Source organism: Nannospalax galili, unplaced genomic scaffold (genome assembly GCF_000622305.1).
Source record: "Nannospalax galili isolate Female #2095 unplaced genomic scaffold, S.galili_v1.0 scaffold2127, whole genome shotgun sequence".
Lineage (NCBI taxonomy): Eukaryota > Metazoa > Chordata > Mammalia > Rodentia > Spalacidae > Nannospalax > Nannospalax galili.
In genome coordinates, this window is record NW_008356163.1 from 527,590 (window position 1) to 599,678 (window position 72,089).

Here is a 72,089-nt window from a genome sequence, read left to right on the forward strand (position 1 = left end):
TATCAGCATAAAAGGGAAGGCAACAAAGAGCATAGCCACTACATAGACAGACAGCTCATGCACTGAAGTGTCCCCACAGGCCAGCTTCAGGATGGGAGGTAAATCACAGAAAAAATGACTTATTCTATTAGAATTGCAAAAATGCAGAGAAAATATCTGACAGGTTTGTCCTATCTGGACTGGGATGCCACTGAACCAGGAACCTGCTGCCAGCTGAGAACATTTTGTTGGGTTCATGACCAGAGGATAATGCAGAGGGTTGCAGATGGCCACATAGCGGTCATAGGACATCACAGCCAGGAGGAAACACTCAGTGGCTCCCAGCATTAAGAAGAAGCACATTTGTGTGGCACAAGACAGAACGGAAATTCTTCTGTCTTGAGTCCAAAGGTTGAACAAAATCCTAGGGAGAGTGACTGACACATAACAGATTTCCAGCAAAGAAAAATTTGCAAGAAAAAAATACATGGGTTTATGTAATGCAGGGTCAAGCCTGGTTATTAATATTATGAGGCAATTTCCAATCAAGATAATCAAGTACATTATGGAGAATATTACAAATAAAAACCCTTGAAGGCTTGGAAGGTCAGAGAATCCCAGGAGGACGAACTGCATCACTGTGGAAACATTGTCTTCTGCCTTGATCTTTTCATGTTGCATCTGGGAGATGATTTTACCACAAGTATAAGTTAATAACCAGGGCATCGGTTTTGCTTTGTCATGTATAAACTAATGATAACACACCTCCAAAATTCCATTTTCCTTCAAGAACTATTATATTCCTGTATCCTCCGAAATGTTAGTGAAGTTATTATTTTTTTCTAATACTAAGTATCTTTTGTGTTTTCTGATGATGAGCCAAGCCACTTTAATTTTCTCCTCAAACTTCAAAACAGCAATTCAAGATTATGTTCAAATAAATAATGATTGTGTTCTTGCAGTTGAAATTTCTCTATGTACCCATTATTTTTGTTTTCTATGAATGTTAATTCAAGAATAGTTTTAAAACAATTAAATATTCTTAAGGCCATATAAAGTCATTTGGGCAGAAGATATTTAATATTTGAAACTGATTTCTGTTTTTATATCAATAATTTATACCATTTTATTTTGAAATGAGTGATTAAGAGGCCACCAAGTAGCATGGCATGATATTTATTATTATTAAATTGTATTCATTGTAAAGTCTTCCTAAATAGAAGACATGAATCCTTTTCACATTTTAATGATGATATGGTATTTACATAGGACAGGATGAAGTAAAGAACTTTAAGGTGGCCTTCCTATCCACAGAAACCAAGAGTCAGAAGTAGTCTCATCAGCATTTATGATGAAGAAAGCAAATCTCAGTAAATCATGCATCTCTCTATCCTGAGTAGATATGGATTACATAAAACAGCACCAACTTAGAATGCTCATGGCCTTGGTCATTGCTCTTATCTTGATGAGCTCAACTGTTCCACTGTCTATTGCTTTACAAGTATTTGTGTGGGTTCATTCATGAGTAAATTTTTATATTCTTATTTATTTTCATTGGTCTGTATTGACTCTAGATTACAGTATATCTTATTTTATCTTTCCAAGTTTTACAGCAAAATAAATAATGAATAAATGTAAAGGACTGATAATAATGGAAGGCATTAGTTGGAAGGTTTAGTGGGAGGTGCTAGGAACAGGGAGCAGGTGTGAATGGCATCATGTACATCACATGAAGTTCTGAATTCAAGAAAAAAATATAAATATATAGAAACCTTGAAAGTAACCATTAAGGAACACATCATACTCTCCTCCCTTTTACCCTAAAACTAATATTTTGCTCTACTCTCTATATGCCTTATCTTTACATCTCCCTATCTTTACTGACCCATTTAATATCTTTGGATCATATACATTGTAATTTTTCCCTCTTGTAGAAACATTTCACTATATGATTCTTTTCAATATGTGTTCACTAATTTCCACATTAAATATTATTTATTTAAAGACATAAAGGCAAACTCGTTGCAAAGAGGAGTCTGACTTCCAGTCAGGTTTCAAGAGGTGTATTTGTGGCTATTGCTCTTGATATTACATTCAAAATACGGATGCAGACTCAGAAGGAACAACAGTCTGTGACAGGCTTGGTAGACCTAAGCATTTTGTGATGATCCACTGTTAAAAAGAATTTCTTTTCTGTCTGCAATACTCTATTTTCAATAACAAAATGCTACTCAATTTTTTCTTAAGTTATGGAATTTTATTAGCGATAATTTAATATGATAATGTAAAAATCTTGCAACTGAAACAATAAAATGTATAGGAATTGTTCTATTAGGTGAAATATGACATTAGCAAACTACTATATTAAGGAGATTAAACTGTGCCACAAAGTTATTTTTTCCTCACAAAAATATACACAATATTAAAAGTGTTTATTGACCTATTGAATACAGTCCTGAACTCATTATGTGTACAATGTTAAAAATACTTTTAATAGGCCAGGCATGGTGGCGCATGACTTTAATCCCAGCACTTAGGAGGCAGAGGCAGGAGGATGTTTGTGAGTTGGTGGCCAGCCTGGTTTACATAGTGAGTTCCAGGACAGCTGGGGCTACAAGGAGCCCATCCCTCCCCCCCAAAAAAAACCTTTCATTTAAATTATTTTATTGAAGACCTGTTAAACATTATGTATAATACATTTGGTACATTTGGATGACTAAATGTTGCTCTCAAATGCTGTCATTCCCTAAAAGATTGAATAAATGAAAATAAATAAATAAATAAGTAGATGCATTGATTCTTTTCATTTATGTAATATTTGTTATTGTTATTTTGGACATTTTGCCCATTCTAACCACTTTTACCTATTATTTACCATGTTCTATATAAGTCAATAAATTTCTAAATCGAATCTAAAAAGATTCCAAAACTACTGAAAAAGAAAAGCTGCCTTAAACAAAGTTTTGCTTGCCCTGTACCTATAGGAATTTTTTTTTTTTTTTTTCAATTTTCTGTTTTGGGGTGGGAAATCTCAAATTTTTGTTAGTAAAAAATCAGCAACTTAATTCACATTTTTGAACTTCATTTTTAATAGTACATCTAAATAAGCTGATATTGAAAAAATACTAACCTATCCCACTGTACTTACCATCTCTTTGATTTTTTTCTGCAGTGCTGAGATCTAGTCTGGGATTCTGACTGTTAGGCAGAATTCTGTCACTGAACTGAGCTTTGGCTGCTGGATTGTAAGGCCAATCATTTCAAAACTGCATCTTAGAAATCTTTAACATTTTTGCAATTGTTTCTTACTTGGAAACCTTTTGAATATTCTACTTATAGTTAAAAAGAAAACAGCAAACATTTGGAGAGTATAGGTACGTCTGTTTTTATTCAGATGATTTATGCTCATTTAACCTTTATCTATCTTGTATTCACTTTGAAACAATTATTTTCTTTGGTATAGTTAGCATGATCTTCATTAAAGCATTTAACATTACAATGTACGCAGTGCTCATACTTATATGAAAAAGAACTGAAGCCAGTAATAAAACTTGAAATGGGTGCGTGGATTCAGAAGGGTTGTTCTCATGGCAGAAATCATCAAAAACAATATAAAAATATGCTAATATGTATCTAATATTTTCATAGACACTAATCATTGGTTTTAATTTTTAACCAACTGGCAGAAATTATTTTGAAGAGAACAGGAGGTACAAATTGGGTAAGCAGTTTAGCATAAAATGACCCAAAAAGAAAAGTGATTAGTTTATTTCTTGGCCAAGACCTGGACTGGCAGTATACTTGCCTGAGGCCAGAGATTACAGAGCTAAAGATAAGCCAAAGATATCTATGGATCCACCATAGCCAGACTCTGAGGACGCTAGGAAGGGGGTTGGGGGAACAGGATCTGGTTATTGTTTCCTTGTCTCTCTTCACTAAAAGAGTACAGGGTTCCTGGAAACCACACTGAGGACTTGAAAGGAAATTAAAGGGACTCAGTCCTTTGGACTGGGAACTGAACTGGCCAACTCTTCTATTCCTCCCCTCTTCATTTCACTAAAGCCTTATTAACTCCAGAGTAAGGAGGCTCAATAGTATCTTGCTCACAGGGACCCTTCCTGCTGTGTGGGATTTCTGCCTTCTCTCTACTAAGTTCCCTATAATAAAATACTTCTTTCCTTGAATTCACAGAACAAGAATTTGAAATCCCCTGACTCAAAGAAGTTTTAGTGGCCATTGAGTTTCAGGGGCCCTAGCCTTTCAAGTTAAGCACAAATGATCTGACTCTCAAAGACACCCAGAAATTACACTATCAATTTGAAACTAGTTGGTTTCAGACCTGTTTTAATGAAGGTCATTCATCATTTGATTGGCTTTGTAATGTAGTTGGTTTCTTATGAGCTATGAGGTCCAGATCTAATACAAGTAAAATAGTTTAATACATGTCAAACATGTGTGTGTGTGTGTGTGTGTGTGTGTGTGTGTGTGTGTATGGCTTGATAAAAAAGAAATAAAAATTGGATAAAACATGGTAATGACTTGCTACAGCTAACATACAGGTGATGCTGATATTGGTGACATTACTTTTCAGTATATTAGCTTTTCTATTAAAATGTTTTACATTTTATTCTCATTTAATCTAATAAATAACATTTCAGAATAATATAAATACAATTTGAAACACTTTCTAAAATAAAAAATACAAATTATAAATTTTCTGTACAATTTATCCTAATGTTCATACCAAAGCTATATATACAAATTTGATAATTGTCAAAATGATTCATAATTATCTGTTTAGAGTTAACTATAATTCTTAACTTTATTTATTGGAAAAAGATAGTAGCAAACAAGTCTTACTTTCAAGCTCAATAGTTTACTTCATCAGAAACAGAAGCCAAACACCTTCTAACACACATTCTATTGTCAAAATTCACAGTGCTATTTATTAGGAAATGCTCTCTACCCTAGGGATAAATTCCTTCCCCAGGTCACTTTCTAATGGAAGGAAAACATTTTCTTTTCTTCCCACACTAGAAGCTTAGCATAACACAGTTAGTTAAATGGAAAAAAAAAAAAATGAGTAATCTTGTCCTTTTGTGTATTTTGAAATGATGCCCCTACTCCTCTATAGTTTGTAATCAAGGCAGAATCATGGGAGACAGGAAGCCTGTAAACATAACAATATGGACAGACCCCAGGTAGCTCCTCCCACCCTTAGGCTAAGCCTCAATCAGCCTGATTCAAGATCCCTGTCCCCCATTACTGCTCCTGCTCCATTCCTTCCACCATTGTTCTCATTCACTGCTCCCCAACCCCAACTTCCTTTTTGCAAATTGGCCCACCAAGCCTCTGCTTTATGCATATTGATTTAGGCCCATTCCCTTCAAAGTCTTGATGAGTCAAAGAAAACCATTATCAGTGTTGGTTAACAGAGCTCCACTCCCAGTTCCCCCACCCTCACAAACAGGAGATAAGTAATGGGACAGTAGTGGAGACTGATGACTGCTACAACAGCCTATCATCCCTCAAACACATCCACATAGATGGGGAGAGAGGACATGTGTCCAGTCAACAAAAAAAAGGGAGAGAAGGGATCATTTGAGGGCCTTGGTTTCTAAAGTAATATTATAAGTACTCTCCCAAGAGCTAGGGGAATCACAAATTAAAGGTCAAGTTTAGGGTAGCAACCAAGTCAAATTTCAAGGTCATCTCCTTGCAGGATCTGGCCATTTTTTTTTGCTTACTTTGGATCGATGCCATGATGTGTTTTCCAGGTTACTGCTGCAGATGGTGAGGGCTGGTTCCACACGAGGTCAAGAAGATCACCATCATGTGTCCTGGTAGTCCAAAAGGGACAGTCCTAAACTTGTTACTCTGTGAATGGGTTACTGTCAATGGATGCACACTGGCCATATTCCTTGAAGGATAAAAGCCTTAGTCAGTTTGCCTGACTGAATCACCCATGTCTACCCTACAAAGTCAACCACCTTGAAAAACAAGGTCTGGGTAGGATCCAGTTTTCAATTACATTATACCACTGAATCTTCATAATGTGCTTGGTCTCCTACCATAAGCATCAAATACACTTTGAGGGTGACCTGGCCACTCTACTTAAAATTCAGGTCTTGTTTTTGTGGCTATTAAGAAATACAAACATTGAAAACGCACAGTTTGGCAGCTACATTTTCAGTAAAATGAAGGACTAAGATAATTTCTTGTGATATGCCTACAATGGATCCTGATAATCATATCATTAGTCATTATATATGCACATAAAATGCATGTGTGAGATAGCTGCTGTTACAGCAAATACATGCTTTTATAAGAAGTTCTCTCCTCTTCATTAATTTTACTGTATTTTTATCTCCTTTGGAAAATATCTTTGTTATAAGCAACTTGTCAATATTTTTCTTTGAAAAAGTACTTGCCAATATTCCAAGAATTCTTTCTCTTTCCTAGTTTTTATTTTATGTTTACATTTTAACAGTATCTGTTATATTAAATAATATGATTTATCAAATCTGTTTGTGTGCATTTGTGCATTATGCTTAAAATATATAAACACTTAAAAAACTACAAACACAAAAATGAGGGCTCATCAATCCTTGGGCATGTATGTAGATCAGGAATAAAAAACTTATTATCATGTGTGAGGGCCTTGGTAGGATTCTCAACATTAAAATAAACCAAAAATTCTTGACACTTGGAGCTCTATCTCTGAGACTCCCTCATACTGTGTGTTCTTCACATTCAGATTTCCTTGGGTCACAGAAATACTGTCTCATCCTGAATCTGCATGTGGCAGAGTGAGTCAATTCCAACTTCTCATCTATCAACTCAGCCTGGATTTCTGGGACCCTTCCCTGGCTCAGACTTGTGCTGGGCTGGATCACTCAGACCACCATGTACCTATACCCTGCCACTTGAATACTGTTCATCCTGGCTTAACTAAGGAAGCTTGTTTGTACAGAAGGATACTATTACAAAATTCCTAACTGATCAAACAGAAAGTGTCTGTGAGATTGCAGTCACCGCCAGCAGCGGCCGTTCTCATGGGTGCCACTCCTTCGTTCTCATGGGCATTGAGGATGCTCCTCCGCTCGCCCTGGACTGAGGCCGCTCTTCTGCCTGCCCTCTGCTGAGGCTGCTCTTCTGCTTGCCTGGTGCTGAGGCAGCTCTTTTGCTTGCCCTGTGCTGCCTCCTGTCATAGCTGCTTCTGCCCGGTCCTGGACCCCAGGGCTGGTGAGGAGACTGTGTCAGTGGAGCTGCATTCAGACACAGGAGAACAGATTCTGTGACACAAGTCTGCTTTATTGCAGGAAGGCACAAGCTTATATAGGGATAGTGGTCCAATCACAGTACAGCAAGTAGGATACCTTATTAGCATCATCCTAAGTAGGATAACAGACTTAACGTTCTATCACAGAATAGAGGGTAGGATGCCTCATTAGCATACTGGGCTTCAGACAGAACCTGGATTACTGGAAACCACGTGACCCTGACAGTTGCACTATCACCCTAGGCTCAAGCCTGTCTCTCACATGAGATGACCAGACCTAAGTGACACATCTGTAATGAAACCTGTATACCTAAGGTTCACAGAACATAGTGGAACAAGGGGTAGAGAGATGCATCTCTCACCCCCCCCAGTGAAGCTTCCTCATGCAACAGAGAATGAGTAATACAGAAAACCAAAACTGGCCAATGTGTAGAGAATAAAAGACTACAGAGTGTGTGTCTAGGAACAGGACAATTTTAATCCTCTGCCACCTAGGGCTCAGGGATCAATGCAGAAGAGGAGCCAAAAAATTTGTAAGAGCCGGGGTGGGGGTAATATGTGTGAATGACTACAGAAAATACTTTTATTAAAATGGTTGGAGAAAAATTCCCAAACCTATGGAAAGAGATACTTATCAAGGTACAAGAGGCATAAACAACACCACATAGCAGGACCAGAAAAAATAAAAATTACCCATGTTGTGTAATAGTCAACACTAAATGTACAGAACAAAGAAAAGATGCTATAAACTGTATGAGAGAAAGATAAAGTCACATGTAAAAGCAGGTCAATCAGAATAACAGCTGACTTTTCAATGGACATTTTGAAATACATAAGAGCATGGACCAATGTCATACAAATCATGAAAGAACACAGATGTGAGCCCAGATTACTGCACCCGGGAAACCTATCAGTTGTAATTGAAGGAGAAAGAAAATCTTTCCATGATAAAAACAGACTTAGAAATTTACATCCACAAAACCGACTCTATAGGGAATATTGGATGGAATACTTTGATCAGAAGAGAAAATTAAACACTCACAAAGTCACAAAGAATAAAGAATAGACAAAAAAAAAATAGATCAAAGAAAACAGCACTACAACACCAACCTAATAAGAATTAATAAACATTGGTCAGTAATGACCACCAAAATGACCTCCATATTAATGGTCTCAATTCTCCAGGAAAAGATAGCCTGATTAGAATAGTACACAGTATCCATTGATCTACTGTCTCCAAGAAACATAACTCACCAACAATGACTGACACCACCTTAGGGTAAAATGATGGGAAAGATATTCTAAGAAGATGGAACCAATAAACAAGCAGGTATGACTATTCCAGCATCTGACAGAATAGACTTCAAACTAAACCTGTCTGAAGGGACAGGGATGCTTACTTCACTCTCAGTAAAGGAAATATCCACCCACTAGAAATTGCAATCCTAAACATATATGCACCTTATATAGGGGCATCCAAATATGTAAAAGTCTTTATATGTCAATCATCTCACATTGACTTGAACAAGGTGAGAGTGGATGGCTTCAGTAGCCCTCTGTCACTAATAGATAGGTCAACAAGACCAAAAACTAAACAGAGAAATCATGGAATTAAATGACACCAATAATCAAATGGACTTTACAGACATCTACAGACCATTTCATTCAAACACCAAAGAATATACCTTCGTCTCAGGAGTCCATAGCTCTTCCTCCAAAATTGACCACACATTAGGATACAAAGCAAGTCTCCACAAATTACAAACACTGAAAAATCATCTTGTATCTTATCCATCCACAAAGGAATAAAGCTAAATATCAGCAACAATAAAATTTGGGATAAAACACAAATTCATGGAAGCTAAATATCATTCTATGGAACCTAAATAGTATCCTATGGCTTGAAATTTATATCAAGTGAGAAATCATGAAGGAAATTTTAATAATACCAGAATTGAATAAAAATGAAAAAACTTTAGGACACAACCTTCAGTGCTAAGAGGAAACTTTATAGTATTAAGGCCTACATTAGAAAATTATAAAAATCAAATGTAAATTTTAAAGATGTACCTTAATGCCCTGGAAAAAACAAGAACAAGCAATAACTAAAAAGAGTACATGCAAAGACATAAATAAAATCAAATTGAAATTAATGAAATGTAAATGAAGGAAATTATATAAAGAATAAATGAAATGAAGAACGCTTTCTTTAAAAATATTAACAAGATTGACAAACTTTTATACAAATTAACCTGAAGACTGAGAGATCACAAATAAAGAAATTCAGAGATGAAAAGGGAGACCTTTTGACAGACACAGAGCAAATTCAGAGAATTTTAAGGACGTACTTTAAAAATATTTTTTTCAGGGGCTGGAGAGATGGCTCAGCAGTTAACAGCACTGACTGTTCCTGCAGAGGACCCAGGTTCAATTCCCACCACCCACATGGCAACTACAAACCGTCCTTAACTCCACTTCCAGGGGACTCTGAAGCCCTCTTCTGACCTCTGTGCCATTGTACCACAGGGTGTGCTCAGATACATGCAGACAATACACTCATATACATAAAATAAAAATAATAAATAAAACATATATTTTAAAAATATATGTTTCAAAAGGCATAGCAAATTTGAATGAAAGGGAAAACTTTCTAGATATGTACAACCTACCAAAATTAAACTGAAGTTATGCAAATAATATAAACTGATCCTTAACAATCAACGAAATAGATAAATTAAAAATTGCTCAACTATAAAGAACCCAGGTCCAGAAGGATGCACTGCCAAATTCTACTAAAACTTCACAGAACTAATGTCAACACCTCAAATTATTCTGTAAAATAGAAAATGAATGAACAGTCCTAAATTCCTTTTGTGAAGTCAGTATTACTCTAATACCAAAACCAAGCAAAGACCACACCCCCACAAAAAAGGAAATTGTAGATGTCTCTCTAATGAACATAGATGCAAACATTCTTAAAGAAATAATCTCAAACTGAATGCAAGAACACATCAAAGAGATTATCCACCATGATAAGGTAGTTTAATTCCAGTGATGTAGGGATGCTTCAAAATATGTCAACCAATAAAGGTAATCCACCCCATAAACAAACCCAGTGATAGAAACCCTTGATTATTTCAACAAATGCAGAAAAGTCCTTTGATAAAATCCAAAACTCATGGACGATAAAATACCTAAAGAACTGAGGCATAAAGTGGATATAAGTCAGCATAATAAAGGCAATATTCACAAGTCCAGAGCCAACATCAACTAAATGTAGAAAAACTGAAAGCAATTCCCTTTAAATCAAGAACAATACAAGAATGTCGACTCCATTTCTGTTCAATATAGTACTTGAAATCTTAACTAGAGCAGTAAGACAAACAAAAGAGATAAAAGGGATAAAAACTGAAAAGGAAGAACTCAAAGTATCTTTATCTGAAGAAGGTATGAGTCTATATATAAAAATTCCTAAAGATTCCATTAGAAAAGTTAGAGATGAAAAACACATGAAGCAAAGTAGCAAAATATGAAATCAACACCATCAAATCGGTAATGTTCCTATATACCAACAACGAACATTCTGAGAAAGAAACCTAGGAAGCAATCTCAGTCTTGATAGCCTCCATTGAAGAAAGGAAGTAAAGAACTGCCACAACAAAAAACTTTGAGGCACTGAAGGGAAAGTTTGTAGGAGATGCCTGAAGACTGAAAGAGCTCTGAGGCACATGGGTCAGTGAGGTTCATATTGTAAAAACGGTATCCCACCAAAAGAAATCTACAAATTCAGTGCAATATCTATGAAAATCCCAACAGAGTCCATCTCAGAAATTGAAAACAATCATTTCAAGTTTCATATGGAAAAATATACACACATAAACCTAGGAAAGCAATATAATCTTGGTCAATAAAGGACCTGCTGATGGCCTTACCATCCCTTATATCAAATTATATTACAGAGTTATAGTATAAAAACAGTATGTGCTGGCTTACAAAACAAAAGAAAATGACCAGTGAAATATAATTGAGGACCCTGATTTACATCCACACACTTATAGCCACCTGATATTTTAAAAAGGAGCCAAAAATGCACAGGAGAAAAGACAGTATGTTCAACAAATGGTGTTGGTGAAACTGGATAAGGATGTGTAGAAGAATGAAATTAGATTCCTTTGTGTCACCATGCATAAAACTCAATGCTAGGCCTGACGTGGTGGTGTAGGCCTTTAATCCCAGCACTTCGGGAGGCAGAGGCAGGCTGATCTCTCTGAGTTCAAGGCCAGCCTGGTCTACATAGTGAGTTCCAGGACTGCTGGGGCTACAGGGAGACCCTGCCTCAAAAAGACCAACAAGAACAAAAACAAACAAACAAACAAAAACAAAAACCCTCAAGTCCAAATGGATCAAGGACCTCAACATAATACCTGATTCAGTTAGAGGAGAAAGTAGGGAAAATATTGGCACTTATAGGCACAGTAAAGGACTGTCTGAACAGGACTACTATAGCACAGGCTGTAGGTACAACAACTGATAAATAGTACCACATGAAACAAAAATTTCCTCACATCAAAGAATACCATTATTCTAGGGAAGAAAGAACCTACAGACTGGGAAAAATCTAGATACTAACCTGTGACAAGGGATTAGTATCTAGAAAATACAGAGAATTAAAAAAAAACTAAGTATTAATAAAACAAGCCAATTAAAAGGGGGGCAAGGAGCCAAACAGGGAGCTCTCTAAAGATGAAAAACAAATGGATAAATAATTTAAAAAATGTTTAACATCTTTAATTATTAGGGAAATGCATATTAAGACATCTTTGAGATTTCATCCACTTCTCAGAATGGCAAACATCCCCATACCCCAAAGAATGCTGGCAGAGATGTAGAGAAAGCACAACTCTTTTTTTTAAAAAAAATTTTATATTTTTTGAGTTTTTGTAAATAAATATATATATATATTACATCTTAATAAAATTATGGCATCCCCCTCCACAGCGTCCCATAGCTCCCACACCATATTTCAGATATTTTGTCATATATGTTAAGTCCTATCCTCTCAAACATTGGTATCCAGATGTCCTTTGGTACAAATTCAACAACTGGCATCTATTCAGTTTATCTAAGTCATTCCCTTACAAAAATGTACTCTTCCTAACCCCACAGTTACCATTTGCCAATAGTTTCTTGCCTAGGGTTGGGGCCTGCTGCCCCTTATCCACTGTTGGAAACAGGGAAAACTGGTACAGTCACTATGAAAGTCAGTGTGGCGATTTCTCAATAAACTCAAAATTGATTTAGCATGTGACCCAGCCATACCACTCTCCACCATCCTACAGAAATACCTGTCTATCCACGTTCATTATTGTTCTTTCCAAAATAGCTAGAAATTTGAAATAACTTGGATATCCATCAACTGATGAATGGATAAGGAAGGTATAGTTAGATGGTAGATGGCTGAGAGATGATAGATGATAGATAGATGATAGATAGATAGATGATAGATAGATAGATAGATGATAGACACATAGAGATTAGATTAATATTATTAAGCTCTTATAAATTAAAATAAGAAAATCACAGGTAAATGGGTAGAACTGGAAACAATCATCCTGAGTGAGGTAAACTAGACTCAAAAAAGGTCACAAGTTCTTTATCACAGCTGGGGCTAGCTTTGAAATCTTAGATATGCATGTTTCAATTTGAAAATTGAGAGAGGTTTAGAAACTAATAAATAGCCATGGATGTGTGTGGGAGGTGTACTGGGAAGAGTGGTGGAATCCAGTGACGTGAAGGGGGAAGTTGAACAGTGGAGTAGGAAGGATTAAATGGTTGGGGATGGGAGGACAGGGCCGAGAAAGGAGTATGGGTAAGGATAAGTAACTCTAAAAGCCTATAGAGAAAGCCACATTGCAACCTATTAGTATAGAAGCTTCTTAATGTGTATTCATATAAATCATAAAAAGAGATTAAAAGTAGTTAGCATATAACAGGGGACATTGCCCTTTCTACACATCATAGGCTAATGAAAAACAAAACAAAATAATCCCCTCAGTGTCAGGAATGGATTCCCTCTCTAGAAGCTGTTCACCAGGGGTACCATGGACACTCAAACAATAGTGGCCATTGTCTTTGCTCTTGGTTATGCACTAGAACTTCACAGCAATACCATATTGTTGAAGACACTACATACATGAATGGTAGAGCAAGAGAAGAGAAAGCTTCTGGAAACAGCATCCCTACTGGCTAGCTTTCATAGTGCTGGAAGGTGCTATTTTTTTCTATTAAAAGGAAAATGTCATCATCAAACTTAGCAGCTGTGGATCCTATGAAATACAATAACAACTGGTCTGGTAAGATATGCCCACTAGCACAATAGTGACACAAATATTATGGGAGTAACCAATCACTTTTTAATTAAATATAACACCTGTCAAATATCTTTAGGCTAGACATATTACAGGTCATAGGTGAGAACCTAGCACTAATTTTCTACTAGATAGTTATCATATTAAAGTGACTCTTAATGACATGTTTTTTAAAAGATATTTTATTTATTATTTTTATTTTATGTATATGAGTGTATTTTCTGCATGTACGTGAGTGCACCTGTTTGGTGCAATGTCCACAGAGGTCAGAAGAGGCTGTCAGATACCTGGAACTGAAATTGCAGGTGATCGTTAGCTACCATATGGGTACTGGAAATCATACCCTGTTATTTACGAAAGTGGCCAGTGCTCATAATAACTGAACTGTCTCTCCAGCCCCATGACATATTTTTTTGTGCCTGTAGATTAATACATCTCTCAACAGAGAAGTTTCCTTATTCAGCAGATGGTGATTAACACAGAAACTCACAACTGCTCAAGAAGCATAAATCAAGAAGCTGGAGCTTATCTGTGAATAGGAAATCTATATCAAAATTCTTCCTCCCAAAGCTCAGGGATCAATTCAGAAGAGGTAGAGGAAAAATTGTAAAAGTCGGAGGACACAGATGACCACAACGAAAAAGAGTTTTCCAGACAGCTGGTCATTTACTCATACGAACACACAGTAAGGTGCCAGCATTCACAAGCCTCGTGCAACATTAAAGCAGAAAAAAAATCCCACCATAGTCAAGAGGAAGTGTAAGAAACCCCATCCCCACCTAAGGAAATTGTGTCAAAAGATGTCTGATGGAAGGGACAGAGACAGTATCATTCAAGCATGGGACTATTAATAGGTTAAACAGACTCTAGTGGATGGACTGACATTTGGGGACACAAATTAGACTCTATAGGCCTTATTATCTGTATAATATAATACATTAAATTGCTGGGGTCAGTCAGGGTAGTTGTGGATAAAGGAGAGGATCTATATACCATCAAATTATATTGTTTGAAAATCAAAAAAAAAACAACAGTCAAAAAATAAATTTAAAAAATAAAAGAAAATTTTGGGATCTTAAGATTTAAATTTTTTGACAGTCTGTTAGAATAAATTAAGTATATGCGTTAAGTGTATGTGGGTTTTTTTTTGTTTTTTTGGGGGGGTTGTTTTTGTTATGTGTTTGTTGATTTTGAGAAAAGGCCTGCCTCTCTATAGCTCCAGGTGGTCTGGAATTTGCTATATAGACCAGTCTATCATCTAGCTCACAGAGATAGTCTTGCTTCTTGCTCTGAAGTGCTGAGATAAAAGGTGTATGCTACCACATTTGACTTCAATGTGTGTTTTTGTGTATGTCTTTTATTTAATATTCATTGTGTATGTTCTTTAAAATATTCTGTTGCTAAGTTACCACTATTGTATAAGAAAGACTTAAATGATTTATGGTAATATAAAAGACTGTCATTTTTATAATGTATGCTTCAGAAAACATATACAAACTGGATGACTGGTTATTTGATAGTACAAAGAACTGTCTCTCAACATTTACAAATAAAACTTATTTGGAAATAATTACCATGTGCAAACAGATAACACACAGGATTAAAGGTATCTCTGTCAATTTTATTATAGACACATACAAAATAAGATCTGCAAATATGTAACTTTATACTTAACTAAATGATTTACATAAAGATTTTCTCATTGATGTTAAGACATACTTAGGTTACTACATTATTTACCATGAGGCCAAACAAGGAAGTCTCAGTATTGAAATAAGAAAACACTTTGTTCTGCCACAAGGAGTCATACTGTGTTTAAAATATGTAATGATCGTTGATCCCAAAATAACACCAGACCTACAAGACAAGAGGAGCAGGTTGAGTTGGCTTTAGCCTGACTTGTGTCTGATGGCATTTTCAGGAATGTTGAGATGATTTTACTATAGGAGAAACTTCGTAGCAGAAACAGAATCATGGTGAACAACACAGCACCTGAGACCATCATTCATTACAGAGCTGTCCCCACAGGCCAGCTGAAGTATTGGGGGATGTCATAGAAGTGGTTGATTTTGTTGGAAGCACAAAATGACAGAGAGAAGATGTGCTAAAACTAACCGACCTAAAGAAGGATTCCATTGAACCAGAACACAGCCATTAGCAAAATGCACAGATTGTGGTTTGTGACCATAGGAAAGCACAGAGGGCAGATGTAGCCACATAGTGAACATAGATTATCATAGCCAGGAGAACGCACTCTGTGGCACCAAGCATAAGGCAGCTAAAAAGGCTCACTGCAAACGTTGGTGCACCACAACCAAGGCACTATTTTCTAAGTACCAGTTTTCTCAGGGCGGCAATGACCTCTTTGTTTCTAAGGCTGTATATCATAGGATTGAACATGGGTGTCACGATGGTGTATAACAGAAAGAGCAGTCTGTCAATTCCTGGAGAATGAGTGGACTTCGGCCTCAAGTAAGTAATAGTAGCAGATCCAAAAAATAAAAACACCACCAGCAGGTGGGACGAGCAGGTGGAGAAGGCTTTAGCCCGTCCTGTGGCTGTCGGCAATCTCAGAATGGTGGCAATTATTCTGCTATAAGATGCGAGTATCAACAAAAAAGGGATTGCAGCAAACAGGACAGCCACTAGGAAGACACACAGCTCGTTAACAGAAGTGTCCCCACAGGCCAGCTTCAGAATAGGGGGTAAGTCACAGAAGAAGTGATCTATGTGGTTATAATTACAAAAATGCAGAGAAAATATCTGACAGGTTTGTCCTATCTGAACCGGGATGCCGCCGAGCCAGGAACCTGTTGCCAGCTGAAAGCGCTTTGTTGGGTTCATGACCAGAGGATAGTGCAGAGGGGTGCAGATGGCCACATAGCGGTCATAGGACATCACAGCCAGGAGGAAACATTCAGTGGCTCCCAGAATTAGGAAAAAGCACATTTGAGTAGCACAAGTCAGAATAGAAATTCTTCGATCCTGAGTACAAATGTTGACCAGAATCCTAGGGACAGTGACAGATACATAACAGATCTCCAGAAAAGAAAAATTTGCAAGGAAAAAATACATGGGCTTCTGTAACGCAGGGTCAAGCCTGGTTATTAATATTATGAGGAAATTTCCAGTTAATATAATAAAGTACATTGTGGAGAACATCACAAATAGAAACCCTTGGAGTTCCGGAAGGTCAGAGAATCCCAAGAGGACGAACTGGGTCACTGTGGAAACGTTGTCTTTGTCCTTGATCTCTTCATGCTTCATCTAGGGAGTGTTTTAGCCAAAAGCACCAATCACTTTATTGCCCTTACGTTTCCTTTTCTCACACATATGCTACATATAACATTCACCTAAGTCCCTCGGTTCTCTAGAAAAAAATAACATATGTCCCTCAAGTTCCCTGAAAATTGCTGAACTGCATTTCTTGCTACTATGTGAACACAGTAGGAGTTGTCACTGTTTTTTCCTGTTGTTTCTACTGTTTGTATATTTTTTGGTTTCTGATTCCGTGGCATGACACTTCAGATCTTCTTGTCACTACTCAAAATCGCAGTTTGAGCCAATGTTAATTAAACAAGCATTCTAATTGTGCAGCTGTGCTTTTTTTCTCTCTGCTCAATATTTTGTTTTTGCTTTTGTGATTATAAACTTAATATTAACATTTACATATGAGTAAATATTAAAATACCTCAAGATAATATATAATACACTATGAAATAAAAAAAAATCAGGAATGTTATCCAGAGTTTAAAAATCTGTGTACCACTAAAATAGGAACACATCATAAAGAAAGTTGAGGTCTTTTTATCCAAGAAGGTCATCACAAGTTGTAGCCCCTGTATCTATAGTGGTGAAAGTGAGTCTATGGCAGAGCAGGCATCTCCTCATTCTGAACATGTATGGTGTAAATGCAGTGTCGATCATAGTTCATGTTGTGCTTTTCCTAAGCCATTCTAATTCTCCCGACCTTACCTTGCTGAGCTCATTTGATTTCTCTGTGATGCGTTGCATCCATTCGTGTGGATTCATACGTGAGCATGCTAGCATGTTCTTATTCATTTTAAGGCTCTATCTCAAGCTCTATGATTTATGTTTATAACTGATTTTTGTCATATATAAATTTTCAAATTTTTAGTATAAAAATTTCACAGCATGTAGAAATCATGAGGATATTTCATAAACAGCAGATATGTACAGCCGAAACTTGTATGCTAAAATGAACATTTCAGCTTTCACTCTCTTCCTTATCTTCCCACACACCCATCCCTCTGCACACCAACAGACATATTTAGTCTCCTTTATTGTAGATATATTTTTCTCTATAATTTGGTTTACTGGGTAGGTATGCAGAAATTATTATAATCATCGACTGTAGCAGAAATAGCCTATTTGTATTAATGTTAGGTATTTCCACATTAAGTGTTATTCATTTAAAGACTTCAGAAAACTACAAAGAGGCTTTCTGTGATGCTTTGATAGTGTTTTGTGTAGCTGTTGTTCAAGATTTCTCTCTCAAAACGTAGATGCAAACTGGAAAGGTGTAGAAGTTTCTGCCTAAACTGGCCTTCTTAGCGACCTTTTGTTAATAGTAAGAATGTTAGATGATTATTTCTTTTTCAATCCCCAGTATTTTACATTAAATTTCAAAGTATTAATGGAACATATTTATCTAAAGTTTAGAATTTTCTTAATAAAAATTTAGTCTGAGATTCTGAAATTGCTTTACCTGAAACTCAGAAATTAATAGTACAATTAATAAAAGGTGAGAGAGCTAAAGTATAATTAAAAGCCTAAATCAATAGCACAGGTTTATATTTTCTTCATTACACTACAAAGTAAATTTAACCACCTTTATTCATATATTTACCTCAGTGTAGAACTTATTATGAAGACAATAGCAAAGCACTTTGGTCAAATCACCTCACTGAAGACCAACACTTGCTATTGCACTGCATTTGTTTCCTAGACATTGGGCCAAAAAGTGCACCCTGTAGAATACAAGAAATTAACCAGCAGAAAGAACTGCCACCTTCCTTTTCATTTAATTAGATCTGATTCTACTTCTTCAGTTTAATTATCTTTGCGTAGCAATCTAAACTGTTTAAATAATATTGTAGTTTTCTAAATTGAAATATAATTGTTTTAAAAGCATCTTTAGTAGAAGTTTCACTTCCTTTACTTCTATTGAAATACATCATTTCTGCTCTCTGATTAAGTTTTGTCAAAAAATTTAAATCTCAATATTTCATTTCTAAAAATAGCATCAAAATATCCTGTATAAATGCACATAATTTAATTTTTAAAGAGAATTAAATGATAAAAATTTTAAATAACTATTGATTTTACAAAGATGGAAATTTATATTTAAAATAAAAAAGGTAAATTTTGTTTTACTCACATTAATAGAATTATCCATTTGAAACTACAGGTAAGGAAAGAGATACTGGAAACTGGCAATCCACACCAGTCTTGTCTTTAGTTCCTTTCACTTTGCAGGTTGAGCCCAAAGCCACATCATATGTGCTGGTCAAGCAGTCTGTCATGGTGCTGCACCTTTGCTCCTGTGCCTTTGAAAATCATCCCCTAAATAATTTAAAATCCCTCCTATTGTTTCTAATAGAAACCTTGTAAAACATTTATTTATACTAAGAAATAAAATAAGTAACCATTATAGGCTTTTTTGCTTTGATTCAGAAAGCTTACACTTGTTTAAATCATGTCCCCTTGAAAATTTTTATTTGTTATTGTCATTGTGATGTTAAATAAACAATTATCACAATATACTTAAGGATTATATAAGCAAACTGAGTTTCTTTATGAAATCAAATTGAAGGGAAGGAATAAAGTAGATATTTTTTATAGATGTTCAGAAGGGTCTTTTGTATTGAAAAATATTCTAAAGTTTAGTTGAAATTATGCTAATATTTCTCTTATATTTTCAGGTTCTCTTATGCTGGAACTTAATTATTAACAACAATAAGAAGCTCTTTGTATAATAGTAGGCTACAGGCCAATTTAAGTAATGTACATTCATCATTTGATCATCTGCTCCAGGCAGTTGGCTTTTTACATAACATGTACTCTAGATCTAACATAGGTAAAATAGGTAAATACACGTGTAACACAAAATCATGAGCTAACAAATAATCATTAAAAATTAAATTAAAAATCAATTATTTTTTGCATTAATATATGCTAACACATGAGTATAAATATATTAATGACTTGATCAAATTATTTGATATGTTAGCCTGTCACATTTAAAAGACCTTTACATTTTCCTCATTTGATCTAATAATATCATCGTAAAACTTATAAAAATTAAAAGCAAGTGGAAATATAAATTTTGGTAACTATAAACAGTTACCAAAAAATAAATTATATAAATCAAAAATCTTACCTTTATAAATTGGTATCAAAGAGACAGTGAAAAATAAGTATGCTTTACTAAGTCTAGTACTTCTCTACTTTTTCAAAACAGAAGCTGATTACCTTCTAATATATTCTTTTGTCAGAAAACACAGAGGTATTTAAGGATGATATTTTCTTTGCCCTGGGGATAAATTCCTTCTTCAAATCACTTTGTAATTGAAGGAATACATTTTCCCTGCCACTCAAGAAATACACCTACAAAATAAATAAATGAGAAGCACATATACTTAAACTAATTTTGCATAGTCTCGGTTTCTTTCTTTTTTTTTTATTTTCTTCCTTTGTTGTGATGGTTAAGAAATATAAACATTTGTCCAAGAACCTTTTGCCAGACTGGTCACAAAGCATAGGTGATAGCCTACTACTCTTATTTTGCTAAGTGGATGTATTATTAAAACTACTGTTAATGAATTATCATTATAGCAATAAATTAGTACTTATTTCGTATTTCATTAGAACAACTTTTTTTTGAGTAGATGCCAATTAACACAGAGATCCACTAGGTGAAGGTATAGAGAATACGAGAATGCTCAGTCCTAAATGAAACAGCTGTATCACAACCGCATCCTCAAGACTAGGATCATTGATGAACAAGGAGTAGGCAGACTGTGAGAGTCAGAGGCAGGGGATGACTACAACAAAGCAGATTGTTCTAAACATAACTGGAGAGGTGCACATATGAACTCCCTGCACTTGTGGCAGCATGCAAAGGACTTACACAGGCACGCTCAAACCAGACAAAATCCCAGCATGGAGGTGCAAGATGGACAGAAAATCCCACCCCTACCCTTGCCTTTGGAGCTATTGCGTGATAGCTGCCTGGAGAAGAAGTTTCAGTTTTCTTTAAGAGAATTGCCCCCTGCAGGCATGGCCACACACGGAAGAGTGTATATGCAACACAAAATGAACTCACTGGGTTTGGGTGCATGGGGAAGGGGCTGGTAGATATTGGAGGCATTTGGAGAGGGAGGTAAATATGTTCAAAATACAATGTATGAAATTTAAAAATAAATAATAAAAATCACACATTGAGAAAAGAAATGACATTGAAAATGTCAGATTTGATTACACTGACAACATAGTTTGTAAAATTGAATTTCTGCAGATTTCATAAAATATATTTTGATGATATTTTGAATCCTTCTCCTATCCTCACCTCCTTACTATCTTGCACACAATTTCAAGTATTTATGTACATGTATATGCCTATGAATTCAATTCAAATATTTGTCCTCAAATGCCCCACAGGGTGGGTTCTTTCACTGGAGCCTGGTCAACCGACCAAGAGTCTCACTCTTAAACGTGGCTGACTCTCCCCTCTCAATAGGCATCTGTTGCCAACATTTTCTCGTGTACGATTGAGGTTTCTTGCCTGCTTCTATGCTAAGATTATGTCTGTATTGTGCTTATATAGGACTTGTGCATGCCGTCACCCTTGCTGAAAGTTCATATGGCTAACTAACAATTTGTCAGGAAAACTCTGTTTTCTTTTGGCTACCCAGAAATTCTGGTTTTTACAGTATTTCTGCCTCCCCTCCTGCAATTATCCTCAAGTCTTTAGAAATTTATTGAAGGTTTCTTATTCAAGAATAAGTGCTCTGCAGCCTTGCATTCTCTGCACCCTGACCAGTTAGCCTTCTCTGTGTTAATCATCCTCTACTTCATAAGAAAGTTTCTCCACTAAGAGTTAAGAGATCCATTCATTTATAAGTCAGGAGGAGTCAATCTAATACTATATCTATTTAGCATAATAATAATTTTAGACTCTCCTTTATATACTGTGACCTGTCTAACCTCAGGTTCCTAGGCCTGATATCAATGTCAAATATGAGCTCTATCCTATGAAGAAGACCTTAAATCCAATTAGAAGGTGGTTGGTCACTTCCATAGTATTGGTGCCACTATGACATCACTGGGAATATTTTGTGAGGCCAGTTGGTATTGTAGCTCACAAGATTCACATCTGGGTATGGTTGATAATTAGTTTTCTATTTTTGTAGCATGTAGAGCACCTTCCAACAGTATGAAAGCTAGCCAGTAGGAATGAGGCTTTGTCGTCATCACCAGACTGATTTTTGCTTGGTTGTTCTACAATACATGTATATAGTATCTTCATCAATAGACACTTACTGTGAAGGTCTAGTGGATAGCAAAGAGCAGGGACAATGGCCTTTATTGTTTGAGCACCTATGGAAATCCTGGTCAACAACTTCAAAAGGCAGAGTCCATTCCTAGCATTGGGATATTACTTTGCTAATTTATTGTGTCTAGTACGGGTCATGTCCCCTGTTATAAGATAATTACTTTAATGTCTTCTTATAATGCATATGAATGTATTTTAAGAATCATCGACAGTAGTAGATTTCCACTTGGCTTTTTCTAAGGTCCTTTAATGTTACCCTTCCCCATATTCCCTGTTCAACTCTTCCCCCATTTATATCACTGCATTCTCTCTACCTGCCCAAGAATCCTGCCCCTGACCATGGACATTTTTTTTTTATTTCCTGACTTGTCTGGATTTTACTATTGAAACAAGCATTTCAAAGCAAATGTTCAGCTGAGGGAGAGAACATGGGATGTTTGTATTTCTAGCTCTGGCTTACCTAACTCGGGATCATTTTTTCTATTTTCATCATTTTTTATTTAAGAGATAAATAATATTCTATTGTGTATATGTACCATACCTTCATTGTCCATTCATTGGTTAATGGACATGTTGGTTATTTTCAATGACCGAGTACTGTGAAAAGGGCAGCAATAAACATGAATGAACAGGTGTTTCTTTATTAGAGTATAGCATCTTTTTGGTATATTCCCAAGAGTGATATGGCTTGGTCATAAGGTAGATCAATATCTAGATTTTTGACAAATCCCCACATTGATTTCCACAGTACCACACCAGGCTGCGTCCCCAGCATCAGTGGAGAAAAGTATCCTCTCAGCATCTTCACCAGCATTTGTCATTTATTTTTTGGATCCTAGCTGTTCTGAATGGAGAAAGATGAAACTCAGAGAGGTTTTAATTTGCTTAACCTGATAATTACAGATGCTGCAAAAATTTTAAAGTACTTCTGAACCATTTGTTTTTCCTCTTTGGAGAACAGTGTGTTCAGACCATGGCCCCATTTTCAACTTTGTTATTTGTGATTTTTTTTTTCATGTTTAGTTTTTTGAATTATAGACACTAACACTCTGTTGAGGTATAGCTGGTAAAGATTTTTTTTCCCATTCTACTTACTGTCTCTTCATTAGAACAATGGTGTACTTTGATGTACAGAAGCATTTTAGTTTCATGAGGTTACATTTGTCAATTGAAGGACTTCATGCTTGTGTTATAAGACTCCTGTTCAGAAAGTTCTTTCCAGTGCCTATAAGTTCCAATGTATCGAGTCATGTGCACCAGATTTCATGCATTCTGTCATATATGTTAAGGTCTGTTAAATCAAGTTAGTGTACTCAGACATCTCTCCATGCAAGTTCATCCACTAGGCTTTTAAGAGTAGGTGCAAATTCACAACATTCCAATTACCATAAGTCTTACTGACAAGCCATCATTTCTCAGAAATATTTTTTTTCTTAAATAAACTGTTCTTTAAATATGTATGAAGTATTGGAGATTAATATTCTTAATTATATATATTCAATATATATGCATATGTAAATAGCACAAGAATGTATTACTAACCTCTTCATGCATAATGCATACAACTTATCATTTCCTTTTATTTACACCAAAAATAACACATTTCATTTTAATGAACAATAAATTCTCAATGAAATGAAGAAAGAGATATTATGATTGATACAATGATGATCACATATTTATTCTCCCTTTTCATTTTATTACACGAAAAGTACATGTGAGATGTCTGTTATAGCAATAAATAAATAAATAAATAATAAATACATAGTTTTGTTAAATAAATAATCTCATTGTGGAAATCTTTTATTTAGCTTATCTCCCCACCTGCCTGACCCTTTCTAAGAAAAGTTTCACCCCAGGACATAAAAGTCCCCATTGACTGCAGAACTAATCTGCATTTGCAAAGTGCCCACACCTGGAAATAGAGGAAATATTCAATGAAAATGTACCTGTTGGTATTTGCAAAATACTTTTGTCTGTTTTCTCATTAAGGTTTGGTGGTAGTTATTTTGTTGAATCATATCACTTGTCACGAGAACATATAGACATATAGATCTTTCTAAAGTATGTGAACACCACTTACAAAACTACATTCTCCAACATAAAGTCCTTCAGCAACTGGAAATGAGCTCAGTGTCGGAGATTTTGTTTACTATTTGTGAGATCCTTGCTTATATTCTCAAACTAATACACACACACACACACACAAACACAAACACACATACACATTATGTAAACACACACACAAACTCGTGGTCTCTATATAATTACTGTTATCTTTACATAATGTAACTTTTTTGTATGTATTTCATCATCTATATTAAAAATGGGCATAACTAATAAAAGCATCCTTAATTAATTACTTGTGTATTTGTGGGAACAAATTGTTTTGCCATCGGAGGACAGCTTCCAAGAGTCAGTTCTCTTCTTTCCTTATGTGGGTCCTGGGTTTGAACTCAGGTTGTCAGTCTTGTTGTCAGTGTCCTTAATCACTAAACCAATATGCCAGGTGAGTTATTCCTAATTTTCCTACATTCTCTTAAAAATCATTATAAGCATATTTATAAACAAGTATACACTATTTTCAGCTGTTATATATCAGAAAATGTGTTATAACTGAGGAAATTGAATCAGCCCTACCAAAAGCTCTTTAGAAAATTAATATTGCAGAAAATGCATAGGTGTAAAAATTAGATATTTTTCTATTTCATAACATACACATTACACATATACCTTAAGAAATAAATGTACCTCAATGTTACAAATAAATCTTATTTTTGGAGTGGTTATACGATTAGAAAATAAGATACAGGTTTAAACGTAGATACCGCTGAAAGTTTATTGCAGACATATACAAGGATATTTGCAAGTGTAAGTCACATTATATTTAACTCAATAACTTACATAATAATTTTTTTAGTGCCATTTTGACATCCTTGTTCCTTAGACTATATATCATAGGGTTAAACATGGGAGTCACAATAGTATAGAAAAGGGAAAGCACTTTGTCCATTCCACCTGAATGACTAGCACTAGGTCTAAAGTAGGTAATTATAGCTGATCCAAAAAATAGCATCACAACTGCAAGATGAGATGAACAGGTGGAGAAGGCTTTGGTCCTACTTGTGGCTGATGGTAATTTGATGACTGTGGCGATGATTTTACTATAGGAGAAAATTATTAACAGAAATGGAACCAAGGCAAACACCACAGCCCCTAAGAAGACCATCATCTCATTCACAGTGATGTCCCCACAGGCCAGATGAAGTACTGGGGGTATGTCACAGAAGAAGTGGTTGATTAAAGTGGAACCACAAAACGGCAGAAAAAAAATCTGTGATGTCTGACCAACTTGCACTGGGATTCCACCAACCCAGGAGCCAATTACCATCTGAGTGCAAACCCTGGTGTTCATGAGTAGAGGGTAGCTCAGTGGGTTACAGATGGCCACATAACGGTCATAGGCCATCACAGTCAGGAGGAAGCACTCTGTAGCCCCCAGTATGAGAGTGAAGCACATCTGTGTAGCACAGGCGGTGAAAGAAATGCTTCTTCTCTGGGTGGCAAGGTTGAAGAGCATTCTGGGAAGAGTAGTTGATACATAACACATTTCTAAAAAGGAAAAATTTCCAAGGAAAAAATACATGGGAGTCTGGAGAGTGGAGTCCACTCTTGTTATTAGTACGATGGTGCCATTGCCCACTATGATAATGACATAGATGGCAATCAACAATCCAAATAGGAACCACTGGAGATGGGGAACATCAGAAAATCCCAGGAGAACAAATTCCTTCAACTTGGTTATGTTTCCTTCTGGTGCTTGTAGTTGATGGTTCATCTATAGCATAGGCAAATTTAACAAAATTATTTGCTTTCCCTTTAGTGTAATGGGACTTTATGTAATGTTATCAAGGATTCAAGACTTAGTTTCATTATCACTGGAATTTTGTCAGTTGTAAAAGCATTGGTCCTACAGCTTCCACTTTTATGTATTTTAGATCCTAATTATTGTCACTCTACATTTTCCCTTACATTTCTTTAAATTATGTGTTAGCTTGCTTTTGCCACCAGCCTAGAAAAAATCAAACTCTTCTCCACATAGCCCAGAACTTGACAACATTGGAAATGACTGTTGATATGAATCCACAGATTTATGCTACCTCAGATTCAGTAGTTATATATTTTGAAAATCCTATTATATTTCTCTAATAATTATATCATGTTTCAGCACACCTATACAGAAGGTATTTTTTCTCACATAATTAAAAAAAACAACTGAATCATAATTGAAAATTGTGCATAACAATGGGTAGCAGGCTTGCTTCAGTCCATCAGTGTCTTACACTATGTCTGATACAAGTCAAACATATTTATTTACTGAAACATCATATCAGACTTTGATGATTAAAACTTTCAAAGTTCCGTCTTTTAGATTTTTCAAAAGTACACTATATTTGTTTATTTCAAGGGCTCATCTCTTTCAATTATCTGATTTGTACATCATTCCCTTGGATTATATATTTTAATTAAAGACAATTTAACATTAATGTCAATACTATGAGTGTAATTTGTGGGCATAGGGGTACAAAAAGCATCATTCTGTGTTATATTGTGATAAATTTAGCATGGTCTCATTCATTTAAATTAGCTTGGAAACATTTACCAAGATATACATAGCAGGGCAATGCAGGGCAGACAGGAAAGCCAGATGTTATACTAAACTCTCAGGACTCTGTACCACCACAATTTTGTAGTTCCTCATAAACCTCCTAACATAGTTAACTTGACCATTTTTTTATCTTCACTTTCAGAGAGAAATAGTCTGTGATTCACTAATAACACATAATTTGACAACTTTAACAAGGATTTCATGATTTGAACTCACTACAACTTTCTTCATTGACTTGACTTTCATTTCAAAAGCTTTTGTGTATGGTCTGTGAGATAATTTAAAACATATTTAATCACTTTTTGAGAGTTAAATAGAACAATATTAGTAAAATATCATTTATTAATTCAAAGTGATTATTTGCTAGCTACTGTACTATATTTATACAAAGTATGTCAATATCATATTATATTCCTAAGTCAGTAACTCCATGGCTAACATCACATTATTTTGTTAGATTTTATTAAGTGTTACCTTATTGAGAATCAGTTTCTTTCAAACATTATTTCTTCAGGAGTCAGGACATTGGCATTTTGAGTGTGAGTTCTTTCATAAAAGTCCAAAGAGAATCTCATTCATTCGTGGGGCTAAATTTGTACTTGCACAGTCCTGAAGAGGTGGCTTCCTTAGATCTTGAGTGTTCCGTCACTCACCCCTGTTCGCCTTTCATCTCTCCAACCTGGAACTTTGGACCTTGTTTAGCAAAGAAAGTTCAAGACCAATGTCATTGAATCAGGGTAGAGTCCTAACAAAAACGGAATGTAGCTGAATTCTCCTTCCACCTGTTCTTGTGAGTTGCACACTGCTCTAACATTTGTGACACAAATCACTCAGCTAATCAATGACCTAACAAATATAAAAATACTTAGGATTGTGCTGTGACTTAAACATCTTATTCTACGCAAACAACTTACAGTGGTGCTGGTCAGTGTTAGCTACACTTGTTTTCAATTACTACCTTAAGTTCTTATAAATTTTCCTATTTGTTCAGGCAAAACTAAAAAGCATTCTTTGAAGTTATTTTCCTTGCATGATATTTATGGTGAAAAAAGATGTCATCTCAGTGCAATCATAAAGTTTTAGGAAATTTAACAAGCTCTGAAGGAGACATACCCGTATTTTTTCCTTTGTATTTCTTCTCCGAAATGCAACCCTAGTATCAGGACTACACATTATTACTTTCAGTTGAAAGTCCACAAATCTTCTTAAGACATATTTCATTAATGATAAATGAAGGAGAGGTAAGGACCATGGCAATTTTATTGCTTTAGATATGTTTTCACTTCAGAAAATGAATATTGCATTATCTGATGATCACTATGCCATTCTGAAATGAAGAGTGACTGTGTAAAGAAAATTTTCACTCCTAAGGGGGAGAAAAAATGATTTATATGGATAAAAACAAAAAATAAAATATTCATATATGATATTAATAAATTCAATGACTATATTAATTCACTCCTATAAAAATTATTTCCATTTTGAATTTAAAAAAATCCAAAGACTTCAAGGAATGTGTCTTAATACTCAAATTTAGCCAAACATCAGAAACTCACCAAATTTTTCAGTGTATATTTGCTTTGCATTTGGTCCATAAACCCTTCAATGAATTTAAATAATTATTTTTAGTTTGAAATATTTTTTTCATATTTTACAAAGCAGTTACTTCTACGAATTTGTTAGGATTCTCTAAAACCATGTGTGGACTTCCTCAGTTGTAATAAATCTATCACATTGGTTCATTACTATATCTCCTAATGAAGTATAATTAAAACAGAATAATTATGTCTTTCTTTTTTACAAGTATCTGGTTCAAAATTAACTTTCTTATAAAATTCTCTGTCCTTAATACACTATCAGAATAGTTTTCTAAATATTGAAGCTATTCCTATCTGTGTGTGAAAGAACAATGTCATTATAAGTCAACTTAATGTAATAAGACATGTTTATAAACTTTGAAATTTGTTTTTTATTATAATTTAAACTTTGTTTTTGAATTCAAATAGATAATGGACTAAAACAGATATTAGTATAAAAACAGTCATGTTTACCTTCATAAGGAAGATTAATGTTGATTTTTTTAATTACTGTGGAACATAGAAATATTTAGATGTCTAAATTATTTTAAGTTGAACCACTTGTATCATCACAAGGAATCAGTCTTCCTTTAAGATAGTCTCTTTCTGAAAACCATAAAGCACTTCTCAAATAAATATATCTCTGTCTACTCTGGGGACATCTTCAGTTTATGTATTGAAATTTCTAAAAGAAGTTCTCTGTTGATGGATGATTTGCCTGTTTTAACTGTACCATTCTAACTCTTTTTGTATCTTACCAGAGGTAATTGGACTCCCTATGGAATGAAGTGCCTATCATGGTTTAATTCCATTATGTAAGCAAGTTATTGAGTAATACTGTTTGAGTTCAGCAAAAATTGACACCTTCATATTTATTACCTAAACTGGACATATTTAAAATGATAACTTTATTATGAGAGCATTACATGTAACCTCTGTTCAAAGTACACTAAGTCATTGAGACATGCTACCTTTTCAGTTCTGTATATAATAGTGGGTTCTGTGATCTGCATTCATGGGCTAATCTGTACTATAGTGTAATAAACAGGCACAATAAACTTCACTTAAGATAAAATGAGAATCTCCCTCATATGTAGATTCTAGCACCAAATCCTTATAGGTGACTATATATCCAGACTACAGGAACCAGGATAATGAAAAGGAACCAGGGAGGTAAAGGAAAAGAAAAAAAAATCTGAAAGAGAAGAACAGTAGGAAACAGCTGTTAATAAGGGAGATATGGATAGAAATGGGGTTATTTTAATGAAAGGGGGATACAGGATTAAACAAGGAACTTTGGGGATAAAGGGAAAGAAGGAACTAAGAAAGGTGGGACCACAGGATAAGGGTATTATTATGGGAAAAATGGTGACACTTTAAATGGGGAAATCGTGGTGGAAGGGTTAGATAATGTGAGAGATAAATAATGCCTAGTTACTTGAAAAAAAAAAAACAGAGGAAACCACATTGGTTCAATAACTTACTGACAAATTATACATACAACTAGCTCAAGGACAGTAACAAAGATGACAGTGGAATGGAGGAGGCAATGGGAGAGCGCCATTTGGGATGTGGGTATATAGATGGATAAGATTGTTTGGGACGTTCTGTATGAAATACACACACACACACACACACAAATCAATAAATAAAAAAGAGTTATATTTGAGGAAGAAACATAAAAATTTGCTTCATGTTAATTAGTAGATGTGAAAAACATTACCAGTGAAATCTATCTTATAACTTTATATCCATGCTCAGGTGCCAAGTATCTCAGAAAGTAACCAACTGTGATCAGTAGCAATCACATACAAAGAGATTAGAGACACATGTGCAAACTTTTAAGTGTTAGTTGCATTTTGGCTGGAGAGATGGCTCAGCGGTTGAAAGCACTGACTGCTCTTGCGGAGGACCGGGGTTTGATTCCCAGCACAAACATGGTGGCTACGAACCATCCTTAACTCCAGTTCCAGGGGAATCTGAAGTCCTCTTCTGACCTCTGCAGCTTTGCATGACACTGGTGCACTCACATACATGCAGGTAATATACTATCATACACATAAAATAATAAAATGTTTAAAATAAAATGTTAAAAAATGAGTAATTTCTGTATGAAATAATGTTTCAAAATGAAATGGAGATATTTTTAAAGTTTAAAACTGCATTCAATTTTATGTCTTATAGATATTATACTGACTACAATATTTTATAATAGTATTAATTCAACTGTGAACCTAAAAATTTACAGTCAATTTTGGAAGAGATGCATCTTTTCTCTGGTAATTGTTATTGAAAATGTCAATGCTATTGTAATGAAATGCTACTTCTGATTATGTGGTTATTCAATAAATAATTTTTAAAAAATGAGAATTTGGAGTAAGCCGACCTACAGTAATGGAAAAGGCACCAATCTGTCTATTCCAGAATTCAAGTCTGACAAGTACCTTTCATTATCATTGGTTCCTAACATTTAGGTAGCTTAAGAATCTTCAAATGACACTAAACTTCTCATGTCACTAGTATGATATTTCATATTATTCATTAGTGACTTTTAATAGAAAATTATTAGATGAAAATTCCATGATATGATTTCCTATAAGTACTATGATAACAACATTTTGAAAATTCACTGGACGTTCAGGAGGCAAGGGTCATTGAAAAGGAGTGTGGTGCAGGTTGTGAGGACTCGTGGAAGAAGAAGATGTGGCAGAGTCAAGGGTGAGTATGAGGTGCCAGCCAGGGGTGAGCCGCTGCAGAAGAACTTCCAAAATTTAGATGAGCTAAAAGCAGTTCCAAGGCTTCAAAAAACAGAGAGATCCTCTGATGACACAGAGCAGAATATCCTGGAAAAATACACAATTATAAATGAGGACTGTTCAACAGTAACATTACAGTGACAAACTCATAAAGTGCAGACATTTAAAACGAAGTGACTTATAAAACTGGATAGTGTTGAGGAAAGAGGCAAATTGCTTTAATTTAATATTGACTGATATGTGATATATATTAAATATTTTTTCATATTTTATTTACTATTTTTTATTTATTTTGTATGTATGAGTGCATTGCTTGCATGTGTATAAGTGAACCGATGTCATGCAATGTCTGCAGAGGCCAGAAGTGGGCATCAGATCCCCTGGAACTGGGGTTAAGGACAGTCGTTAGCTGCCATGTGGGTCCTGGGATTCGAACTTGGGTCTTCTCCAAGAGCAGTCAGTGTTCTTAACCACTGAGCCATCTCTCCAGCCCCCTATATATGGTATTTTTAAAATATGGAACCACAAAATCAATATTCTATATCTTCCAGTTTTAAAACACTCTATTATGACTCTATTATTTAATGCAAGAATGGAAGACAAACTATAGAAAACTGAATAATTCTGCATGTAAAAAAGAAGTGCATTATTTTAAAATTACATATATTAATAAAACTGAAAATAAGAAAAATTCTCAAATAAAATCTATTTGCCCTTATTAGTATAATTTTACATTTAAAATCCAAAATACTAGAATAATTAACCAAAGAAAAGGAAAAAATAATCCTGTAAATACTTGGAATTATTCTTAGCTTTCTAAACACAGATTGAGCTTTACATAGTCTGAGAATTCTGCTCATTTCATGGATGTTACATGTGGATGGACATCTGACATCAGTGAACCTTAACACCACTGTGTTTGCTCTTTGAGTCAATGAATACACTCTATAGGAATGTAAATATATTCAATAACAAGAAATTGTATGTTTCAAAACGAAATGATATGATCTATCATCTAACTTGGCTGTTTCTGACTCAGCTTTTTTATATTTTCACCTCCTCTTTTCTCTTCCAGTGTTACTGGGTGCCTCCTAACTCTGGGTATCCATGAAGAAGTGAGTCCATCAACAGAAAGTAAGAAAAAGTAATCTATTCATATCATTTATTTGGAGCCATTTATTTATTGCTGTCAGTTACTACTTTTTCTCAAATTAATTTACAACATATTCTAACATATTTTTTGGAGTTTTTGTGCTTATCATGAAATAGGTCTTAATTATATTTAAACTCCCTCTCCCATCTGCACACTCCCAACCACACTGGGCTTCATACATTGTGTCATATATTTTAAGGCTTATCTGTTCAAGTATTTATACCTTGACACCCCTTCATGCAAGTTCATCCCCTGGAGTTTAGTCAGTTTACCTAGAGTCTCTCACTTAAAGATCAAATATTCCTCACCCAGAAGTAATCAATTGCCAATGATTCAGCTAAGGTTGGGGCCTGCTGCCTATTGCTCAGCATACTTAATAATTAGAGAAATGCAATTCACAAACACTTTAAGATTTCATCTTACCCCAGTCAGACTAAGATCGAGAGAACACAACACCAAATTTGGTAAGGATGTGGGGAAAGGGGAACACTCAATCACTCCCAGTGTGAATGCAAACTTGTACAGCGTATTTTTAACTAGTTCCAATGAGTAATAGTGACATGACCATAAAAATGATGAGATGTGCTCTTTTTCCAGCGTGAGCAGAGTATCTTTAACTGTACCATCTATGTATTTATCTGTATGATCTGTGCACCTACACTGATACTGTACATCTATCTTGTCAAAACTATACAGCTTTAAAATGTAAATATTCATACAATCTAATTACAGCTAATTTTATCAAGATTTTTATTCATTTTGTATTTTAACATTACTGTTCATGTGATAACCCTCTGGTGTTCCAGTTTGTGAAATAATCACAATTATTTTATGAATTCTCAATAAATAAACATTTCTTGTTATGAATCATACTAAGATAAGCATTCCCATGTTGACCACACACATGAATATTTTTACATTATTACTTGGTAAACCGTGCACATGGGTAGGTAGGAGGACAGGTCGTTGTTAAAGTGGGGTACCATTCCTCTGTCAGTACTGTGTATGTGCACACACGGCTTCGGCCGTTTTGTACATACACTTTGGTCAGTCTTTGAATTGTTGACTTTTGTTTTTGTCATTCATGGGGTTGTATAGATGTCTCAAAGGTTTAAATTTTCATTTTGCTTCATTACTAACTGATTATTTAATTTCTTTCCTCCACTGGTGATTTGAGAAAGATTAATTAAAGCATCATGTCAACTGTTTTCTTGATTCTTTTGCATTTTTGATTTGGAACACTTTTTCAGGTGTAGATGATGGCAAATGGTCACACAGAATCAACAGCCGTCTCTGTCATGAGAAAGCATGACTGAAAGAGCTGAGTACTGATTATGTTAAAGTGTAATTCTAGCACTTAAAGTACATGTCATTCCCTTTCATTTTGTGTTGTTTCCAAGTACGTATGTCTTCTCTGTTTCCGACCAACAATTCCCATAAGGTTGAGACTGGGCTTCTTATTTCTTTGCAAATTCCATAGGCCCACAGACGTGAGCAGACTTTCACATCATCCAATATTTGATAATAATAATAATTTGTATTTAGGTTCAAGGACTTTGTGAATTTGTTATAAACAAAAGTAAGAAACCTGCTAAATGTGCACAAATCTTTCAGTGTTGATTTTTTTCTCTTAAATTAAAAAATTCTTTCAGTCCTTCCTCCTTGCAATAGTCCCAGAGGTCTGGCTGGGTGGCTCTATTTGTTGAACTCACACTGAGGAGCATCTGGGTGTACAAATTTGACTCTCTAGATCTTAAAATATATGACAAAATGCATCAAGGCCTGTAGTGAGATATGAAAGGGCTGTGGATAAGGAGTGGAGGGGAAGTATGATTAAACGTACTATATGAAATCCACAAATTTAATAAAAATTTAGTTTTAATTAAGCAAATTTTTAAACATCTTAAAAAACTGAAGTGATGATTAAAGTTTTTAACACATTTTGAAAACTAATGGAAACATTTAGGTGAATGAAACAACAATATTAATAGCAATGGAACATGCTTTTACAGTAAAAATTGGGAAAATGGGGGTACTATAACTGGACAGGAGGAGAGGTGATATACTCAGTGAGAGGGAAGAGAGACCAAAAATCTTAGGTGTTGTGATAAAACAGAGGATAATATATTAGTTCATAAGCTTACTGAAAAATACACATACAATATGTATATGTTTATGTGTGTAGCTTACGTCTATATAACAAAAAACACTGCCAGGCAGGAGAAACCTTACTTTGTGTTGCTAGTCAGGATAGTCCAAGACACTACCAAAATAACACAGGTTATGGACCCAGCCCTTGATTGCCACACAGAACTTGAAGGTAAAACAATGTTGTTGAAGATACCCCATACTCTGAATACAGGACTTGGAGCAATCAAGCTGGAAGTGACCTGAAAGCCTCCTCCCTGAAGACTAACTCTCCTATTATTAGGATACTATGCATGATGCCAAGGGAGACAAGCAATCAATGGTCTTAACCTAGTTGCAATGTCTAATAAACACAACAATGACTGTCCCAGCAAACTATATCTATTGGTTGAGCAGTGGCACTTTTGTTCTTAGTAGTAGTTAATGGTTGTTTAATAGGAATTAAGGCCCACTCCATGTAAGGGAACCCATGTGTGTTAGTTTAAACAACGCCTAGAGGTCATAAACCCTAGGAAAAAATCTGTTTTTGTCACATACCAAGACTAACACAATTTCTTATTTCTGGGCATTCTAAATATATATCTGCATGCTTATAGTCAAGTACACCTCTCATCACTCATCAAAGAAGCTTAATTTTGAACAGATGGAGACTGAGTTCACAACTGGTCAAACATAGAATAAATATCTGTGAGATATCCAGCCCTAAGTGACACATCTGCAGTACATCCTCTACACCTAAGGCTCAAGGAGCATAGCAGAACTGGGGACAGAAGGAATCTCTCAACTTTCACCACTGAAACTTCCTCTTGTAACATATGGTGATTAACACAGAAAGCCAACAATGGGCCAAAGTAGAGAGAAAGAGACTGCAGAGTGCCTGTCTGTGTGTAGGATACCTTTAAAACTTTTTATTTAGTTTTTGCGCATTTCATATAATGCATTTTAATCAAATTTAGATTGCCTCCCCATTCTGTGCTCCCTTATCCCTCCTCACTAGATTTCATGAGTCTTTTATGTATGTTAAGTCCTATCTGGTTAAGCATTTGTACCCAGTATTCCCTTGGTGCAAGTTCATCCACTGGAGTCTAGCCAGTCTATTTGGAGTCTCTCCTTTAAAGACAGTCTATTCTCCCTCACCCAGTAGTAATTAGTTGGCAATAGTTCTTCCACTAGGTTTGGGACCAGCTCCCATTTTCCCTCAGTCTACGATGGGTTTTTGAGTTACTGAGCTGGCATGGGACTTGTGCATGATGTCACCATTGTTGCAAGTTATATCAAACTGTGCCACCCAGAGGGCAGGGACCATTTCAAAATTGGGTGAAGGATTTTTGAAGACAGTAAGAGCCAGTGTTGATAGATGATCACCAAGGAAAATAATTGTCCAGGCGACTGGGAAGTTGCTCATATGAACTTAGAGCAAAGGTGACAGAATACAAAAGTCCCATGCAAATTCAGACAAAAACCCAACATAGAAATGGGTAAGATGTCCCAACTTTAGCTGAGGAACTGTTGGCAACCAATAACCACTGGAAGAGGGAGAGTTGGCTTTCTTTAAGAGAGCTACACTATGTTGATCAGTTTTCAGTGGATGGACTCACACCAAAGGACATGTAGGGACACAAATTTGGCTTGTAATTGGTACAGAAAAATTATCATTTTATTTTTAAAAGACAAATGCATTTAGTTTCCTTTAATAAAGCAAGAATCTTTTACCATGCTGTCATAGAAACAGAAAAATACTAGGCCATATTTTTCCTTATAATATACTTTTACAAAGATGAATCTTGCATTTACTTTGTAAATTATTAACAAAAATTCTGAACTAGCCTTTGACTCAGCATGAAAGAGAACTCTATCAATTTTATTTTCAGTTCATCTATAATAGAGATATGAAAGCTTCAAAATAGATGATTTGATTTGAATGACAATATTAACTGTTTATATATTTAGCATGAGTTTTAGTGTTCTAAAATAAAATATGTAAATAAAAACCATACAGTGTAAAGTAATTCACATCTCTACGCCTATTTCTGTTTACTTTTTAAAACTCTTTTACTACATATAACTATGACAAATATATATTTTGGCTATGATTCTAAGCCTTTAATGGTTGTTCTAGCTTTCAAATCCATAAATATATATTTGATATATAACACACACACACACATTGGGTCAGTAAGAGATTTGCCCGCTTTTTCAATAGAGCATGAGATTTTTTTTATATTTTATTTCTTATTTTTATCTTATGTGTTTGCATGTATTGCCTGTATGTAGATGAGTGCACCCGTGTCATGCAATGCCTGCGGAGGTCAGAAGAGGCTGTCAGAGCCCCTGAAACTGGAGTTATGGGCAATTGTTAGCTGCCATGTGGGTGCTGGACTACGAACCCTGGTGTTCTGCGAGAATAATCAGTGTCCTTAACCGCTGAGCCATCTCTCCAGCCCTCAGCATGAGATTCTTAAATGTTATCCATAATATTTGTGCACCCAATATTTCACGCCCTTTTAAATAAAAATAACCCTTTTCATTGCAGGATCTCTTTGATCTCCGCTCACCACCGTAATATATCGCGGCTTTCCCTTTTGCTTGGCTCTCACTCCATTCTTTCCCAGGCACTCTGCCCACCTTTCCAGTAGATTTTGGTGGAAGTAAAAACACACTTGAGAAGCCAACATTTCCTAATTTTCTGCTAAAAGTCATAGAATATTTAATCCTTCAATTTTTCGAGCCCGTCTTGGTTTTGCCTGTCCTTTCACTTTTCCTTTTGCCTCTCTGCACTGTGGCCTGCAGGAGTATCCCTTTTCTCAACTTGTACAGACTGTGAATTTCATCTCCTCATTCAAGTAATACTAATTTTGATGTAGACCAGTCCTGTTCCCAAAGGATATATAAATAACACATGTTCCATCGATGTGTATCTTAAGTTTTTGTTACACCGAAAAATCAATACCAGAGGCTGGAAAGGTGGTTCAGGGGTTAAGAGCAATGACCACTCTTGCAGAGGACCTGAGTTTGAGTCCCAGCACTCACATAGCAGGTATACCATCTATAACTCCAGTACCAGGAGATCCAATGCCCTCTTCAACCTCTTTGCCACTGCACAACACGGGTGCACTCACATACGTGCTGGCAACACACTCATACACATAAAAAAAATAAATTATTTTTTAAAAAGGAAAAATCATTTCTAAAATATTCTTGATCTTTCCAAAATTTGTTATGTATGGTAGAGATTTTGATTTTCACAAGCCTAAAACACTCTACTTTGAAACAAGTATTACATGTTATATGTTCGTTTTTTTCTCTTCTTTGTTCTAAGTATAAAGTTTTGCGCTTGATTGAATATCTAAAACTAAGATAAATAAGTGTCTATTAAATATTTCTTGTTTACATTGATTCATGTTTCCTATAAAATATATTAAGGTTTAAAATATCAGAATATATGTAAAAACTTAAATAATCTTTTCTTGAATTCAAATCAACTAAAAGTATTAAGAAATATACTGTAAAACATGGATTGGTAATGATTGAAATTGTTATGAATTTCCACTAGGATTTTGAATCTATTATTTTTCAATTGTTTATATGTATCTATGTGTAGAGTATTTTCTTAGAATACCATGTGTTTTTTTGTAACAGATTCAGCAATATAGTTGTGTTTGTATATGAATATTTGATGTTTTTCATTTATATATTTAAAGGTATATATTAATATATTCATACAAAACGTAGCAATAAGGTAGTGTGTTATATTTCAGTGTTTAACATCATGATTTATAAATTTCATTGCATATTTGCACATTCTGTATATTAGATTTATATTGTACATAAAGACACAGTTTAAGAAAACCATATATTGAGAGAAAATACATTCATTCATTTTCTAGAAATGGGAATATTAGCCTTGTCTTTTTTATTACGAGTCATCACAGAATAAGTAGTTCTGTTTTTCTAAGAACTTCTCCAAGAAAATTTGGCACTAACATATTTGAAACACAATTTATTGTTTTGTTTTGATTTTTTTGTGTATGTTTTGTTATAACTACAGTGACTGCAAAGCTAAGATTGCATCAAAACTTATATTAAAATAAATGCACTTTCCCTAGGGTTTCAACCTAGGGCTAATTAAGAGTAATCTAAGAATTTATATGTTGAATTTGATTAAGTTTTAACATGTTATGAGTTAGTTTGTTACGTTCTCACTGACATTTCTATACATGTCCGTAGCATTTCTGTTCACACTTCCCCCACTTGCTTTTCTTTCTCTCCTACCACTATCAGACCCACCTCCTCTCTCTCTCTCTCTCTCTCTCTCTCTCTCTCTCTCTCTCTCTCTCTCTCCTCTCTCTCTCACACACACACATACATACATACATTCCTGGATTCAGGACATCTGGGTTTTGTTGTGTGACTCATTTAGTTTGACCAGGGCCATCTATGTGACTATTAGATTCAGACCATCTTCTGGAGTCTGGTGAGGTCTCTGATCAGTACATAACAGAAAGCATTAGCCTCCATTTCCTGTCTTATCAGTGACAAATAATTCATCAGTGAAGGATAAGGTCCCCTTGACTCCTCAATCCTTGACTGATTTATTTTTATACTTCCTCTATAATTGTTATTTTTTTATCTTTTAATTAGCTAAATCTAGCTACAGTTTCAAGTAAATACATAGAGAATTGTGAAGGTTAAAAAAAATCTACCTTAGAATATGTCCAGAGTTACTTGTTATACAACCAATTAAGTTATCTGCAGTGAGGCTGCACAGGCAGTCCTCTCAATATAGTTGTTAACCAGCCCTGGAAAGTAGGATCTTAAAAACAGGAACATATGATTTATTTAACTTATAATCTGGGAACACAGAAGCACATAACTAAACTTTGTAAAATGATGGTAATTTAGCATAGCGGGGGTTGTTGATATAAACATAATTAGTGTTAAAGAACAATATCAGAAGAAAAGTATTTTTTAGGACTGGAAAGATGATTCAGCAATTAAGAGGCCTCTTATGGAGGACCTGAGTTCAGTTCCCACAACTACATTCAGGTCGCCCACAACCACCTGCAACTCCAGTTCCATGATATCTGACAGTTTTACATACTGAAGTCATTTATATGCAGTCATTTATATAGACACAAATAGAAACACAATTTTAATAATTAAATACGTTCTTCTTGTTGTTTTAGCTACATGATAAAACACTATACACTCTTGTAATTTCAAGGTTTTCCCTCATGTTAGCATCTTACTGAGTAGTTTTCTCAGTGCCATCATGATGTCCTGGTTCCTCAGAGTGTATATAATGGGATTCAAGAGTGGGACCAAAATGGTGTAGAAAAGAGACAAAAGCTTTCCAATGCTTTCTGATTGATCTGGTTTGGGTTGTAAGTAAGTTACACTCGCTGTTCCGTAGAACAGGACTACAACTATCAGGTGAGAGGAACAGGTGGAGAAGGCTTTGGCTTTCCCTTTGGCTGATGACAGTTTCAGAATGGTGCAGATAATTTTGCCATAAGAAACAATGATCAGCACAAAGGGAACCATGACAAACACCATGGCAACTACATAGACGGCTATCTCATTTATAAATGTGTTTCCACAAGCAAGTTTGAGCACTGGAGGGATGTCACAGATGAAGTGATTAATTCTGTTAGAGCCACAAAAGCGAAGTGAGAAAATCTGGTAAGTTTGTCCAATCACGACTGGAATGACACTGAGCCAGCAGGAAGCCACCAGATGCACACACACTCTGTGGTTCATAACTAAAGCATAGTGCAGAGGATTGCAAATGGCCACATAACGGTCATAGGACATAGCTGTTAGTAGGAGGCACTCTGTGCCTCCAAGCATAAGGATAAAGCACATTTGGGTGGCACATTCAGATATAGAGATATTTCCTTTTTGATTGTACAGGTCCACAAGCATCCTTGGGATAGTGACTGTTACATAACAGATTTCTACAACAGAAAAGTTGCTAAGGAAAAAATACATCGGTGTCTGAAGAGCAGGGTCAGTTCTTGTTATTAGAATTATAATGCTGTTGCACATCAGAATAGTCAAATATATGAGTAAAAACATTCCAAATAGAAGCCCCTGGTGTCGAGAAATATCTGAAAACCCCAGGAGAATGAATTCTATTAATGTGGAGTCATTTGATTTTTCTGTTCTAGTTCTCTGTTCATCTGAAAATGTTAAATTCAGTATTATTAATAAATTCACATTTGATATTTCATTATTTCTACTTTTATTATTTAACAAATAAACCTTCATAACACCTTAAATTAGCACCATGCCCTGTTACAATTCAGCGAGATTTGAAATTTCTGTAGTCAACTGATAAAGTCAACGTAGTAAATCAGGTTTACAGTTTTTCATTAAATTTTGCTTTATTGGAACCAAGGTTATCACAAGCACTTACATTTGAAACATCTTACAGAAAATATTTCATAATTTCACTCCTGGTTGGAATTCTACACAGGTTTTTTGTTATTGAAATTCTGGGCTAATCTTTTTATCTGAACTGGTAGCAACATTCTAACTTCTTCAGTTTGATAATTTTCCCATGAATCTTTTCCTTTAGACTTTCCTTTGTTACTGAGGAAAATATGCATGCAAAGTTTGCTCTCAGAACACCTCTCATAATGCATAGGAGCAATACTGATCTTAATATTTTTTTGTACACCAGTCATTCAGTGTTTATTACAGGGGGCATCACCTCCCCCTGGTAGCCACACTCCCCCAACCCCACCCCAAGCTCAAGCTGTGGATAGTCCCCAAGGTCACACAGCCTCATCAGTCACAGGAACGGGTTTGACCTTGGTGCCTCCAGCCCCTGCTGCCTCCTCCTCCTCCACACTTGGCTTCTTGTGAACCTCTGCAGGTGGACGGGGTGGGGGATTGGTGGGTGGCTGCTTGATGGTGCTGCCAACTTGTGGATCTTAATATGTTTTTAACCTTCTTGTTCACTGTATTTAAATATTAACTAAACATAATCTGAAAATATGATCCAATTCTTATAATACTTTTCATATTTCTTGTTGTTCCTGAAGGTTTATCATTATTTCTTGATTATAAAGTTCAAGCTCTGTCGCTACTGTCTCGTCTTCATCTGTTCTTTTGATAATAAAACCTTTGTCAAAGGTCTACAAGTAAATAAAATAAACTAAGGTGCTTAAATAGCAAATTAAAACAAAAAAGCTTTCATGTCCCTTCATATTAAGATCATTTAAGGTAAAATAATCATCGTAGACTGAAGTTACATTTTTATATGCTTGTTTCTGAACTTTCCAAAACAAATGGCTGTTTTGTAATCTTTTCATACATCTCATGACCCCATACTTCCTAGACCAATCAACTGATGCTGTTGAGTTAAGATATGATGAATTGTATTCAAGCATTCTTTGCTAGTTTTGTATGCTACTAGTGAGTGTTTTCAAGTTTATCTTACTTTCATTTATAAAATATTTACTTCAGGACTACCTGATGATAATTTTTATAATTATGAAAGCTAAAAAGTATAAAATTTAGATAAATAATACATTTTCAATTACAGTTCAAGGATTTGTGTTTTACTCTCTTTTACTATTTGCAAATGTACTTGAGTACATTATATACATAGTACTATTATATCTTACCTTGATAAATGTGCATGAAGAGCCTAAGAAAGAGTAGCTGATCTATTATATCGATAAATGTGCATGAAGAGCCTAAGAAAGAGTAGCTGATTATTAATCGAGAACCTCATAAACACTTTTCATCCTCGGGAAGACACACACATTCTGTAATAGCTATGTTTGTTTCAAACATCAACTCTTCTTAAATAGGAATACGCATAATGACCCTGGGGATCAACTTCTGTCACTAAATTACCTTCTAGAAGACTGCTTCTGTTTGGCAGTGATCCTGGATGAATTCTCAAAACTTTCTTCTTTGGTTAGATCAATCTGTCTCTTCTCTGTTCATCAGCATACATCTCTTGGCAATTACTGATGGCTGTGCACATGTGTGCCTGTGTTTGCATATGTGTTTTTGCTTGGAAAATCCACAGCTATCACTGAAGACAGGGTTGAAGGAATTTACATTGAATACAGGGAAACTTCTGTTATTTCATGGGTCCATTAAAAATTATTTGAGAATTTCATTCACACATTATATATATTTTAAATACGTCTATCCACCATTACCATCCCCAACTCCTCTCTGTGTCCCCTCCCCCAGTCACATCTGCTTAACAATTTCATATCTTCTTCTTGGGTCCACTGCTAAATGTGTTCCTTTTCATTCCTGGTCTCATCTAAAGAATACGTCAGCAATCAGAGCCACTATGTATTCTGGTCAAATTTTAAGCCCTGCTGAAGTTTATAATAGTCTTGTAGTTTATAATAGTCTTTATAGTCCAAATGACAAAATTCTGAAATTTCTTTTTCAGGGATTTTAAACAATTAATCCAATCAATTGCTCAGATATCTATGATAGAGTTTTCCACAGACTTCATAAATAGCCTGGGTTCTAGACTGGCCTCTCTGTTTCAAAGATGACATTACAGACTCTATGTGAAGGTTAACATTACTTAGAGCATTCATTTATTAATTATTAAATTCAGACAAATCGATCTTAGAAGCAAAAAATGAACATTTATTTAATTGTACAACTCATCTTCAAAAGAAATTTCAGAAAATATCAAAAAACCAATTTGCCTGATAGAATGTGAAAAGTTTACATTTAATTAGCATTAAAAGTTTCTACTACAGAATAATTATCATGGCACAAAACATGCATTTTATTTTTTTTAAAGGTATACTTTCACTTTGAAGGTTTTCAGGTTTAATATGTACTTATTCAATTGGTTTTTAGTGGCTCATAATTTATTATAAAATTTAAAATATGTTTAATGTGGTTTACATTTAAAAGGAATGTCAGCTATGAACAGTTCTGAGACCATAATCACAAACAAGAGACAGAATAGTCATAATATCCAGAAATCATGCCTCATGTAACTGGTGGATATAATTTCCATATTCCCTTACCCTTACCACAAGGAAACTTTTACATTGGATTGTTCATCATCAAATAGTGTGAAATCTTTATCATCTGGATTCTTCATAATCAGGATCTAGGATTAATTTTAAGAGTCCATCTCATTGATTCATGTGCAGCCATTGCAGAATTGAACTCTATTGAATGAATATGCCATGATTTGCTTAATTTATCTTTGACAGTGTTTTACTTGCTTCCCAGTTTCAATTATTATACAGATGTTTTGAATATTCTTAAACAAATTTTAGACTTCTGACGCAGTTACAACATGTTACAATATTCACGAACACAATTACAAAATATGTGTCTATTCTTTGTGAATAATTGGCATTTTCTGTACTTTAAGTTTTATCTTCTGTCATTCGTGAACTGAGATATGTAATTTTGGTCTACACAACAGCTGTCTAATTGGAAATAAGGCCAATGGGAGGGCATGAATAGTGGTATTGTAAACAAAGCCAAACACACATGGCTGGAGATGTTATAGAGCCTAGAGAACAGCCTATTTTTTGTCACATTCATAGACCAACATAATTTCTTCTTCTACTCTAAATATGCATCCTCATATTTACACACAAGTGTATATTTCATCTCTTATCAAAGAAGCTTCTTTTTAAAACAGATGGAAAAAATATAGTTTCAAATCTGGCCCAACATAGAAAATAAGTGTCTGTGTGACAATTATTTTTAAGTGACACATCTACAATATAATCTCTACACATATGATGAATGCATCCCTCACCATTTGCCAGAGAATTATCCTAAATCAGCAGGTAGTGTTTAAAACAGAAAGCTATAATTTTCCAATGTGCAGAGAACAAGAAGTCTCAGAGTGCTTATTACTGTTTAGGGTACCTATTTCAAAATTGCCTTCCAAGGTTCAGATATTATTAAAAAAGAGCAAATGGAAAGATGGTGAGATCCAGAGGTTGTGTATGATCACAAGGAAACAGTCTTCCAGACAACTAGTCAGTTACTCACATAAACCCACAGCCATGGTGACAGCATGCACAAGTTCTATGCAAGGTCAAACCAGGCAGAATCCCAGCATAGACATGGGGAATTGGGTAATAAACACCAACACAACCTAAGGAACTTTTGACATTTTTGGTTGCTGAGAGGAGGAAAGACACTGACTCACAGAGATAGAACTCTTCAATGGGACTAGTGGATAGACTCACACTGAAGAGCATTCGGGAATACAGATCACATTATAGGCCATATTATGTGTATGAGATTACACATAATTGGGACTGGAATAGTAAGGTGAAGTGTGGATAGAGAAGAGTATTCTCAACACTATCAAACTAAATTGTATGAAAAATTTGAAAATCAATTAAAAAAAGAAAGGGGGATCATGGTAAACAATTCCATCAGAATCAAACTGGGTAATGCAATGCCAGTTAAGATACCTATGAAATTCTTCACAGAGCTACAGAAAACTTCCTAAAATTCATAGGGAATCACAAAACACCCCAGATTTCCAAAGTAATCTTCAGTATAAAAGCAAAACTGGGGGGACTGTCATACCAGATCTCAGATTATACTACAGACCTATAGTCATAAAAAAAAACATGGTACTGGGACAAAAATAGACACATAGATCAATAGAACACAATAGAAAACTCAGTCGTGCTTACATGCAATTTCAGTCACTTGATATTTGACAAAAGTGTCAGGAAAACACAAAGGAGAAAAGAATGTATCTTCAACAATGGTTCTGGCAAAACTAGATCTCCACTTACGAAATGAAATTGAAACCTTATCTTTCAAAATGCACAGAAGTCAACTCCAAATGAAACGAAGACCTCAAATAAACACCTGAAATTCTGTAACTGCTGGAAGAAAACCTAGGTAATACCATACAAGATATAGTTTTAGGAAAAGACTATATATCAGACATTAGTTGCTTAGACATTAAGGCCAACAATCAAAAAGTAAAACCTCATTAAGCTACAAAACTTCTGTACAGGGAAAAAAAACAACCAAAGAAATGAAGAGGAAACCCACTGAGTGGGAGAAACTCTCTATCTGCTACACATCTGAGAGAGGACTAATATTCAGAATATACAAAGAACTCAAAAAAACAAAGAAATTAAAAAAATAAAGCAGTGCAAATGGGCTATGGATCTGAACAGAGAGTTCTCAAATGAAGAAATAAACATGGCTAAGAATCACCTTAAAATGTGATTACACAAATGCAGACTGGCTAAGATCAAGAGAAGAAAAACATCAAATGCTGGGAAGGATGTGGAGAAAGAGGAACACTCATTCACTACTGGTGGGAATTGAAACTCATGCAACCACTATGAAAAGCAGTGTGGAAAACTCCCAAAAAGATAAAAATTAATCTACCATATGATCAGGCTGTACACTCCTTGGCATATACCCAAAGGATTCATCCTACTATAGAGATGCCTGTACATACCTCTTTGTTACTGCTCTTTTTATAGTAGCTAAGAAATGGAAAACAACTTAAATGTCCTTCAGCTGATGGCTGGATGATGAAAATGTAGTACATTTACACAATGGAGTTCTACTCAGCAGGAAGAAAAGATGAAATCGCGAAATTTGCAGTTAATGAATGGAACTAGAAACTGTTATACTAAGTAAAGTAACAGACTCAGAAAAGCAAGCATTGTATGTTCTCCCTCATTTCCTGATCATAGTAGCAATCCCTTTTATTAGAGTACATATCCTCATGTAACAGAAAGATCCAACGAACCTGGAAAGGGAGCATGGAGGTAAAAGAAAAGAAAGAGCCTCAAAGAGGGGGATGGTAGAGAACAGATGTTATGGGTATTGGGAGAGGTGGGAAAAGTTGGAGTGTTTATCTTGGACAGGGAGGTGAGGGACATGTAGGAAACCATAGGAGTTGGGGGAAGATGGAACTCAGGATATTTGTGATGGTGGGAGGTGGGTTTTCTCATGCAGGGAGAGTAGGGAAAATGGGTGGCTTGGACTGGGGAAGGAGGAGGGAGGTTAGATGGGGTATGGGGAGAGGAGAGATGAATGGAACTTGGTTGGCATGGGAAGCCAGAGGGAAATGTGTTGGCTTTGGAATCCTCTTAGAAATACACATATGGTGTTTGAACGTTAGTACAGGTTTACACCTGGGGACTGTATGGCAAGGAGCATAGTGCCAGACTGGAGACAACTCCTTTCAAGTTGTTGGTCAGAGTAGTCCAAGAGACTCCTGAAATAACACAGGCTATTGCTGTCAGAGCCCTTCATTATTGCCTAGAACTCAAAGGTAAGACCCTACTGCTAAAGAAAGGACATAATTCAAACACAGGACTTGGAACAATGGAGCCCGAACTGACCTGGAAGCCAAAATCCCTGAACACTAGTTCTCATAGTTCTAGAAGATACTACACAAGCTGCCAAGGGAGAAAATCAATCCATCATCCAACCCAATTCTAAAGCCTAATAACCACAATGACTGGCACAGCAAACTTTCTCTATTGGTGCAGGCGTGGCACTGTTATCTGAATGGGGAGGGGGAGCAAAATCTATCTAATTGGACTTAAATCCTCTCACTAGAAGGAAACTCATAGGTGGTAACCTAATTATAGCCAAATATACATGGATAGATAGGTCAGAGATCTTAGTGAAAACTCTTTGTCATATCTCAAAGCAAATGAAATTTCTTACCATATGCTAAATATAGATCCTTATATTTACAGACAAGTGTACCATGCACCACTAATCAGAGAAGCTTCTTTTTGCAACAAATGGTGATGTTTACAGAGTTCCATATTTGGTCACACACAGATAATATACATCTGAGAAGTGCCCAGTCCTAGGTGACATATCTACAGTGGACCCTCTATATCTAGGGCTTATGGACACAGTGGAACAGAGGTGGAAAGAATACTAGTGCACTCCTCACCCCTCAACTCTTATCAGTGAACTTTTTTTAATACAACAGAGTGTCATACACACAGAAGTCCATAACCGGCTAAGTTTTAGAGTAGAAGAAACTGCAGAGGGTGTGTTTATATTAAACTTCACACACTCATGATTCAGGACCATTCCAGAAGAGGGGACAGAAAGCTTGTAAGAGACAAGGCTGGTCAATGAAACAGGTTTACAGGCCACTGGAAGCATGCTCATGTGAAATTGCAACAATGTTCGCTTTGTGAACAAGACCCAGGCCAATTCAATCAGACAAGGGCCCAGTGTGGAGCCAGGGAAATAGTAGGTGAACCAGTCCACCCCAGGATGTTTGGAAAGTAATTACTACTGGGTTAGGGAGAGTTCATATCCTTTAGACCTCTAGATAGACTGACTAAACTCTAGTGGACATCTGGGTACAAATGCTTGACCAGAGGTTCAAATATATGACATCTGGGTACAAATATATGACAGAATGTATGAGGCCTAGTGGGGGGATTATGTGGGGTCATGGATGGTTGAGGGAGTTCTAAATTTAATTAAGAATTATTGTATGATATGCTCAAAAACTCAAAAGTATTAAAAATAAAAAACCTGGGCAAAACCATGAGTTTATGTGTTTTATTATAGAATAAAAGTGAGGGATTACTTTTATGAGTGTGAGTGACCTTCAGACAGTTAAAGTGCTCTGCCTGGTTGGTGATAACTTACTGGGACTGTAACTTGTGCAGTATCAACTAATCCATTGCCTTTTGGTTATTCAGCAGAGAAGGAGACACTAGATGGTTGTGATACAATCTCAGGTTAGGTGCCTATGACCTTCTGTTGTTTCCTTCTACGTGGGCATATCAGTAGCCCCAGTGCCACAACTTAGACTTAGTTATCTATGTATTGTTCTGATCCCTTAGTCGTGATGAGTGCCAGAAAAATTTTTCTGTATTCTGAAAATGGCAGTGGTTGACCACACTGAGTTGCCAGGAAAGCAGTCATCATACAAAGAACAGTAAGATCCTGTCATTATCTATTGAAGACAGTAATTTTATTTGGGATCTATTTTCTGTGTAGATTGATAATAGTTATTCATTAGAATTATTCTTTATTCTGGTGTTCATTATTTTATTACTGGTTTAACATGCAGAGACTGGAAACTCTAGGGGAATGGTCAGATAAATCAATAACTACAAACCAAAGTTTCTCAATCCTCAAAAGCAAAGAAGTCTATTTTAGTGTGTTCTTGTTCTTATATTTTCCAGAATATTTTATAAAAACATTAATATCTAATTATTGCTAATAAATTTTACTTAGTGGGCCATGGCAGTACATATCTTTAGTCTCAGTACTCAGGAGACAAGGGCAGACAGAAATCTGTGAGTTTGAGGTCAGAATGGTTTTGCATAGCGAGTTCCAGGCCACCTGGGACTATAAGGAGAGCCTGTCTAATGTCTAATATATATTTGAACTGTAGTTCATATTGATGAGTGCCTTTAGAAATACTTCTATACATTTTTACTTTTTAACCAATACCTTAGCTTCATTTTAAATGCAGCAACTTTAAAGAATGAATTCTAGATACTGTGGAGATAGTTCAGTAGATTTAAACTCACCTTATGAGTCTGAAAACCGCCAGTGTTTGCATCCATATTATTCAAGTACAAAAGCCCAGCAGGCAAAATAACCTGTCTACAATCTTAGTGACCAGAAAATGGAGACAGGACATTCTGAGAACAAGATGTTAGATAGATTAGTGAATCAGGAAGCTTCATGTTTAGGAATATATCTTGTCTTAGTAAATACAGTGGGTGATGAAGGAAACCATTCAAAAGTCTACAATTGGCCTTCACAAATACATGCACAGGTTTGCATGTACACTCATCCAAATGTGCACCCACACACTTGCAAATAATATGTACACATACAAATGTAATACAATTATTAAAAGAATCATTTCCAAGAAAAAATCTAAATGATAATATATAAGACATGGATGCAACCTAAGTGTCCCTCAACTGACAAGAGGATAATGAAAATGTGGTACATTTACACAAAGGAATTCTACTCAGCTGTAAAGAAGGATGAAATCATGACATTTGCAGGTAAATGGTTGGAGCTAGAAACTGTTATACTAAGTGAAGTAACACAGACTAAGAGAAAAAAAATGATATATGTTCTCCCTCATGTGTGGATCCTAGCACCAAATCCTTATATGTGCGTATGTATCCAGATGTAACAGTAGGAACTCGATAATGAAAAGCAACTAGCGAGATAAAGGGGAAGAAAGAACCTGAGAAAGAACAAGAGTAGGAGTCAGATATTTATAAGGGAGAAATGACTGAAAATGGGAGTATTTAAATGGGAGGGAGAAGAAAGGGTTATACATGTAACCTTGGCAATAAAGGGAAATAAGGAGCTCAAGAGACATGGGACGATAGGAGATAGGTGTTAGCACAGGAGAAATGGAGAAAACAGGAGCACTTTAAATGGAGAAGCAATGGCAGAAGGGTTAGATATGGAGAAAGAGAGGAGAGATAAAAAATACCTAGCTAGTTTTTTTTTAAAGGAGAGGGAATCATATTAATTAAACAACCTAATGACAAATTACACATACAATATCTCCACATAAGTCCATGTGTATAGCTAAAGGCTACCTACTAAGAAACAGTGTCAGACAGGAGAAACCTCCATTTGAGTTGTTGGCCAGCCAGGTTGGTTCAAGAGAGACCCAAAATTACACAGGCTATCGCAATAACCCTTGATTGCCTCCCAGAACTTGAAAGTGTGACCCTACCGCTAAAGACAGAACATACTTCAGACACAGGATTTGGAGCAATGGAACTGGAACTGACCTGAAGATACTTTCCCTGAAGGCTAACTCTCTAGCTTTGGAGAGCACTATAAAGGTGCCAAGGGAAAACATCAATCAATGGTCCAACACCAGCTTCAAGAAAAAATAACCACATCAATGGCTGGCACAGCATACGACTTTGGCACTTTTATCTTGCAGACAATCAACAGCTACCTAATTGGACTAAAGATCACTCAATGGGAAGGAACTCAAGTGTGATAATGTAAACACAACCAAAGACATATAGCTGGAGTGTTCACAGATCTTAGAGAAAAATCCCAAGACTGTCACATCCCTAGACTAATGTGATTTCTTAGTATGTGCAAAATACATATCCTTATATTTGCATACAAATATCACAGTCACCACTCATCAAAAAAGCTTATTTTGCACCAGTCAGAAACTATTACCAAATACTACAATTGATCATACATAAACAGTGTCTATGAATATCCCAGGCCTCAGTGACACTTCTACAATGAAACCTCTACACTTAAGGCTCATGGAACAAAGAACAGTGGTAAAGAAGACACTAATGAATCTCTCAGTGCTCATCAATGAAGTTCCATCATGCAACACAGGGCCAGTAACACAAAAAGTCACAAATAGCCAAAGCATAGAAATTAAGAATCTGCTGAATGCTGGTCCTTGGACAGGACTCCTATATTAGACTTGACACACCCAGGGCTCAGGGACCACCGTAGAAAAGGGGGTGGAAGAGGTACACGACCAGGTAGAAACAGAGTCCTACAAGTTTCTAGGACCCTGCTCATATAATTCTATGGCAATGGTGGCAACATACACAAGTCCCATGCAAACTCAGGAGGACAAAACCCCAGCATAGAACTGGGGAAACGAAGAACAAACCCTAGTCTTAGCTGAAGGAATATTGGCAACTGATTATTTCTAGGTGAGGAAGAGCTGATCTTCCTAGAAAAAGGAACTCTAGATAGGCCAACTAGACCTCATTGCACAGACATATACTGAGGAATGCCTGAATACACTGACTTGGCAGTGTGAGCCTTAACACAGATGAGTATATTGGTTCCAGTGGAGGGGGATATTGGAGGGTACTGGTGGGGATGAGGGTAGGATAGAAAGATGATTAAGATTGGTTGAGATGTTCTGTATGAAATAGAAAAAAATTCAATAAAAAATTTTAAAAATGAGGTTCTCCCACAGCAATCGGGGTCATTAAAATGCTTAGGTATGTAGAGAGGTTAAAAAAGAAGCATGCTCACTAGTGGTCTATGTCTATATCAGAGTCATATAAAGAAATAAAAGTATAATATAAAACTTTAAAAAATATATTTTGTGTCATGTATGATGGAAAATTTAAAATTTTGGGTTACTGAAACTGCTTGTCACTACACATATTACAGTTTTAGTATAATGTTATTTATTTCAGAAATTCATATTTTTTGAAATATCAATGAAAATGTGGCTGTCAGAATTATTTCTTCTTTTAAGTCATTATTATTGAATAAATTTTAGTAATATTTATTATGTTAAATCATATCATTTGTCATGTGTAAATACATAGACACAGCAAACAGATGTCTCACATATATGACCACCACTTATAAAATCACACAAACCAACATGAGGCCCTATAGTGGCTGAGATGGAACTCAGTGGTAGAAATTTTGCTTAGCACTTGTGTGGGTGTTGGTAATATTCTCAGCCTCTCTCTCTCTCTCTCTCTCTCTCTCTCTCTCTCTCTCATAAATACATAAATACATAGACATCATAAATACATGCATAAAATTTTTGTTAACCTAATTAACAGTTACCTTAGGAAACATAATTTTTGTATGTATGTCAATATCTACATTAAATGAATATAATTAATAAATGTTTTACATTGCTTAATGTTTTATTTAATTATTGTGTATGGGGAGTGGCTGTTTGAGTATTGTGCACACCTTTTCTGTGGTGGTCAGAGGACATCGTCATAGAGTCAGTTCTCTTCTCTCATCACGTATGACCTGGGGCTCGAACTCAGGATATCAGACTTGGTGGCAGAGTCTTTACTCAATGTACTATCTTGTCAACCCAGTTGTCTCTAATTTTCCTAGATTAAAAATCATTTTAACTAGATATAAATGAAGCACACATAATTTTCTGTAGTTAATAGATCAGAGAATGTGTTATAATTGAGGCAATTATACCAGTTCTACCAAAGTGTCTGGGAATGAATGTTCCACAAAATTTATAAATGTATAAATGAGATAATTTTCTATTTTATAATATGTACATTACATATATACTTTAAGAAATGACTCTCTTTCACCATTACAGATAAAACTTGCTTTGCGGTGAGCAGCATTTTAGAAGCAGATAAAACAGGTTTAAATATAGATACCACTGGAAATTTTATTACAGACATAGCAACTTACATTTGCAAATATATCATATTTTTAAGTGAATAATTTATATAATAAATTTCTCAGTGGCACAATGACATCCTTCTTCCTTAGATGATATAGCATTGGGTTAATCCTGGGAGTCACAACAGTGTAGAAAAGGGAAAGCACTTTGTCCATTCCACCTGAATGACTAGCACTGGGTCTAAGGTAGGTAATAATAGCTGATCTGAAAATTAGCACCACAATTGCAAGATGTGATGAACAGGTGGAGAAGACTTTGGTCCTACTTGTGGCTGATCAGGCCTGTAGAGATGATTTTACAATAGGAGAAAATTATTAACATAAATGAAACCAAGACAAACAACAGAGCACCTTAGAAGACATCATCTCATTCATAAAGATGTCCCCACAGGCCACGTGATGTAACGTATTACCTATATTAGTATCTGTGTCCCTTCACTACCCCCTGTCTGACTTTCATCCTTCCAGCTAGGAGCTTTGAACCTTGTGGAGGAAAGAAAGTGGAACACCAATGTCATTGATACAGGACAGAGTCCTAACAAAATGAAGTGTGGTAGAGCTATGTACTTCCATTCTAATCTGTGACTTGCACTCCATTGTGCATGTGAATTAACTCATTCAGTTTTTCAATGTCCTAACAAATCTAAACACACCTAGAATTATGATCTGTATTAAACATTTTATATTCTGTTAAACAACATGGAGAAGTCATGTAATGTATTACCTATATTAGTATTTTAAATGCTATGTTTAATTCCTATACATTTTGTAATTGTTTTGGGAAAACACAAGAAGCATTCTCTGATGTTATTTTCCTTACATGATACTTATTGTGGATCAAATGCTATCTTAATGCAAGGAAGAGTTTTAATGAAACTTTCAATCTCTGAAGATGAAATACCCATGAGTCTTTTCTTGAGGTTTTTCTTTGTATTACTCTTCTGTGATTTTTTCCAGCTCTTTTCTGTGACTTATATTTCACTGATACTGACATGGAAGGTAAGGACCATGATTATTCTACTCCTTAAGTTGTGTTTTCACTTCAAGAAGTGGACATTTGCATTATTTGATGATCAGTATTCAAGAATTGAAGAGTCACTACATAAAGAAAATTTTCAGTCATTTTTTTAGTGTCTGTCTCAGTTTCCCAAGTACTGGGGTTAAAGATGCACAATACCACACCTAGCTAACATCTTCACCATTACTGGAAAGAAGATAAACAGAGAGGAAAAAAAACTGAACTCTTCATATATCATGTGTGCAAGTGGCAACAATTAGTATAATTTACTGGTATGAAAATATTTCTTCATTCTCCTGCTTCAGGGTGCACACCTACTGTGCCTTTCTAGTGAGACCCTCCCTACATTATCCCCACCCTGACTTTGGGTATATACCCTACTCCTAATTGTCCTGCTTGAGACCTCCAGACATCCTTGACAAGTATACCTGTCACCTCTCACCAAAGAAGCTTCTTTTGGCAACAAATGGACAAACTGTTCATACACAGAGAATAAGTATCAGTGAGATGACCAGTCCTAAGTGACACATTTACAATGGAACCTTATGCTTAAGGCTCAAGCAACATAATGGAACAGGCAGTAGAGAGAATACTAAGTTAACTCTCAACTCTCACCTGTGAAGCTTCTTCATGCAAAAGAAAAGCACAACTGGCCAAAATGTAGAACATAGTAGACTGCAGTGTGTGTTCCTCTTGGTAAGACTCCTATATTTAATCTCACCCACCCAGAGGTCAGAAACCATTGTAGAAGAGGGGGCAAAAAGATTGCAATGAACAGTGTTCCAGGCTTCTGGGAACTTACTTCTGAGTTTACAGCAATAGTGACAGCATGTGCATGGCACATGCAAACTCAATCAGACATAAACCAGCATAAAATTGGAGATAGCCTGACCAAACTCCAGTGGATAAACTCACACCCAGGAACAACTGGGGGCACAAACTTGACTTGATAGGCCTTTCTCTATGTAAAAGATTCATGAACCCCTATGTGTGTGGTGGTGGTGGGGCTATCCAGGGTTCATATAGGGGATGGGATCTAACTATGATTAAAATACATTGTATGGAACACACAAAAATTCAATAAACATATATTGAAGAGATATTTCTTGTACTAAGTAAATTATAACTTAATGTTGTACAATAATAAACACGGTTGGAAACAATATCTAATATAAAATATAGGCCTTTTGTCTATGTTTTGCTTAAGAGGAAAGCAAGTTATGCAGGGGAAAATTTAGTCAATGTACTCTATTAAGAGAATCAAACAATGTCTTGACACTAGAACCTTAAAAGGGAATAAGCATTGCTTAGCATCCCCAGGAAAAGAAGTTTCACAACAGATGGAAAATTTACTTGTTGATGCTATTATGTCTCATAATTATTTTTAGAAAAGGAAAAATGAGAATGTAAAAGATGTTAAAAGGAGATATTTTCCAAAACAGAAAAAATGAGAAAGCCTAAGCAAGTGATGAAAGTCTGTGTAGGTTTGTTATGATATATAAAGGCTGAGACAAAAATAATATACATATAATCTTAAAATGTCTATGGTCATAGTTTAGTCAACTAGTTTAAGGAACAAAATATAAATCTAGAAAATATATATCTAGTCAATGTTTATCTACATAGCACATGATAATTAAAAGTACCAGACTGGTAGAACTAAACTTATTGGCTATTTAACAGCCATACTTTAAGGCTTATACCTATGTGGTTAGAGGGACTTAAAGGACAGTTTATGCCCCATGCCCTCCAAGGTCGACCAGGTTCTAGGGGACTATAGAAAATCTCTCAAAATGTCCTGTAACCATGGTAAGTCATCTGTCCTCTTGTTCAGTCAGGACCTGGAGACCCCACAAGATGGACTTGAACCAGTGTCCAGTCTACAAAGAAGAGGGTCAACTTAGAGGAAGCATCTCATTTATGCTTCCAAGTGAAGCCAGACATGGTCAAACAGGGTCTTTGACCTATCTTCATATAGATGGAACTGGTAAAAGAAAGGAGCCAGGAGCTCCTCCCAAGCCCATATGAATCCTGAGGAACAGATCCTCAAATGACCTTAAGTGTAAAAATAAATTGATCCATTGGGGCCAACTCTATGGTCTTAAACAGCCAAAAGGAAAGTATAATGAAAAAGTAAAGTCATTAGTATACTTCTTTAAGAGTTCCAGGGATTATACTTCCAAGACATTAGGCTTAAGTCTATATAAAAAGTTATTTAACCAATTATCTCTCATTGATGATTTTGTTCCTAACCAGAATGTGCTGCTCAGATGTAAGACTTCAAGTCTTGGTCTCCAATACTATAGTGCCCAGCTACAGCTGCTATTGTTCTAAAATGATGGATAAATTTGTTTTCTCCCCCTATTTCAGAAGCCTTTGAGAGGGAACTGATACTGATTCTAACCACTCCAACAGCTATCAAAATACCTCAAGGTAAATCCTGAATCCATCACTCTAAAGTCCAGCCTTGGAAGACAAAAGAAAAATGAGGAAGAACCCAATAGAGGGATGCTTTTGGAAGCCCTTAAGAAATTCCAATGGACTCTCATATGAACATTTGAAAATTGTCATATTCTGACTTTTTTCTACTTCCCTGTCTAGAACTTGTAGTGCTAATTACTCTTGCCTTTACTTTTCCTTCAGATCTCCTATTCGAGAGTCAAGTACTTTCTTTTCCCCTCAGAGATGAGTTATGCAATTTGGGAGTCTTTTAGATAGACCCGCTGATGGGGTACACCAATTGCCTCACCCTGAGTCCCTGTTGAGCATGGAAGAAGCCAGAGTTGTTTGCATCCCAATTCCCTTTTCGCAATTTGGCTAACCAGTTCAGAGGATGGCATGATAACGATAGGAGATAGGAATTGGGTAGGCAGTTAGGGGGAAAAGACCCCAAAGAAAAGTAGCCAGTTTCTTGGCTAAAAGTCAAAATGTCCTTGGGCCTCTTAGCAATATACTCTGTTCCGAAGGCCAAAAATGTCAAAAGTATTTTGGAGTTTGTATATAATCCTTAAAAGATTTTAGTGTTACCTCTTCAGAGGAGGAATGTTAGAATAGCCAAAAGCCCCATAAAAATAAATAAAAGAAGAAAAAAGAGAAAAAAAGAAAAAAAGTGATGGGGAGATATGGGAGGTGTTGGAGGAGAGGGAGTGGGCATGGATTTGATAAAAAAAAAAAAACCTTATATTCATGTATGAAATTCTCAATAAAATTTTTGTAAAAATTAAAAATAAAAGTGTGCCAAACTCATAGAGTGCAGCTATTTGAAACAAAATCATTCACAGAACTGAATAGTGTTGAAGAAAGAAGCAAATTGCTATAAATAATTCAAACTACAAAAATAAGCATTTACTGATATGATTTGATATGCTTTAAAATTTGAATCACAAAAATCAGCATTTGAATTTTCACAATTTTAAAACACTTGTTCCATGACTAAAGTTTTTCGTCTATTTTAGACATGATCTCCCTATAAATACAGCTGGCCTGTAACTCACTATGTAGCCCAGTCTGGCCCCAAACTCCCAGAGATCTGCATGCCTTTGCATCCCAAGTGCTGGGATTAAAGGCCTGAACCCTGTTCTATGACTAATTTTTTTAGTGCAAGATAAAATCTTAAGCAGAAACTCTAGTAGCAAATTGGAGAAGTTTACATAGAAGTAAAGAAACAAGTTACTATTTTTAAATGACCAACATTAATAAAATATAAAATAAGAAAAGTGGTGTCTCAAAATCAATTTTCCTTTACCAATATAATTTCATACATTAAAAACCAAAATACTATTATATTTTACCAAAGAAAAGAAGAAAATCATCCTGTAAAGATTGGGACAAACTCCTAAATTTCTGAACACAGATTGAGCCTAACCTGAGACTTCTGTTCATTAAATGAATTCTGACATCAGCATATCTTAACAAAATTGTGTGCATTCTTTGAATCAATGAAAGAATACATTCTACACATATATGAATATATACAATAACAAGAAATTTATGTTTTAAGAAAGTAAAGTTGGCATCAGCCATCACATAGGTAGGCTGAATCTGACTTGGCTTTTTGACGTTTTCACCTCCTGGTTTCTCTTCCAGTGTTACTGAGTACCTCTACATAGGGATGTCCATGAATAACTGTGTCTATCAATAATAAGTAATAAAAGCAGTTTATTGTTATCCATTTGGAGTCATTTAATTATTGTTGTCAATTATTATTCTTTCTCATATTAATTCACAATGTATTTTGACTAAAAGACTGTTATTGCTTTGTGCATTTCATATAATACATCTTAACTAAATTTATATTACCTCCATATTTCCAAACCTAACATAGCCCTTCCCTGCTCCAAGATTTCTGGTATTCTGTCATATATGTTAAATCTTTTCTGGTCAACCATTTATATCCAGATGTCCCTCAGCACAAGCTCAGGCCCCAACCCTAGTCAAGGAACTATGGGCAAATGATTACTGTGGGGTGAGGGAGAGTAGAAGTTCTTTAAAGGAGTGATTCACAGCATATTTGTAACTACTTCTAATGAACAATAGCAACGGGATCATAAAATGATGAGATGCATTGCTTTTATTTACAACTTGAACATAATATCTTCTCTGTTGTCTATGTCTCTACCTGTGTAATCCATACATGTATACTGATACTCTAAACCTATCTTAGTATTTCTAACCAGCTTTAAACTATAAATATACATAAAATATAATTGCAGCTCATTTTTGTCAAGAATGTTTATTAATTTTGCATTTGAATATTTTTGTCCATTTGATAACTATGATGTTCCATATTTTGAAATCATCACAGTTAACTTATGAAATCAACATAAATATTTCCAATTATGAGTCATACTAAGTTGAGCATTCCAGTGTTGACCACTCACATAACCATTCGCACTACCACCTATTGTTACATTATTACCTGTAAATAGGTAGGTGCCTGATGAAGACAGTCTATTGCAAGTAGGGTACCATCTCTGTGATTTAGCCCTGTGTGGCTGTAAACACTGCTTCATCATGTATGTATGTGCACTTTGGTCAGTCTTAAAATTATTTCTATTTTGGAAGTTTGATACCTCTGTATGTGTTTCATTAAATTTTCATTTTGTTTATTTACTAATTGATGATTGTTTACATTTTTTCTGTTGGAAATTTGTGAAAATTAATTGCAGCTTTCTGTTTACTTTTTCTTGAGTTTTTGGGATGCTTGATTTGGAGCATGTCCTTGGATGTGAACAATCAAATGGCCAAACAGAACTGACATTCATTACTGTTAGGAGAAAGCATGCTGTATTCCCAAGCTTAGAACAATGCATATGTGCATTTCCCAGGCAAAGAAAAGATTGTGTCCTTCAATTGTACAGTGTTTACCACCATTCCACATAGAATGAGAAACAGAAAACAGAAAATAATATTACAGAAAAAGCACAGAGGTTTGGAGAACTGGTCAACTTCAGCATGATAATTTCTGATTGTTTCTAGAGTTTCTGCACAGACAAGACAAATCTCACAAAATTCAACAGAGACACAAATATACCAACCACCAAAGAATACATTTATTTTTGAAGTGAGATTTATTGCTATTATCTTATCTATTGTCATGATAGAAAATATTATGATAATAAAAAAATAATCAGAACTGGTCGTGGTGGTGCACGCCTTTAATCCCAGTACTCAGGAGGCAGAGGCAAGGGGATCTCTGTGAGTTCAAGGCCAGCCTGGTCTACGTAGTGAGTTCCAAGAGAGCTGGGGCTGCAGGGAGACCCTGTCTCAAAAAGACCAAAGGAAAAAAAGTCATTAACCCTTTATTTCAATAGTTATTCAACACCAGTTGTTTAATTTTATATGATCTTTCTTATCTCCATTCACCACATAAACTGTAGGTAAAGACTTATATAACACTGAGGAGTTAGTATGTGATAAACAGTTAAGCATAGTTCTAGAATTAAATCTTTTCTCTTTTGCACATTTTTAAATTCTTTTCATTTTTCATATTAATGAACATAATCTTCAAACAGAACTTATATTTCCTAATCAAACAGCAATTATCAGATCATTTATATTTTTATTTTGTGTTATATGATTTATATGGATTTCTGTGTTATATATATTTATATGATCTATGTAAGTGTGTGTGTTATAGGGTGTATACATGTTTGCATGTTTCCATGTATGTGGTTGCCTTTATCCGTCTTATTTTCTGGACTGGGTCTCTTACTGAACCTGGAGTTCATGAATTCAGTTAGAATAATTGGCCAGCAAGCCATCTCCTCTCTCTGCCTAGTTAGCATTAGGATTATAGGGAATGTATCACTATGCCCCACATTTTGTGGGGGTTTTGGGAAGCAAACTTGGATACTTCTACTTATGCACCCAGCACTATGTTGGCTGAGCTGTCTCCTCATTACCTGTCATCACATTTTGATGTATATTCTTCAAAATTGTTTTAATTCTTCCATCAAAGCCTGAACCAGTATAGTGTGTCTTTCAAACTCAAATCATACAGCCTTTGCTCTCATGATTAGTCAAATTCCGTTTAAAAACATAGTCTTCTTTCACATGTCTATGAAGTTAGCCACAGCTATGAGGCATGGGGTTTCAAAATTCTCTCAAATTCTCTCAAACAGAACATGTTTGTTAAATGCAGTTCTTGCCTGGTTAACAGTGACAATGAGAAATAGATTTTGTTTATATGATTTGAAGAAATTCCCTCCAACCACTTAGACTTAAGTGTGTCACTACTGCTGTTTTCATTCCCAATTTAATAATAAATGTAAATGAAATAACAGGAACCAAAAGTCACAGAAGAAATTATTAATTATGAATACTAAACTGTCAAAGACAAAAGAGATTATTCATTTTAGTTCTAGAGCAGGCAATTAAAATGCCTTGTTTTGAAAAAAATCACATAGGATACTGTATTGTAAGTTAGACACGTGGACTCTTAATGAACCTGTGACCTCGATCTTCCTTATAAATAGCACTATCGTTTCTTTGTAGTAAAGATAATTAAAAGTGCTTAATGCACATCATGAGTTCCAGGGTTTGGGATTCCAGGATGGGCCTCGTATTGTCAGTCTACTCTGGGTTTTTTGAGCTCCTAGTGATTAAAAAAAAAAGAAGAAGAAAAGGAAAAAAAGGAAGGTGAAAATTTCCATCTCCCTTTTCCCTTTACCCAGTTTTGCATCGAGGTCATAGGCCAGTACTGAAGAGGCCAGCCTCATATCTCTTTCTCACTGGAGTTCCTCTCTAACATCTTCAGTCTTCCACTGGGTTACCTCCTCTGCCTAGTTCAGATCTCTTAATACACATAGCAGGGGCCAGGCTACCTCTGCCGCTGCTTGCTCTAACTTCTGCCCCTGGTGCACTACTCCCAGACCTTCTGCAATTCTCAAAACATCTCCATCCCCCTGTGGAAGATCCCACCGATCAAGCTGTCATGCCACTCCATACCACCTACAACTGGGGGCGAGGGGGGGCGGGATTTCCCTCACTGACATCATCCACTTAGGCGGCCTCACCTTAGTTATGCGTCGCTGCTAACCCCAGCAGCCCTACGGGAGAACCCACCATGTCAAAATTTCCTCTGTCAACACTCTCCCCTCACTCAGCTTCCCTTCAGTTGTTGCTCTCCTTCCCCATATCACTCTTCTCAAACTCGTTCTCAGTTTTCTCATATCCTTGCCGACTATGCCAAATGTCACTAAAATGCCTTCTGGAGAAGTGTAAACAGCATCCACCCTCTCTTCCCGTGGTCACAATGACAAAATGTGGTATGATTTCACCCAACTTCAGTCTGGGAAATCAGTGAGTTTACGGAGCCTACTTTCAGAGCAATGAATGAAGATTTGCTTACAGGAGTGTGGGTACTCTTCCTGGAGGGAAGCACTGGAAAGTTTTCATTCAGCCTAGAACTACGATGGAGCTTTTCCTAGGCTTCCTAAATTTATAGACCCTTAATCTCCCCGCTCCCCTTGCAACTAGGACCAAGGGGTTGTTTGGGAGTTTTCCATGACTCTCCCTGTCTTTCCTGACAGTCAGCAAGCTTAGCTGTGATGATCCTAGGCTAACAGGTGCAACCAAGTTTGGAAAATTGGTATCTTCCCATTAAATGTCTGTCAGGGGACAGTCCTGTGGAACAGCTTCTCTCTGGTGGTAGGCTATTCATGGGGGTATGTGCTGGATTATCAGCATAGGTCAGCATTATACCATTTTAAGTATCTGGAGTAGGTGGCAGGGGCAGAGCAGCATAGTAGAGGAAAGTACAGTGAACAGGACAATTATTCATGTGGAGGGAAAGGGCTTTCTTGACAGGTTGACGTTTCCTAGTATGGCTTTACCAGTCATGCTGCTCTCCAGGAAGCCACTCAGAGCAATCACAGATGTAGAGCCTCTGCTTCAGTTAATGGGAGGAACAAAATCTTAGTCAGTTGATGCCCATTACTATAAGTTAGTTTGTACAACACCACAGATTTTGAGAAAACATTTTTTAAGATGTGTTTCGAGGCGATGACGCAGGGAAAAAAAAAAAACTGAAAGGAACACTATTAAAAAATTAAAGTATAAGTTTCTTAAAAATATTTAAAATATACTTTGTTCTTGAACTGCAAATCCCTAATTCCTCACTTTATTTAGGTTTAAAATTTTGAGCACTAAATGAATTAGTAAATTATGGCTTCTATTTTGGGTAATATAGGGAATGTCATAAGAAACATGAACTTTCCAAAACTGACGAAAAGTGATCAAATTTTTAGGTACACGAACAGGAACATTATTTGTTTTGACTTGTGAACAGCTAGAGTCAATTTTTGTATCTGAGACATTGCAAAAATAATGTTTTTAAAAATTATGTTTTAAAAACACATATATGAAACAATTAAAAATTTCCCAAGTATTTTATATGTTAATTTTATTTACCAAAACTAATTAGAAAGAACACCTAGGGACTGACTTCTCCTTTGATGATAAAGCTCACTGATTGGCAATCACAACAGGACTGCATAAGTTTTTGAGACTGTAACTGTGATAATTGAAAAGACACCTGGACAGTTATATGACTATGTGGAGGAAAGGTAATTCTGTATTGAATCGAATTATTTTAAATAAAAAACAGGATGCCCTCACATGAGCCAAATTGGATAAAAATCATAGTGGGATGGCAGGAACCATATAGTAAGAGAAGGTTAATAAACTGAAAAGTTAATTAGGGAATTGTTTGAAAATAGAAATATCAGCTATAATGTTTACCCACTGGGTGGTGTTTGCTCTGGGAGTAGAGAGAGTTTCATTTTCAAACATGATGTAATGATTACTTTGATTTATTGTCTCAATCTAAATAATGTTATACATATATTTATGGAAGAAAATATTTGTATAAAAATTTAAGAAATTACACATGGAAGTTAAATGCAACTTATCATTAAAAAACAGTAAAAAATATTTGTCTTTTTGCTACAGTTTGTAGAAGAATTTTGAAATTATTTGGAGACATGGAAAGATAAACAATATCACAATGTTGTCCAGTAAACTGGACAGATTAAAATCAAGCCTTTCGAAAAAGAGTAATTAATTCATTGTCAATTTCTGGTGAAAATATTTTTCATTCAGGTGTACTTGTTGGAAAATACAATCATTTTAAAATTATTAAAGGAGGTGTTAATTGTCCAGTGATTGCAACATGAGAAAAAAAGTTTTAAACACAAATAGATAAAGTCTTTTGGGTATATGCCCAACAGTGTTATAGCTGGGTCAAATGGCAAGTCAACTTCTAGCTTTTTGAGGAATCTTCAAACTGATTTTCACAATGACTTCAGTAGTTCACACTCCCATCCGCAAAGAATCAGAGTTCCCTTTTTTCACATCCTTGCCACCATTTGTCATTATTTTTAGATCGTAGCTATTCTGATTGGGTTTGAATGAAATCTCAAAGTGGTTTTAAATGCATTTCCCTCACGCAAAAATATATTGAGCAGTTTTCAAAGTATTTCTCAGTCATTTGACTTCCATCTTTGAAAAAATTTATATTAAGTTTCTTGCTCCACTTTTTATTTGGTTGTTTTGTTGTTGTTGTTGTTGTTGTTCAGTTTTTATTTATTTATTTATTTTTACATTTTGGTTTCATTCTGAGACAGGGTTTACCTGTATCTCAACAAGGATGGCCTTGATTATCTCACATAGATCTACCTTCCTCTGCCTTCCACTAGGTGCACCAAGCCCAGTTTGATATGTAGTTGTTTGTTAGTTTGTTTGTTTTAGTTCTTTGTATATGCTAGATAGTAACCCATTGCCAGAAGTATAGCTGGTAGAGATTATTTCCCATTATGTATTTGTTCCCTTTACTAGAATGATAGTGTTCTTTGTTATACAGAAGCTTTTTGTTATATGGGGTAATATTTTCCATTGTTTGTGCTATAGAACTACTATTCACAAGTTCTTTCATGTGCCTATAAGTTCTAGTGTAATTCCTATCTTATCCTCTCTCTGATTTAGAGTAACTGGTCTTATACTGGGATCCTTAATAAATTTGGAATTGATATTCGCATGGTGAAAGATAGGGCTCAAATTTCATTTTCAAACATGCTGCTATCCGGTTTGATGAGCACCATTTGTTGAACATGCCGTACTTTCTCCAGTGTTTATTTGTAGCTCATTTGTCAAAAATTAGGTGACTTTAAAGTGTGGATTTAGGGGCTGGAGATATGACTCAGCATTCGTTAGAGCAATGGCTGCTCTTGAGAAGGACCCGGGTTTACTTCCCAGCACCCACATAGCAGCTAACCATCTATAACCCCAGTTACAGGGTATTTGATGTCCTCTTCTGACCTCCAGGATCACCGTAGGGCAGGGCTGCACTAATATACACATAAAGTAAAAAATACTAAAATATTTTATAAAAATTGTGAAATTAAACCCAGATTTTTGTTTGTATTTCACTGTTTATTCCAGAACCATGCTGTTTTTCTGACTATTGCTCTGTAGTACAATTTGAGGTCAGGAATATTAATTCTTCCAGCATTTTTTATTTTGAGTATCATGTTGGTCATTCTGAGTTTATTGTCTTTCCATATGAAATTATGATTTTTTTCAATTTCTGTGAAAATTTGTGTTAGTATTTTAACAGATACTACATTGAATTTGTAGATGTCTGTAGGTAGGTAGTTATTTTCACAATACTAAATCTACATAGTCATGGAAATTCTTTCCATCCTCTGGTATCTTCTTCAATTTCTTTTTAAAAACATTTTATTTATAATTTTACTTTATGTGTGTAAGTGTACTGCCTGCATGAAGGTAAGTGTACCCATATCATGCAATGCCTGCAGAGGATAGAAGAGACTGTTGGATGTCTGGAATTGCAATTACGGGTAGTTGTTAGCTGCCATGTGGGTGCTGGGTTTCGAACCCTGGTCTTTAGCAAGAACAACCAGTCGTCTTCACTGCTGACCCATCTCTCCTCCCCATCTTCTTCAATTTCTTTCTTCAATGACTTAAAATTTTTATTATACAAGTTCTTCACTTCCTTGGTTAGATTTAGTCAAAGACCTTTTATATTCTTTTGACGCGAACAAGAATGGGATTGTTTCCTTGATTTCTTTCTCAGTCTGTTTTTTGTTAATATAGGAATGTTACTGATTTTTGTATGTTAATATTTTTTATTTGATTGGATGCTCTAGGATTGAGCCCTCATGGTCCGGGAACAGCAGGGTGGGCTGGGAGGTTGCTAAGTCAATAAGTTGGCTGATAGTTCATGTTTAGAGATCTCAGAAGTCTAGGGGTGAAAGGATCCTAGTAAACAGAGCATGTCTGAGAGCCGAGATAGCAGAGTGAAAGGATGTATGGCAAAGGAAATTCAACAAGACGGGTCTGGGAAAATCCCCGATCTGGGGGCTCCCTCGGCTTCTAATAGAGCTGAGACATTTGCATGCAGGGAAGTCTGCAGGGCCAGGCAAGGTTCCTGAGACAGCTGAGGTAGCATAACACAGGAGAAATATACACATAAGACAAACATACCTAATCACACTCTTTTAAAATATAATATGATTTTAATACTTGGATAATTTCACACAATTTATTCTGATCATATTCACCCCAGTTCCTCTAGTGATTCCCAGTAAATCCTCCCGATCAACTCTCATTTTCCTACCTCCTCTCCCATGTACTTTTTTTCAATGTATATTTTTATTGAATTTTTGTGCATTTCATACAGAACATATTCATCATCTTTATCATCTTTTTCCATCCACACTACCCATAACCCCCTACAGCAGATTTCATGCATTCTGTTATATTTATTTTATTTTATTTATATGAGTGCATTGCCTGCGTGTATGTGATGCACCCATGTCATACAATGCCATAGAGGTCACAAGAGGGCTTTGGATTCCCCTGGAACTGGAGTTAAGTACAGTTTGTAGCTGCCATGTGGGTGCAGGGAATCAAACCTGGCTCCTCTGCAAGAGTAGTCAGTGCTCTTAACTGCTGAGCCATCTCTCCAGCCCCACATTCTGTCATATATTGTAACACAATGAGTAGAGTTTTTGTACCCAAGTGTCATCAGTGAAAGTTCATCCACTGTAGTCTAGTCAGAGTATCTAGAGGCCCTCCCTTAAAAACGATGTACTCTCCCTCACCCATCAGTAATCAGCTACCAATAGCTCCAGTTAAGTTCGGGGAATGCTGACCATTTCCCTGGTTCTATGCTGGGTTTTTGTCTGATTGAGTTTCCATGGGTCTTGTGAAATTTGAAAATAAATGGCTAGAACTAGAAACTGTTATATTAAGTAAAGTAACACAGACTCAGAAAACCAAGTGATGTATGTTCTCTCTCATTTGGGTATCTTAGGATCAAAATCCTTATATGTGACTATATATCCTGATGTGACCACAGGAACCAGGAATATGGAAAGGACCATGGAGGTAAAGGGAAGGAAAGATCACCACAGAGGGGGATAGTAGGAAAAATATGTTACCAAGGGGTAAATGGGGAGAATTGGGGTATTCAACTGGGAAGAGGGGAGGGAAGGATATAAAAGGAATCATAGGGGTAAAAGGGAGGATCTTAAGAGTGGGGGAATAATAGGAGACAGGTATTATCAGGGGAAAATGGGGGTGCTTTGATGGGGGGGAGGTTAGATAGGGAGAGAGAAGAGATAAATAAAACTTAGGTGGTGTGAAAAATCTGATGAAAATGTATTAGCTCAAAAACCTAGTTAAAAATACAGTGTCTTAAGTATCCCTTGTTATTTGACACTTTCTTCATTTGTGGTTAGCACCTGCCTTAAGTGGTGTGAGACCCTGGTTTAATTATAAACGCAGAAGTAGATCCACTTTATCTTCCCCTTTCCCCAAGAAATCAGATGTCTAGATTTTTTACACAGTTCATTAGATTTGACACTAGAGCTACACGTTCAGTGAACGCTGAAAGGGATATTGGATTCAACTGGCACCAAGTGTCTCTAGTGTCTGGTATATGCACTTATAGATTTTCTTTATGTCATTAAAATTATTTTTAAAGTATTTATTATTTTAATCGTATGTGTATGAGTGTATTGTCTGCATGTATGTAATTGTATCACGAGGGTGTCAGATTCCCTCAAATTGGACTTATGGACAGATGTTAGACAAGATATGGGTGCTGGGAACCAAACCCTGGTCCTCTGTCAGAGCAGGCCATGCTCTCAACTGCTGAGCCATCTCTCCAATCCATAAACTATTACTTTTCTTTTGAATAAAATTATTTTTCAATAGATTCTGTTTATCTAGAGAATCTTTCAAATAAAAATAACCTTTCAAAAGCATTACAAGTGTTTATTTTCATTTAAGTTCTTTCTGATAATGATAGGCTAAAATAAATCCATATTATAAGACAATACATAAACTGAACACAAATTCCAACCTTACCTCCTGACTATGTAACCCTTATATTGTGTACATGAGTTATATGTCTTTTACTATACAGATCAAATTACCACCAAGCATGATAACTTAGTTTTTTAATGAAAAGGTGGTTTGAATATGTGCTCTGATTATATAGGAGCCCTTAACTAAACTGTGTCAAAGGACCTTTTGTATACTAAGACACAATATTAACTATGATAATTAAAGAATCTAGAAAATGCTAACCATTCTGTTTCCAATAAGTACATGACAAATACATTAGCAAATTCTTGTAATTGTAATTGTTTCGCTAGGCTGATGACTTACTTTGCAGCTTTTTCAATGCCACCATGATGTCCTTGTTTCTCAGAGTATATATAATTGGATTCAACAGTGGGATCAAAATGGTGTAGAAAAGAGACAACAACTTCCCCATTCCTTCTGGTTGATTTGCTTTGGGTTGTGCATAAGTGATAATAGCTGTTCCATAGAATAAAATTACAACTATCAGGTGAGAGGAGCAAGTGGAGAAGGCTTTAGATCTACCTCCAGCTGATGACAGCTTCAGAATGTTGCAGATAATTTTTCCATATGAGACAATGATCAAAACAAAAGGAACCATAATAAATACTATAGAAGCAACATAGATTGCTAAATTATTCACAAATGTGTCTCCACAAGCAAGACTGAGTAGAGGTGGAACATCACAAAAGAAGTGATTAACTTTGTTAGATCCACAAAAAGGCAAAGAGAAAATTTGGTATGTTTGTCCAGTCACAACTGGAATGATACTGATCCAGCAGCCAGCCACAAGCTGCATGCAGACCCGATGGTTCATGATTACAGCATAGTGCAGGGGGCTGCAAATGGCCACATAGCGGTCATAGGCCATCACTGTGAGAAGGAGGAACTCCATGCCTCCAAGCATAATGACAAAACAGAGCTGTGCAGCACAGGACACCAAAGAAATAGTCCCCTTTTGGGTACATAGGTCCATGAGCATTCTTGGGATAGTGACAGTCACATAGCAGATTTCCACAAAAGAAAAATTGCTAAGGAAAAAATACATAGGTGTCTTAAGAGTTTCATCAGTTCTTGTTATTAGCATTATAACGCTGTTGCAGATCAGAATAGTCAAGTACATGAGCAAAAATATCCCAAACAGAATCCACCGTAGTTGAGGAATATCAGAAAATCCTAAAAGAACAAATTCTGTAATTGTAATATTTGAATATTCTGATTTAATATGCTCTTCATCTGCAGATAAAATAAATTAAGTATGTTTAATGCATTTATTTTTCAAGTCCATCAAGTTTGTATGCAAACAGAATGAGATGCATGGATTTATTTATTCTGTTACATAACCATTTACTGTTACTTTGCTTTTTTATTTTTTTACAAGATGAGGTTTGTAATCTTAAAAATTAACTGACATACAGCTAAACTCAAGAAATTAAATTTATTTTATGAATTCAGCTACATTTCCACCCAGATTTTGATATATGTACAATAGTAATAATTGTACATTGTCGGAAACAATATTTTCTTGTTATGTGCTTAAATTTATAATTTTATCTGAAACGTCTTAATGTTCTTTTAATATCATTATCAATTTTTGTCAGATTCAGTATTTAAAGTTATCAACCAAAAGTTTTGCTCTCAAAGGATTTTCTTATTTCTTATACAAAAGAAGTTTTCATCTTTAATCTTTCCTTTTTAAAAACAGTGGTTGACTGGGCTGGAAGGATTTCTCAGTGGTTAGTGCTTGCCACTTGTTCCCTTGAACACTGGAGTTCACATCTCCAGAAAACCAATTAAAGGCTGGTTTGCCATGGCAGCCCTCCTATAAGTCCAGCCTCTGATGGTAGAGAAAGGCTGGACTAGTCATAACCTTAGGCTCTAGGTTTGCTGGAGTTTTCTGGAATGACCCTGCCTCAATGAATCAGGTCAAAGAACCAACCTGAATGATTTCTGATTTCAAACTCTGGCATCTACAAGCATGTGCCCTCCTACATGTGCACATTCACACATGGGTATGTATACACATGAAAGAAAAAAGAATGCATGTATGAATTCTCACCACAAATGCACACAAAAATGGGAAAAAATCTGCTGTAATCAGTTTTCAGTTTATCCGTTCTTTGCTCATGAGGATATAAGAGACTAAACTATTATTGCTCTTCGAAACTCACTTCAGGTTTTTATGAAAACCTTTCATTCTAGAAGTTTCCTCAGTAAATTTCTTCTTTAAAATTTATTAAACTATGTGTGAATCAATATTTAGTATTTAAGTTAAGAAATATTGCCTATTACTCATAATAGATTTTATTTCCCCTGTTCTATCAGATTCTATTTTCATAAATCACTTGTAGCCCATTGTAGTTTGCTCTATTTTTCCTTAAAAATGATGTATGGTAAAACCAGACCTTGAACTACACCCAAACTCACTGCCTAATTCTGTCTTTGTAACTGGCCAACATATCGTAGTGTGAGCAAAATAACAGACAAAAATAAATGAAACCTGGTCTAACACTGGCTGCTCTTGCAGAAGACCCGAGTTCAGTTCTCCACACCTAAATGATGGCTCACAAGCATCTGTAACTCTAGTTCCAAGGAATCCAGAATTACTGTATGCATATGATTCACTTACATACATGTAGACAAAATACTCATGCACATAAAACAGAAATAGTTAAATAAGTAGATAAACAAATAAAAATTGAAAATGTCTTGATTACTTATTGTCATATCATCTAATATGAAGTCAACACTGCTCTGAATCATTTCACTTTCTAAATGTTTGTTCCACAATTTCATGTAAATATTCATTTATTTTTCCTCTCACGACACAACTTTGTATCTTTTAGATCCATTCCTTGATGGTTTTTATATTGATAAATGAATGTTATTGATTGTTATCTTATATTTCCAATTTCTCTCTGTGCTCATTTTAAGTATTATAGAAAATCAATTATTTAATCAATAGTACCATTACTATTATTGGTAATTGGTACTACTATTGATAATGGTACTTTTTTATCAATAGTTTCATTACTACTATTATGGAATAATATTTCTAATGTAGTTTCATATCTAATTTTACTTAATAGCACAATCAAATGTATATGAATCATAGGTACTAGATTTCACTCTTTATGATTTATCAATTTATAAACTTGACTCTCAAATTTAAAGCTATCTTCAGTTATAATAATCTAAGAGAACAACTGCGGCTTACCTTTATACAAATTCATGAAATAGTCTATGAAACTGAAAGTGGTTTCTTAAGCCGTGCGTTTTATATGCTTCTGTTTACCACATCCAATTGCTATGATTCTGCAATAATTATTTTGGTTTCAAACACAAATTTCTCTTAAATAAGGAGAATCACACATATCCCGGGGGAATATTCCTCTTGTGTATTACCTTAATTTCAGACGACTTCTGTGTATAATGAGTTTCTGAGAAATCTGAGTTAATTAAATCTATATTCTTCTGTCATTATCAACTTCTACAAATGTTTTAGTATTATTTAACACAGATTTTTATGCTTTCACTCTGGGGATATGAAATCATTAATTAATTCTCATGTATGCCACAAAAACTTTTTTCTGGCATATTCAAACTGTATATTGTATATGCACACACATATACATGTATCTTTAAGTAATTTTTTAAATATCCTCATATTGTTAATGTAATTAAACTTACTTATTTTTCCCACCTCTGTACTGAATTGAGTCTTTTCTCCAACGGTTGTTCAGAATATGAAATGCTTTATTTTATTTTTTTGTTTCAGTCCATATGGTGAATTAATTTTCAAAATTTAAACATGGTGTAGTAATGACAAATACTACATAACCACACTGTATAATTCTACTTAAGTTTTATTGGAGTCAATTCAGCTATATATATGTCGCGAGCCGGGACTCTGTCCAGCAGAGTCCAGGAAAGACGACACAGACACCAAGGTGAGGTTCAAGCTTCTGTTTCTCTTTCTCCTTTATTCTCTCTTATTCTCTTCACTATGATGCTGGCTCACTATGATGCTGGTTCCTCTCTATTACACACTTCAGCTCTTTATATAGCGTATTCCAACAGCCCTCCCCCCAGCCGGTACCAATCAGGGCTCACACACGTGCAGCGGCCAGGCAGAGTGTAGCTCATAGGCATGTAGCAAGATCACCAGGCTGGCAGCACCTGTTTGGCCTCTCCATACTTTGGAGTAAGCAAGCGGGAATCACGAGCCTTGGCAATCAGCCAAGAGTTGGAGTAAACAGCACGAGGTTTGGCAGCCAGCCAGGGCGCCATCTGGCTGACTCAGCTGTGCTCGCTTCCCACACAGTGACATTGAAGATTTACTCAAAGAGGAAGAGGATCACAAGGAAGAAAGCTGCCCCACAGAAACGTCTGGTAAATATGCCACAGAAAGGCTAGGCATGCTTAAATCAAAGTAGCTGGTTATATACATTTGACATGCGAAGTGTTGCTATGGGGATGTTTAGGGATTTGCTAACTACTTAA

At 35.6% G+C, this 72,089-nt stretch overlaps 5 protein-coding genes across 6 annotated transcripts in view; all 5 read right to left on the reverse strand.

Moving 5' to 3' along the window:
• The window catches only part of LOC103750932 (olfactory receptor 10AG1-like), a 3,523-nt gene extending 285 nt beyond the window's left edge, over positions 1–3,238 (reverse strand). The window contains exons 1-2 of one of the 2 annotated variants that reach the window (XM_017803493.1): positions 3,205–3,238; positions 1–632 (exon numbers count right to left, since the gene is read on the reverse strand). The exon at positions 1–632 is cut by the window's left edge and continues 285 nt beyond it. In XM_017803493.1, coding sequence (XP_017658982.1) covers positions 1–632; positions 3,205–3,238 — 666 coding nt within the window. Of the gene's footprint in view, positions 661–3,204 lie in introns of those variants that run through there. The other variant, XM_008854214.1, reaches the window with a different exon arrangement.
• A 12,713-nt stretch (positions 3,239–15,951) lies between these two features.
• LOC103750933 (olfactory receptor 10AG1-like) lies at positions 15,952–16,896 on the reverse strand. The gene has a single exon (XM_008854215.1). It carries the CDS (start codon positions 16,894–16,896, stop codon positions 15,952–15,954), a length of 945 nt encoding a protein of 314 aa, XP_008852437.1.
• An 8,198-nt stretch (positions 16,897–25,094) lies between these two features.
• Positions 25,095–26,045, reverse strand: LOC103750958 (olfactory receptor 10AG1-like). The gene has a single exon (XM_008854231.1). It carries the CDS (start codon positions 26,043–26,045, stop codon positions 25,095–25,097), a length of 951 nt encoding a protein of 316 aa, XP_008852453.1.
• Positions 26,046–39,742: 13,697 nt separating this feature from the next.
• LOC103750959 (olfactory receptor 10AG1-like) lies at positions 39,743–45,122 on the reverse strand. Its single transcript, XM_008854232.1, has 2 exons — positions 45,101–45,122; positions 39,743–40,692 (listed from the first exon to the last, which is right to left on the reverse strand). Exons 1-2 carry the CDS (start codon positions 45,120–45,122, stop codon positions 39,743–39,745), a joined length of 972 nt encoding a protein of 323 aa, XP_008852454.1.
• Positions 45,123–65,772: 20,650 nt separating this feature from the next.
• Positions 65,773–68,832, reverse strand: LOC103750960 (olfactory receptor 10AG1-like; the record flags this gene model as incomplete). The annotated part of the gene is made up of 2 exons (XM_008854233.2): positions 65,773–65,806; positions 67,889–68,832. Coding segments are annotated over 2 exons (978 nt in total), but the record flags the coding sequence as incomplete, so codon positions are not given.
• Between the last annotated feature and the right edge of the window lie 3,257 nt (positions 68,833–72,089).

Coding starts and splice junctions, on each gene's coding strand:
- LOC103750933 (XM_008854215.1), bottom strand. CDS start 16,896: ATGAAGCATGAAGAGATCAAGGACAAAGACAACGTTTCCACAGTGACC.
- LOC103750958 (XM_008854231.1), bottom strand. CDS start 26,045: ATGAACCATCAACTACAAGCACCAGAAGGAAACATAACCAAGTTGAAG.
- LOC103750959 (XM_008854232.1), bottom strand. CDS start 45,122: ATGTTTTTTTTTATGACTATAG. Junction 40,693..45,100: donor GTTTTTTTTTATGACTATAG/GTCTGTAGTATA, acceptor TAACATTTTCAG/ATGAACAGAGAACTAGAACA.